The sequence below is a fragment of the Oncorhynchus tshawytscha genome, linkage group LG02 (assembly GCF_018296145.1).
Source record: "Oncorhynchus tshawytscha isolate Ot180627B linkage group LG02, Otsh_v2.0, whole genome shotgun sequence".
Lineage (NCBI taxonomy): Eukaryota > Metazoa > Chordata > Actinopteri > Salmoniformes > Salmonidae > Oncorhynchus > Oncorhynchus tshawytscha.
In genome coordinates this window covers 48150627-48222715 of record NC_056430.1, presented here as the reverse complement: position 1 = coordinate 48222715, position 72089 = coordinate 48150627, and the positions used below count along the sequence as shown (strand labels likewise).

Sequence of the window (72089 nt, the reverse complement as noted above, 5' to 3'; positions counted from 1 at the left end):
TTTATTCAGGACAACAGCTTTCAGTTGTGCTAACATAATTGCATAAGGGTTTTCTAATGATCAATTATCCTTTTAAAATAATAAACTTGGATTAGCTAACACAACATGCCATTGGAACACAGGAGTGATGGTTGCTGATAATACGTAGGTATTCCATTTTAAAAAATCAGCCGTTTCCAGCTACAATAGTCATTTACAACATTTTTTTAATATTTATTTTATTTCACCTTTATTTAACCAGGTAGGCAAGTTGAGAACAAGTTCTCATTTACAATTGCGACCTGGCCAAGATAAAGCAAAGCAGTTCGACACCTACAACAACACAGAGTTACACATGGAGTAAAACAAACATACAGTCAATAATACAGTAGAGAAATAAGTCTATATATAATGTGAGCAAATGAGGTGAGATAAGGGAGGTAACGGCAAAAAAGGCCATGGTGGCGAAGTAAATACAATATAGCAAGTAAAACACTGGAAAGGTAGATTTGCAGTGGAAGAATGTGCAAAGTAGAGATGGAAATAATGGGGTGCAAAGGAGCAAAATAAATACAGTAGGGGAAGAGGTAGTTGTTTGGGCTAAATTATAGATGGGCTATGTACAGGTGCAGTAATCTGTGAGCTGCTCTGACAGCTGGTGCTTAAAGCGCTAGTGAGGGAGATAAGTGTTTCCAGTTTCAGAGATTTTTGTACTTCGTTCCAGTCATTGGCAGCAGAGAACTGGAAGGAGAGGCGGCCAAAAAGAAGAATTGGTTTTGGGGGTGACCAGAGAGATATACCTGCTAGAGCGCATGCTACAGGTGGGTGTTGCTATGGTGACCAGCGAGCTGAGATAAGGGGGGACTTTACCTAGCAGGGTCTTGTAGATGACCTGGAGCCAGTGGGTTTGGCGACGATTATGAAGCGAGTGCCAGCCAAGAAGAGCGTACAGGTCGCAGTGGTGGGTAGTATATGGGGCTTTGGTGACAAAATGGATGGCACTGTGATAGACTGCATCCAATTTATTGAGTAGGGTATTGGAGGCTATTTTGATGGTCAGTTTTACGAGGGTATATTTGGCAGCATGAGTGAAGGATGATTTGTTGCAAAATAGGAAGCAAATTCTAGATTTAACTTTGGATTGGAGATGTTTGATGTGAGTCTGTAAGGAGAGTTTACAGTCTAACCAGACACCTAGGTATTTGTAGTTGTCCACATATTCTAAGTCAGAATCGTCCAGAGTAGTGATGCTGGGCGGGCAAGTGCAGGCAGCGATCGGTTGAAGAGCATGCATTTAGTTTTACTTGTATTTAAGAGCAGTTGGAGGCCACGGAAGGAGAGTTGTATGGCATGGAATATCATCTGGAGGGTTGTTAACACAGTGTCCAAAGAAGGGCCAGAAGTATACAGAATGGTCTTGTCATGACGTTGTATTAGTTAATGTGACGACTGTTGCTCATTGAATGATTAAAGGTTTCTAATTGCGTGATTAACTGAGTCAAGCAATTATTAACTCATTAACCTGGGGCACCATGGGAAAATTAGTTTTATTGAGTTTCTATTTCCCAAATTAACTCAAAGAATATCGGAATATCGATTTTACAACAGCCGCTAATTAATCAGTTTCCTCTACAGTCTCGTTCTGAACGTCGCATAATCCAGGAATCTGCACGGACCCGGGTCTCACCAATGAGTTTGTACCACACCAATCTTACTTCAGTATTTATTTACTAGAAAGCTCAAATGATGATAAAAAGATACACATACACAAAAACACCTTCTAGGCTATTGATTAGAACCTAGTATAACGGGTCAACACACTATGGCACGTGTTACCCAAAATGGGGATTTAAAAGACAGAAAAAGAAAAGTACAAAAAAAGTAAAAGTACACGAGAGAAATATACATTTGGGTGAATTTGTCAGCTATGCTTATTCTAACCCTAGCCTTGCCCCAAACTGCCGCTCTTATGGGTCAGAATATAATGAAGTAATTATGTGGGGAAGGTCTCCGTGGATTCTCCGCGTGGACCGTTCAGGCTGCTCAATGACGCATTTCTCCGGCGCAACTCTCTGGTTGTCCTCACGATGTCAGTGTCCTTTTGGCTTAGGGGTCTGTTCCCTCGCCCTTGCTCTGGAAGGGCTCTTCTGAGGACAGACAGCTCTGTAGCTCAGAGCTCACAGCGTAGGAATGAAACAGTGTAGATACTACGATTCGATGGGGAGTGGAGGCTAGGTGGTCCGACTTGAATTCACCCGCTTAGACACAGCTACTCATCCATAGCTTGGGTAGAAAAAGATCTCTTTGTCTTCAAACTTGTGTTGCGTTTTGGGTTCGTTTACCTTTTTAGACTTTGGCTGCAGCTTGGGTCACTTAGTCTGATCTGTTAATTCTTCACTCACAGGATTTATACCCTCGAGTCTGAAGTGGGCGTAACCGCCTTTAGGGCAATTCTCTGGGCGTACCAAGTTAAGGGCAAGGTCTAGATTTTACTAAAATCCAATTTTCGACAACTAACTTCACATTTCATCTTTACCAAAACATTCTCTTTGATTTGGACATTTTCCACACAACGTACAATGTATAAACATCAAACATATACTCGGAAAACTGTTAACGTTACAATGTTTTCGTAATTACGTCATCTATTAACCTTTAATAACAAAACAAAAATGACATACATTTTCATATTCCATCTATCGTCATGACCACCTTTGTGGCTGACGGAAACCATTGTTCCAAAGTCCCTTTATTGCATGTTTAATGTTCTGAGGGTGGTTCTCCATATTGAGGGGACACGGGAATGTTGTGTGGCTTAAGATTTACCAGGGGCGTGAGGGGTCATAAAACCCCCACATCTTCAGCCCCTAGATCTCTCCTCCTCTGTTGGGGTTGAGAGATAATCTGTAGGGTTGTGGTCTCCTGTAACCTGACCTGATCAGGACAGTCATGACAGTGTCGTCTGCGTAAAGGTGGATCAGAGACTCACCAGCAGCAAGAGCGACATCATTGATGTATACAGAGAAGAGAGTCGGCCCAAGAATTGAAACCTGTGGCACCCCCATAGAGACTGCCAAAGGCCCGGACAACAGGCCCTCCGATTTGACACACTCTATCAGAGAAGTAGTTGGTGAACCAGGTGAGGCAATCATTTGAGAAACCAAGGCTATCGAGTCTGCCGATGAGGATGTGGTGATTGACAGAGTCGAAAGCCTTGGCCAGGTCAATGAATATGGCTGCACAGTATTGTTTCTTATCGATGGCGGTTAAGATATCGTTTAGGACCTTGAGCGTGATTGAGGTGCACCCATGACCAGCTCTGAAACCAGATTGCATACCGGAGAAGGTGCGGTGGGATTCGAAATGGTGGTAATCTGTTTGTTGACTTGGCTTTCGAAGACCTTAGAAAGGCAGGGTAGGATAGATTTAGGTCTGTAGCAGTTTGGGTCAAGAGTGTGCCCACTTTGAAGAGGGGGATGACCGCAGCTGCTTTCCAATCTTTGGGAATCTTAGACGACACGAAAGAGAGGTTGAACAGGCTAGTAATAGGGGTTGCAACAATTTTGGCAGATCATTTTAGAAAGAAAGGGTCCGGATTGTCTAGCCCATCTGATTTGTAGGGGTCCAGATTTTGCAGCTGACTGGATTTGGGAGAAGGAGAAATGGGGAAGGCTTGTGCGAGTTGCTGTGGGGGGTGCAGTGCTGTTGACCGGGGTAGGGGTAGCCAGGTGGAAGGCATGGCCGGCCGTATAAAAATGCTTATTGAAACTGATTGAAATTTATTGAAACATTAACAATGTCTACACTGTATTTCTGATCAATTTGATGTTATTTTATTGGACAAAAAATGTGATAATGTGGTACAAACATTATTGGGCACAGACAACAGCACAAAGGGCAAGAAGGTAGAGACAACAGTACATCACGTGAAGCAGGCACAACTGTCAGTAGAAGTGTCCATGATTAAGTCTTTGAATGAAGAGATGGAGATAAAACGGTCCAGTTTGAGTGTTTTTTGCAGCTCATTCCAGTCACTAGCTGCAGCGAACTGAAAAGAGGAGCGACCCAGGGATGTGTGTGCTTTGGGGACCTCTAACAGAATGTGACTGGCAGAACGGGTGTTGTACGTGGAGGATGAGGGCTGCGTTATATGCGAGCTGGGAGGATGAATGATGAATGTCATTCAATGAATGTTCAATGTGAAGAAACTGTATTGTTGCATGGGCTATCCATGTTTCTGGGATTGTCTGCGGCTCCTCTGGGTTTTAGGGTGTCAGTTACTGCAGTACTTGACAGAGCTGTCGGACTCTCCCATTGGCCAGATTTGGATGTGCCTTGTGTACTCTATGCCAGTGATATTCTGGATGTACTGTTCGGATTAGATTTCGGGGTTTTGAGATGAGAATCTTCTTCTGCAGTCAAATGTGTGCATTTACTGTAACATGATTCAGAGATTCTGGAGGGACATTTATCCTTTTGTGTGTTTTGAAATTATTCTAGATAAAAGAAGCCTGTGAATGTAGCATTTCAGTGTTTATCTCACTGATATTTGAATGTATAAGTCTCTAATATTTCAGTGTATGCCAGTGATATTTCAGTATAGAAGTCAGTGAAATTGCAGCATCTAAGTCAAGAGGCTCGCAATATCACTTGCTGTTGACACAGGAACAACAGTAGTGTTTATTGTCGACTGCGAGTGGGAGTGAATCAATAAAGGATAGTGTCGGTTCGTTGAAGCCGAGGAGGGAAGAGCCCGATGTAATTCATTTTCAGCAAGGCTTGGCCATGGTGTGGTGTCATAGCTCCTTTCACCCCTTATCACCGTTATGAATCTCCCTCCAGACCCCAAGCTTCAGCTCTAGGGTCTCTAACCTTATCTACACCTACATCTTATCAGAGAAATGTCCCCATACACACAACCTGTCTCGGAGGAGATCAGCTTCTCTTAGGCCTGTATCCTGTTTTCTTATGTTGCCTGATGTAGCTGTTAAAAGGAAACTAGCATAATCCTCAATGTCTATTTGATCTGGTTTCATGTTTCTTTTTACCTTTTTAGTTGATTCTAGGGGCTGGTTTCTTGGACACAGATTAAGCTTAGTTCTGGACAAAAACGCATTCTCAAAGGAGAATCTGTATCGAAATCATGTTTAACATTTTTACATTTACATTGGTGGCGTAGCAGGAAGATCGGATCCCAGGTGAAGACCTGTTGAATAATAATTACTGTATAAATGAACATGCACAATGCAGTCATGTATGTCAATGTGTCAAATACAGTATATACACACAAAGGTACTGCTGACAGGTGTATAAAATCGAGCACACAGCAATCTCCATAGAGCTGCCCGGGCCAACTGTAAGTGCTGTTATTGTGAAGTGCAAATGTCTAGGAGGAGCAACTGCTCAGCCGTAAAGTGGTAGGCCACACAAGCTCACAGAACGGGACCGCCGAGTGCTAAAGTGCGTAGTGTGTAAAAACCGCCTGTCCTCGGTTTCAACATTCACTACCGAGTTCCAAACTGCCTCTGAAAGCAACGTCAGCACAAGAACTGTTTGTCGGGAGCTTCATGAAATGAGTTTCCATGGCTGAGCAGCAGCCCACAAGCCTAAGATCACCATGTGCAATGCCAAGCGTAGGATGGCGTGATGTCAAGCTCGCCACCATTGGACTCTGGAGCAGTGGAAACGCGTTCTTTGGAGTGATGAATCACACTTCACCATCTGGCAGTCCGACGGACTAATCTGGGTTCGGTGGATGCCAGGAATACGCTATCTGCCCGGATGCATAGTGCCAACTGTAAAGTTTGGTGGAGGAGGAATAACGGTCCGGGGCTGTTTTTCATGGTTTGGTATAGGCACCTTAGTTCCAGTGAATGGAAATCTTAACGCTACAGCATACAATGATATTCTAGATGATTCTGTGATTCCAACTTTGTGGCAACAGTTTGGGGAAGGGCCTTTCCTGTTCCAGCATGACAATGTCCACGTGCACAAAGCTAGGCCCATATAGAAATGGTTTGTCGAGGTCAGTGTGGAAGAATTTGACTGGCTTGCACAGAGCCCTGACCCTAACCCAATCGAACACCTTTGGGATGAATTGGAACTCCGACTGCGAGCCAGGCCTAGTCGCCCAACATCAGACAAACAGACAAAGAGCTGTAAATGGATCAGTGGTTTACCAATCAGGGGATGTTTCAGGGAATGTTTATTTGGGACAATCAGGTGATGCCCTGACAACTGATTCACCAGTGGAGGCTCTTCAGAGAATGAAGGTGAAGACCATCCTCCTCAGTAAATTTTACAAAAATAGTGAAACATTAAAAAGGTTATCCCTTTTAGATAAAACTATACAAAATATTTTCACGTCAGCAAATAATTGATTAAAACACACTGTTTTGTAATGAAGGTCTACAGTAGCCTCAACAGCTCTCTAAAGGGTAGCACCATGGTGTAGCCAGAGAACAGCTAGGTTCCGTCCTCCTCTGTAAACATTGACTTCAATACAAAACCGAGGAGGCTCATGGTTCTCACCCACTTCCATAGACTTACACAGTAATTATGACAACTCCAACCTATCAGAGCTCTTGTAGCATGAACTGACATATTGCCACATGTGGCTGCTATGAAAGTGAACTGTGTTTGCGTGCGATCGGGGGAGTATTCATTCAGCTGATTCTGTTGGAAAACCTTTCTGAAATGGATGCAAACGGAAAAAAACAGGGATAAACATATTTGAATAATGTCCAATAGAACCTCTTGTTTGCAACTGTTGGACTAATGATTACACCCTAGATTAGCTGGATGCAGACACGAGTGTTGAAGGCAGTATTAAATGTGTCAATATCTGTCACCTTGATTACTCAAATGTCTCTCGACCTGTGCACCTACGTTGTAAACTTTCATTCATAGACTAGGTTGTAGCAACCTCATGTTCTGTGTATGTTTGGTGTGACGCTGTAATATTCTCCTAACCCTCAGTAAACTGGACACATGAATATTCTTGCAATGTTCCCATAAAACATGTCTAGAACATTAATATGTTATGTTTAACCATGTTTTGTGTATGTTTGGTGTGATGTCGATGGAATATTCTCCTAACCCTCAGGCAACTGGACACATGTATGTTCTTGCAACGTCCCATGAAACTTGTCTAGAACATTAATATAGGATATTCTGAGACCATGGTAACCACATTCTGCTAGAGTTCCCCTAACTCCAATGCCAGAGCATGCTAAATAGGTTCTCAGGAGGTTGCTAACATACATAGAATTATCTCCTAACTAATGGAAAATTGGACACTCAAACATCAAGGGAACATTACATGTAACATTAAAAAAACGTTCTCTATCGCTCTACCTAGAATTGAGATCTGGGAGGTCTCCAGAGATGGTCTGGAGAAGGGAGGGGATATGGTCAAGCGGGCAGATTGTTAGGTGGCTGGACATCACTAGCCATAGGATTTTCCATCTGAAGAGAGTATTTGGTATTCAGACTTACCTTATTCAGTTGCGTAAGAGCCAATTCATGCTTGATCCGTCATTCAGGGCAGGTGGGGCACTTTTTTCCGTTGTAGAATAATAATGAAGATATCGAAACTATGAAATAGCACATACAGAATCATGCAGTAACCAAAAAAAGTGTTAAACAAATCTAAATATATCTTAGATGTTAGATTCTTCAAAGTAGCCACCCTTTGCCTTGATGACAGCTTTGCACCCTCTTGGCATACTCTCAACCAGCTTCATGAGGTAGTCACCTGGAATGCATTTCAATTAACAAGTGTGCCTTGTTAAAAGTTCCTGTGTTTGAGCCAATCAGTTGTGTTGTGACATGGTAGGGTTGGTATACAGAAAATAGCCCTATTTTGTAAAATACCAAGTCCATATTATGGCAAGAACAGCTCAAATAAGCAAAGAGAAACAACAGTCCATCATGCTAAATTCACCACTGCGGAATGACTCAATTTCGCGGCCTTGCATTGACATGATTGGAGGTCCTGTATAAACACAAATTCACTTCCTTGACAACTTCCTTCACAACAGTTCTGCACTGCTCCGAAAGCCCAAGTAGTATGAAAGCCCTGACTTCTGTAGAGGCCGTATCACCGTAAATGCTGCACAGCCTATGCAGAAGGCAGATTGACCATGCAGCACCTTTAATGCGCTCTGCAGGTGTGGCTAACTTGTGCCCTCTGAATAAATGTAATTCAATCGCTGAAAACCCTCCAACTTGCTGGCCAACATATTTTCTCGTGGAATTTTCATTCAATTGGGTTTTCAGTATATTTATCTTACGTCATCCCTTTAAATACGGTGTACCTTTTAGTTAAAGTATTTACGAATCATAAAACATTTTTTGAAGAGCCTTTATGCACAAATGAAAGAAAACGGAGGTTTGTTTTATTCAGAAAATTGCCACATTCAGTTCTTCAACCCATGGTAATGTTGTTAGATTAGTGTACATACATTTATAATAGGGATAATTGTGTACAATAGTAGGCTATACCCTCGTCTATTGCCCGCACTAACCATGGAACTGTGGGGATACGGCGGGAATATGGCACCATGCGTCGTTGTAACGTTTGCTTCCATCTCACACCCTAAAACACGTAGATCCCCTGAACGCAGCTCACTCTCCAGATCCCAATCACCTGAATTGTAATCACCTGTTCACTCACCTGTATGTCATTATCACACACTATTTAGTTCAGTTCTTTGCACCCCATCACTGTGAGGTGTTGTTTGTTTTGTGACTCAGGTCTTTCAGAACGCTTTCCGGGGTTCAAACCGTTATGGTTGAGCTCAGCTCCATAGACGATTTAGCCTACATGTCTTTTTTAATATGTTCAACTGTTATTACTAATGACCTTCAGCAACAACCACACGGCTATGACAGCGTTTTAGAACGCGAAATGAGGGTAAACAAAACAATGGAATTGAATGGAATTATAATGTGGGCTATAGCCTACCAAATGAAAGGAATTAAAAGTACATTGGCAGTTGAATATGTGTGGATATTAGTCCTACTGAGGGTCGATACTGATAGTGGCTCATCTTTAACGTTATAGAAATAGGAAACAGAAAGTCTATAATTGAGCCAGTCGAGTTTGCTCATCCCTGCAAGTTAAAAGGCTGTACAATCTCAATTCTGCGTAATGGAACAGCATTACATAGACATTACTATGGGAAAGATATGTTGATTTGCTTCAGTTTGCCGCCCTATGACTGGTTTCACATTTGCCTCCTCCAGCGAGTATAACCTCAAATAGATCTGAAACAACTGTCATTTTTACAATTCCCTTATCCAAACGGATTGCCCATTTACTTAGCTCTTATCAAGTTGTAAACTACCGTGCATGTAGAATGGTGTCATTTCGATCAGAAAAAAAATAAGTAGATGCTTTTTCCGCTTGGAACTGGTAGGTTCGCGAGACCTTATTCATGGTTTGCTAGTAAGTAAAAGTGTTGGAATTATCAGGGAATAATTCCAGATCCGAATACAGTGTATCTGTAGACAACATGCCTACTCATAATTGGTTAAAATCACGTGATGCACATCGATGTCGTCATTGGAAACACTTATCTTCCTCTCGTTTTTTTAACTACGAAACATAGAAACGCAACATTTTCACATATGTTGATGTTGATTTCCCAGAACATGCATAGAGAGAATAGTACAGAAAAGGTGAATTATGTTCCATTTACGTGCTCTTAATTAACTCGGGTCGGAATTCCCCCTAAACTAGCAGCGAGGCACTCAGCCATGGAGCAGGAGGGGAGGGCCCAGACGGTCAGGAGAAAAGGGGACAGTGAGAGTCATTGGATATGGAAATGGAGGAGAGTAGGGTCGAAGAGGCAGAATTGGTATGAAGGAAGTTAGTTTCGCGAGCCAATGCTAGCTAGTATTAGCGCAATGACTGGAAGTACAGTATATGTGTATCTGCTACCATCCCACGTTGATTATTGCTTGAATCATTTCATTATTTCAGTGAGACAGTCCCCAGCACAGCCAGCACTCACTGTTTGCATTAGGGCAGTCCCCAAGTGTTTAAAAAGTGTTTAACAAGTTTTATTTTTTAAATGTTTATTTCAAAGTATCCCCATTTTCAATGTTTACTAAAAGAAAACCTGAGACTCATTGGCCTTGGCTCATTTTCTGTGAAGAGCATGTAAAAGAGCACATTTTCATTGACTGCACACTGTGCACCCCCCTACACATTTATATTACATATATGGTGTTCGGGTCCACTGAACCCCAGGGTGATAAATGTGTAGAAAAGTGTGTAGGTGAAAACAAGTAAAAATGAAACCAAAAGGTTTGATGTGTGCCTTCACTCTGTCTTCCTCCTCCCTGGGCCTGCTGTTTCGACACACTGTAGCACCAAGAACTTGTCTGACTCGCTGCCTGTCTGCCTGTCTCCCTCTTTACTCGCACTCTTTACGCTTTGTAGTGTGAAACTACACAATGTCTTGCGTGAACCTGCACAATTACATTACATTATTTCAATACATTGTAAACAATGCAGTATTTTCCCACACTCTACCCCAGCCAAGTGCAAATTGTGGGAGGGACACAACTGTCACGGATCCTCGCCGGTACTGCTGCTCTTTCAGTTCACCAGCCCTGGAGTTCCGGACCATTGTGGCCTCCGCAGAATGGAACAAGTCGGCTCTGGTCACTGTGTTCGGACTGCGGGAGGTAGCCAGCCGTGAGGACAACCTGTCACTCCACCAGCTCATCAGCATGGCGATCCAGTTGGACAACCTCCTGTGGTCCCAACGAAGACCTGCGCGAAATCCGGAGCCCATGGCTACACCTGCTCCGTAGCCAGAGCCGATGGAGGTGGGCTCTGCACGTTTGCACGTGGAGAAAGGGATCATTTCTCCCCGTCCTGCCCTCTATCCACTAATAGGCGAGGAGGTGACAAGCCAGGGAATTCCCCTGCTCCAACCCAGGCATGATGCATGATCTCCCCTTCTTTTCTGTCAACTCAACCAGTGTGTTTTCCCATCAAATTCCCTGAATACCCTAGCCTCTCACTCCTGTTAGCTTTGATTGATTCCGGAGCCGCTGGGAATCTTTTAGATAGCGCACTGGCCACTGCTTTACGCATTTCTTTGGTTCCCCTACAGTCATCCATTCCGGTTCAATTCCTGGATAATCGTCCAATAGGGACAGGGCTCGTACATCTCATCACTGTTCCCGTTTCTCTGCTGACCCATGACACTCATTTAGAGCAGATCACCTTTTTGATTATCGACACCCCCACGCACCCCATTGTTTTAGGTCTCTTCTGGTGAAGTTGGCATAACCCTGTTATTTCCTGGTCCGAGATGAGACTGCTGGGTTGGTCAAGGGAGGTGTCTCGCGATGTCTGTCAACAACAAGGTGGAAAGTCCGGACCACGCCCCTCAAGTGGATTTACCGGAGGAGTACCAGGATCTGCACCGGGTTTTCTCTAAGACCCAGGGTACACGCCTGCCTCCTCATCGCCCCTGCGACTAGGTCATTGACCTGCTGTCTGACGCAGACTTCCTGAGAGAACACGTCGTTCTCCTCTCCTATGCGGAGATCGAGGCCATGGAGACCACATACAAGAGAGCCTCCAGCAGGGTTTTATCTGCCCCTCTATGTCACCAGCCTCCTCAAGCATCTTTTTTGTTAAGAAGAAAGATAGGGGACTGTGCCCCTGCACTGATTATCGAACACTGAATATAGCCACCATTAAGTTCAGCTATCCTTTACCCCTCATCCCAACCATCATCAAACAAATGCACGGGGCACAGTACTTCACAAAACTGGATTTGAGGAGCGCCTACAAACTGGTGCGCATTCTCGCAGGCGACGAATGGAAAACGGCCTTTCCACAACTACCGGCCATTATGAGTATCTCGTAATGCCCTTTGGCCTGTCTAATACTTCTTCAGTCTTCCAGGCCTTTATTAACAAAGTGTTTCGGGACATGCTGGGACGGTGCGTCTATTTGGTCTATTCTGTTGACTGCGCCCAGCATGTCTCGTTAGTCAGGTCTGCGCTGGGAAGACTGTTGGAGAAGGATCTATATATTAAACAAGAGAAATGTTTGTTTTTCAAGCGGTCCATGTCCTTTTTGGGCTACCTCATATCCACGGATGGAGTGGAGATGGAGCAAGACGTCAGTGTAGTCAGGTCGTGGCCCATCACCAACTCTGTGAAAGCAGTCCAGCGATTCCTGGGGTTTGACAACTACTTCCGGAGGTTCAGCCGGGGCTTCAGCACAGTGGTCTCGCCTCTTACCTTCCTACTGAGAGGAGGTCCCCAGCGGCTTCGTTGGACGGAGGAGACGGAGAGGGCGTTTGAGACACTGAAGGCACACTTCACCACTGCTCCTGTCCTGGCACACCCTGACCCCTCACTCCCCTTCATCGTCGAGGTGGAGGCCCCCGAAGTAGGAGTCGGGGCAGTGCTGTCCCAGCGCACCGGAACCCCTCCAAAGCTGCGACCCTGCGCCTTCTACTCCAAGCAGCTGAACCCCGCCCAGAGGACCTACGACGTAGGGGACCGGGAACTCTTGGAGGTCAAGAAGGCTCTGAAGGCATGGAGGAACTGGCTGGAGGGGTCCAAACACTCTTCCCTGGTGTGGACGCTTGGAAAATTCCAGAAAATGATGTCATGGCTTTAGAAGTTCTGATAGGCTAATTGACATAATTTGAGTCAATTGGAGATAAACCTGTGGATGTATTTCAAGGCCTACCTTCAAACCCAGTGTCTCTTTGCTTGAGATCATGGGAAAATCAAAAAGAAATCAGCCACACCTCAGAAAATAAATTGTAGACCTGCACAAGTCTGGTTCATCCTTGGGAGCAATTTCCAAACGCCTGAAGGTACAACATTCATCTGTACAAACAATAGTAAGCAAATATAAACAACATGGGACCACATAGCAGTCCTACCTTTCAGGAAGGAGACGCGTTCTGTCTCCTAGAGATTAATGTACTTTGTTGCGAAAAGTGCAAATCAATCCCAGAACCACAGCAAAGGACCTTGTGAAGATGCTGGAGGAAACAGGTACAAAAGTATCTATATCCACAATAAAACGAGTCCTATATCGACATAACCTTGAAAGGCTGCTCAGCAAGGAAGAAGCCACTGCTCCAAAACCGCCATAAAAAAGTCAGACTACGGTTTGCAACTGCACATGGGGACAAAGATCGTAATTTTTGGAGAAATGTCCTCTAGTCTGATGAACAAAAATATAACTGTTTGGCTATAATGACCATTGTTATGTTTGAAGGAAAAAGGGGGAGGCTTGCAAGCCGAAGAACACCATCCCAACCGTGAAGCACGGAGGTGGCAGCATCATGTTGTGGGGATGCTTTGCTGCAGGAGGGAGTGGTGCACTTCACAAAATAGATGGCAACATGAGGTAGGAAAGTTATGTGGATATATTGAAGCAACATCTCAAGACACCAGTCAGGAAGTTAAAGCTTGTTCGCAAATGGGTCTTCCGAATGGACAATGATACTTCCAAAGTTGTGGCAAAATGGCTTAAGGACAACAAAGTCAAGGTATTGGAGTGGCCATCACAAAGCCCTGAACTCAATCCTATAGAACATTTCTGTGCAGAACTGAAAAAGCTTGTGGAAACAAGGAAGCCTACAAACCTGACTCAGTTACACCAGCTCTGTCAGGAGGAATGGGCCAAAATTCACCCAACTTATTGTGGGAAGCTTGTGGAAGGCTACCCAAAACGTTTGACCCAAGTTAAACATTTGAAGACAATGCTACAAATTACAAATTGAGTGTACGTAAAGTTCTGACACACTGGGAATGTGATGAAAGAAATGAAAGCTGAAATTATTTTTTATTTTTTAAATTTTATTTCACCTTTATTTAACCAGGTAGGCTAGTTGAGAACAAGTTCTCATTTGCAACTGTGACCTGGCCAAGATAAAGCATAGCAGTGTGAACAGACAACACAGAGTTACACATGGAGTAAACAATTAACAAGTCAATAACACAGTAGAAAAAAAAGGGGAGTCTATATACATTGTGTGCAAAAGGCACGAGGAGGTAGGCGAATAATTCTCTCTACTATTATTCTGACATTTCACATTCTTAAAATAAAGTGGTGATCCTACCTGACCTAAAACAGGGAATTTTTGCTAGGATTAAATGTCAAGAATTGTGAAAAACTGAGTTTAAATGTATTTGGCTAAGGTGTATGTAAACTTCCGATTTCAACTGTATACACGGCTGTGACAATAACCGAGGATAGTTTTCTTGGGAGATAATTCCGTTGGCATTTGATTGTGAGGATTTCTAGGTCAGGTGAACAAAAGGACTTGAGTTCTTGTATGTTGTTACAATTACACCATGAGTTGTTAATCATGAAACTTACACCCCCGCCCTTCTTCTTACCAGAGAGATGTTTGAAAATCCTATTGGCTGTACGGACTCCGACAGCATGTCCCCAGCTAACCATGTCTCCATGAGTGCAGGAACATTGGGTGAATAACAAAAACATGAACACCACACAAGGGTTAAAGGTCTAGCAAAACAACAAATGGGCCGAAGTCTCAAACAGTCTTGCAACTGTCTGTAACCACGTTGTTCATGTTCTCCATGTTGTATTTCCATTGTCTTTTTTCCGTAGTGCCAAAGATCCGCGTTAACGCTTGGTTAAACTTTACAGGGAATTTCCGATTGAGCCAACATATGCAGCTTGAATGCAGTCTCCGTGAGCGCAGGAACATTGCCTTTAGATTTTTATTGCGCTACAGCTCGGATCTTCAGCGCTAAGGATTAAATATAGGCCTTACTGTTAATGAGGTAGATGTATGGGTAACTTCATATACATATGGAGGCTCAGTGGGTTCCGTGTTAACTGACAGACATTATAGATTCTGAATATTTTGAGAGAAATAATGATCTTCAATTGTGCAGCGGCCTACATGTGTTTGCGACAAAATTCTCACCTCATTGACATTTGAATGGTTCTAGACTTTAATTCACTTTTTTAATCTAGTGATTCTGTGCTACTTTTTTATATGATGTATCACTTCAAAAAAGCTATAACTGTAAGTGGGACAAAATGATTAATTAGGTAAACAACATGGTTCTATTTTGAGCGTGAGAGGGCAGAGGAAGACCAAAGGCAGTAACACAATCTCGCAGGAACACAGATGTCTGTAACAACAAAGCTAGGAATTGTAATTGGCTATGATTATTTTAATGTCTCTAGTCTCTATGGATTTTTTATCCACAGCATGTGAAATTGTTGATTAGTTGGGGGCTTTTTATCCGTTTGATACGATTCCATAGCACAGCTCACATAGCACAGCTCATTATGTCAATGTCACATAGGTGTACTTTTAAAACATTATTTACAACCATGTGACCATTTTATTTGTATTCTTAGTCTGTTTCTGCTTCATTGTCAACTCCTGTTAACATGTTTCATTGCCGGGTAATTTTCTCACACTCAAATGGGCATGTGTTACAAAAATATAGGATACGTAGGTGCAGAACAGGGTTGTGAGATGCAAAATGTTCCAGGATTTTTTTTTTGAGAGAGAGAGCGAGAGAGCGAGAGAGAGAGAGCGAGAGAAAGAGAGAGAGAGAGAGATGCTATCATAAACCATGCACATTTTTATCCATTGTCATTCAAGTGTTGAGTATCCAACAAAACAAAGAACATGCTGAATAACTCCAAACAGAATCCTCTCCTTTCTTCAACATGAAAGCTCCTGCCCGCCGTTTGCCGAGTGCCATTTCCCATGCGATGCAGGTTGTCTTTGATACCGGGAGAGAATAGAAAAATCTCATTTTATAATTCAAATGAATCAATTAAGGTTAGCATAATAACAACCTCTCTGGCTATTATGTATGCAGGTTTTCTTTTTGGGAGCCCCATGGTTGTTGAATTAAAACCATTCGGGTCAGACCCGCATTCAATCTATCTCACCTCATTGAGTGGGATCAGAGGAGGCAGGTCGGTTAATGAGAAAGAGTTTTTCCCCCCTCTCCTTTGATAACAGAGTGGCCTGTGAGAGGAAGTATCTGTGTGGAAGCAGTGTTTTGAAGGCCAAAAGTGGACATATTATTTTCTGCTGAAGGTGAACGGCAACAAGGCAGGGTTGGGTTACTTCAATTTGTTTTGGCCCTAGAAAGCTGATCTTAGTTTTGTGCTGGATGATGATAAGCTGACCCTAGATCTGTGCCTATAAGCAATTTCTACCCGGCTCTAGATATACACTACCAGTCAAACATTTTAGAACACCTACTCATTCAAGGGTTTTATTTATTTTTACTATTTTCTACATTGTAGAATAATAGTGAAGACATCAAAACTATGAAATAACACACAGCAACCAAAATAAGTGTTAAACTAATCAAAATAGATTTGAGATTTGAGATTCTTCAAATAGCCACACTTTGACTTGATGACAGATTTGCACACTCTTGGCATTCTCTCAACCAGCTTCACCTGGATTACTTTTTCAACAGTCTTCAAGGAGTTCCCACATATGCTGAGCACTTGTTGGCTGCTTCTCCTTTACAATGCGGTCTGACTCATCCCAAACCATCTCAATTTGTTGAGGTCAGGGCATTGTAGAGGCCAGGTCATCTGATGCAGCATTCCATCACTCTCCTTGGTCAAATAGCCCTTACACAGCCTGGAGGTGTGTTGGATCATTGTCCTGTTGAAAAACAAATGAAGGTCTCACGAAGCCCAAACCAGATGGGATGGTGTATCGCTGCAGAATGCTGTGGTTGCCATGCTGGTTAAGTGTGCCTTGAATTCTAAATCAATCACAGACAGTGTCACCAGCAAAGCCCCATCACACCTCCTCCTCCATGCTTTATGGTGGGAAATACACATGCGGAGATCATCCGTTAACCCACACCGAGTCTCACAAACACATGGCGGTTGGAACCATAAATCTCCAATTTGGACTCCAGACAAATTTCCTCCAGTCTAATGTTCATTGCTCATGTTTCTTGGCCCAATCAAGTCTCTTCGTATTATTGGTGTCCTTTAGTACTGGTTTCTTTGCAGTAATTTTACCATGAAGGCCTGATTCATACAGTCAACTCTGAACAGTTGATGTTGAGATGTGTCTGTTACTTGAATTCTGTGAAGCTTTTATTTGGGCTGCAATTCCTGAGGCTGGAAACTCTAAACAACTTATCCTCTGCAGCAGAGATAACTCTGGGTCTTCCATTCCTGTGGTATTCCTTGTGAGTGCCAGTTTCATCATAGAGGTTGATGTTTTTCTCCACAGCACTTGAGAACCTTTCAAAGTTCTTGAAATGTTCCTTATTGACTGACCTTCATGTCTTAAATTAATGATGGACTGTTGTTTCTCTTTGCTTATTTGAGCTGTTCTTGCCATAATATGGACTTGGTCTTTTACCAAATAGGTCTATCTTCTGTATAACCCCCCTACCTTGTCACAACACAACTGATTGGCTCAAACACACTAAGAAGGAAAGAAATTACACAAATTCACTTTTAACAAGGCACACCTGTTAACTGAAATGCATTCCACGTGACTACCTCATGAAGCTGGTTGAGGGAATGCCAAGAGTGTGCAAAGCTGTCATCAAGTTAAAGGGTGGCTACTGACGAATCTCAAATATAAAATATTTGATTTGTTTAACACTTTTTTGGTTACTACATGATTCCATATGTGTTATTTAATAGTTCTGATGTCTTCACTATTATTCTACAATGTAGAAAATAGTAAAAAATAAAGAAAAACACTTGAATGAGAGGTTGTTCTAAAACTTTTGACCGGTAGTGTATACACTTACAGTATCACCACACCCTACCATAGTTCTATGGGACTTAAATTAATTTGTTTATTTGTTGGTCATTTTACAGACACAAGCGAAGGACATTTCTCCGTAGATCAGTAATTGACTACAAATGTATAATTTACATTTTTTTTTACTGCTATAGCGTGAATAAGCTTGAAAGTGAGAAAGTTAGATGGGTGAAGATGGGATTTTTGTAAAAAGAAGCAAAACATTGTCAATCGTCTCGAAAACATCAGTGTGCTCATTCCCAATTATATTCTGAAATGACAAGTCAGTAAAAAATCTTTCTTGCTTTCCTACGTCTTGATTGAAATAGTTTAATTAGTTGAAATACTGTCTGAAAAGCACATTTCCTCACAAGCCATTTTATTCAACGAGATAAAAGCCTTTTTCGTTAGATGTAAATTCTCCATTGCTTCAAGTCAGCCCTGCTATTTGCTTATCTCCGTAATGCCTTTTCTTTGTCACTCATTTTTCAACTAGAATTCCAAGTTCAGCTTAATCATCCTAAAATGGTACATTATTTCGCATTCAGTAAAAAGTATAAAATAAAATTGTATTGGTCGCATACACATATTTAGCAGGTGGGTGTAGCGAAATGCTTGTGTTCCTAGCTCCAACAATGCAGTAATATCTAACAATACACAGCAATACACACAAATGTCAAAAGTAACAGGATGGAATTAAGAAATATAGAAATACTACGACGAGCAATGTTGGTGTCCGGAGTATATATACAGTACGAGTCAAAAGTTTGGACACACCTACTTATTCAAGGGTTTTTCTTTATTTTGACTATTTTCTACATTGCAGAATAATAGTGAAGACATCCAAACTAGAAAATAATACAAATTGAATCATGTAGTAACCAAAAAAGTGTTAAACTATTCAAAATAGTTATATATATATATATGTATATATATATATATATATATATATATATACAGTGCATTTGAAAGTATTCAGACTTTATACAATGCATTAGGAAATTATTAATTAATAATAAAACATTGTGTATATCATCACCAGTCTACACACAATACCCAATAAGGACAAAGTGAAAACAAGTGTTTAAAAATGTTTGTAAATTAATGAAAGATAAAAAACAGAAATATCTTATTTATATAAGTATTCAGACCCTTTGCTATGGAACTCGAAATTGAGTTTAGGTGCATCCTGTTTCCATTGATCATCCTTGAGATGATTCTAAAACTTGATTTGAGTCCTCCTGTGGTCAATTCAATTGATTGGACATGATTTGGAAAGGCTCACACTTGTCTATATAAGGTCCTACAGTTGACAATGCATGTCAGAGCAAAAACCAAGCCATGAGGTCAAAGAAATTGTCCGTAGAGCTCTGAGACAGGATTGTGTCGAGGCACAGATCTGGGGAAGGGTACCAAAAAATGTCTGCAACATTGAAGGTCCCAAAGAACAAATTGGCCTCCATCATTCTTAAATGGAAGAAGTTCGGAACCGCCAAGACTCTTCCTAGAGCTGGCCACCCAGCCAAACTGAGCAATCGGGGGAGAATGGACTTTGTTAGGGAGGTGACCAAGAACCCGATGGTCACTCTGACAGAGCTCCAGAGTTCCTCTGTGGAGATGGGAGAACCTTCCAGAAGGACAACCATCTCTGCAGCACTCCACCAATCAAGCCTTTATGGTAGTAAAAGGCACATGCCAGCCCGCTTAGAGTTTGCCAAATGGAACCTAAAGGAAACAAGATTATCTGGTCTGATGAAAACAAGATTGGTTTCACAACGGTGAAGCAGGGTGGTGGATGCATCATGGTGTGGGGATGTTTTTCAGCGGCAGGGACTGGGAGAGTTAGTATAGCGTAGTCAGTATCGAAGGACAGAACTTGAGAGTCTTCACTATTATTCTACAATGGTAGAAAATAGTAAAAATAAATAAAAACCCTTTAATGAGTAGGTGTGTCCAGACTTGACTGGTACTGTACGTGTGATGGGATGTATTGACTTTATGGACAGTATATGGATAGAATTTGTAGCATATCTGAAGAATACATAGGATAGAATATTATATGTACAGCAATAGTTGAATAGGAATGCAGTGTATACATACAGTGGGGCAAAAAAGTATTTAGTCAGCCACCAATTGTGCCAGTTCTCCCACTTAAAAAGATGAGAGGCCTGTAATTTTCATCATAGGTACACTTCAACTATGACAGACAAAATGAGAAGAAAAAAATCCAGAAAATCACATTGTAGGATTTTAAATTAATTTATTTGCAAATTATGGTGGAAAATAAGTATTTGGTCACCTACACACAAGCAAGATTTCTGGCTCTCACAGAACTGTAACTTCTTCTTTAAGAGGCTCCTCTGTCCTCCACTCATTACCTGTATTAATGGCACCTGTTTGAACTTGTTATCAGTATAAAAGACACCTGTCCACAACCTCAAACAGTCACACTCCAAACTCCACTATGGCCAAGACCAAAGAGCTGTCAAAGGACACCAGAAACAAAATTGTAGACCTGCACCAGGCTGGGAAGACTGCATCTGCAATAGGTAAGCAGCTTGGTTTGAAGACATCAACTGTGGGAGCAATTATTAGGAAATGGAAGACATACAAGACCACTGATAATCTCCCTCGATCTGGGGCTCCACGCAAGATCTCACCCTGTGGGGTCAAAATGATCACAAGAACGGTGAGCAAAAATCCCAGAACCACACGGGGGGACCTAGTGAATGACCTGCAGAGAGCTGGGACCAAAGTAACAAAGCCTACCATCAGTAACACACTACACCGCCAGGGACTCAAATCCTGCAGTGCCAGACGTATCATGTCCAGGCCCGTCTGAAGTTTGCTAGAGAGCATTTGGATGATCCAGAAGAAGACTGGGAGAATGTCATATGGTCAGATGAAACCAAAATATAACGTTTTGGTAAAAACTCAACTCGTCGTGTTTGGAGGACAAAGAATGCTGAGTTGCATCCAAAGACCACCATACCTACTGTGAAGCATGGGGCTGGAAACATCATGCTTTGGGGCTGTTTTTCTGCAAAGGGACCAGGACGACTGATCCGTGTAAAGGAAATGAATGAATGAATGGGGCCATGTATCGTGAGATTTTGAGTGAAAACCTCCTTCCATCAGCAAGGGCATTGAAGATGAAACGTGGCTGGGTCTTTCAGCATGACAATGATCCCAAACACACCGCCCGGGCAACGAAGGGGTGGCTTCGTAAGAAGCATTTCAAGGTCCTGGAGTGGCCTAGCCAGTCTCCAGATCTCAACCCCATAGAAAATCTTTGGAGGGAGTTGAAAGTCCATGTTGCCCAGCAACAGCCCCAAAACATCACTGCTCTATAGGAGATCTGCATGGAGGAATGGGCCAAAATACCAGCAACAGTGTGTGAAAACCTTGTGAAGACTTACAGAAAACGTTTGACCTCTGTCATTGCCAACAAAGGGTATATAACAAAGTATTGAGATAAACTTTTGTTATTGACCAAATACTTATTTTCCACCATAATTTGCAAATGAATTCATAAAAAATCCTACAATGTGATTTTCTGGATTTCTTTTCTCAATTCGTCTGTAATAGTTGAAGTGTACCTATGATGAAAATTACAGGCCTCTCTCATCTTTTTAAGTGGGAGAACTTGCACAATTGGTGGCTGACTAAATACTTTTTTGCCCCACTGTATGAAGTGGGTAAAACCGTGTGTAAACATTATTAAATTAATCAGTGTTCCATTATTAAAGTGACCAGTGTCTATATACATAGGGCATCAGCCTCTAAGGTGCAAGGTTGACTAACTTGGTGGTAGCCGGCTAGTGACAGTGACTAAAGTTCAGGGCTGGGTACTAGGCAAAGGCCAGCTAGTGGTGACTATTTAACAGTCTGAAGGCCTTCAGTCTTTCGGTCCCAGCTTTGATGCACATGGACTGACCTCACCTTCTTGATGGTAGAGGGTTGAACAGACCGTGGCTCAGGTGGCTGGTGTCCTTGATGAGCTTCTTAAACTTCCTGTGATACCTGGAGGGCAGGCAGTGTGCCCCCGTTGATACGTGGGACAGACTACACCACCTTCTGGAGAGCCCTGCGGTTTCGGACGTTGCAGTTACCGTACCAGGCGGTGATACCGCCCGATAGGATGCTCTCAATGGTGCATCTATAAAAGTTTTTGAGGGTCTTAGGGGCCAAGCCAAATTTCTTCAGCCTCCTGAGGTTGAAGAGGCGCTGTCTGCTTGGGTGGACCATTTCAGATTGTCAGTGATGTGTACGGCGAGGAACTTTTCACCATTTCAACTTTGGCCTTTCTGGCCCTCAATGTGGATGAGGACGTTCTATGTCTGCTGTCTCCTGAAGTCCCCGATCAGCTCTTTCATTTTGTTGACTTTGAGGTAGAGCTTATTTTCCTGGCACCATTCTGCCAGGGCCCTCACCTCCTCCCTGTAAGTCTGTCTCGTCGCTGTTGTTAATCAAGCCTACCACTGTAGTGTCATCTGCAAACTTGATGTTTGAGTTGGAGGTGTGCATGGCCACGCAGTCATGGGTGAACTGGGAGTACAGGAGAGGGCTGAGAACACATCCTTGTGGGGCCCCAGTTTTGAGGATCAGCGGAGTGGAGATGTTGTTTCCTACCTTCACCACCTGGGGGCTGCCGTCAGGAAGTCCAGGACCCAGTTGCACAGCACAGGGTTCAGACCCAGGGCCCCAAGCTTAATGATGAGCTTGGAGGGTACTATGTTGTTGAAGGCTGAGCTGTAGTCAATGAACAGAATTGTTACATATGTATCAATCTTGAACAGATGGGATTAGGGCAGTTTTCAGTGCGATGCTGAGTGTGTCATCCTGGGATCTATATGGGCGATATGCAAATTGCAATGGGTCTAGGGTGTCAGGTAAGGTGGAAGTGATTTGATCCTTAACTAGCCTCTCAAAGAACTTCCTGATTACAGAAGTGAGTGCTACGGGGCTATAGTAATTTAGTTCAGTTACCTTCGCTTTCTTGGGTACAGGAACAATGGTGGACATCTTGAAGCAAGTGGGGACAGCAGACTGGAATAGTGAGACATTGAATATGCCTGTAAACACTCCAGCCAGCTGGTCTGAGCATGCTCTGAGGACGTGGCTATGGATGCCATCGGGGCCTTGCGAGGGTTAAAACGCTTAAATGTCTTCCTCATGTCAGTTACGGAGAATGAGAGCTCACAGTACTCGGGAGCGGCAGCCCGCAGCAGTGGCCCGCAGAAGTGGCCCGCGTCAGCGGCATTGTGTTTTCCTCTAAGCTGGCAAAGAACGTGTTTAGCTTGTCTGGGAGCAAGACATCGGTGTCCGTGACATGGCTGGGTTTTCCTTTATAATCCGTGATTGTCTGGAGTCCCTGCCACATACAGTACGTCTTGTGTCTCAGCCGTTGAATTGCGACTCCACTTTGTCTCTGTACTGACGTCTGTCTGTTTGATTGCCTTACGGAGGGCATAACTGGGCTGTTTACATTTTTTCAGTATTGTGTGAATGCTGACATCTATCCATGTTTTTTTTGTTTGGATAGGTTTTAATAGTCACGGTGGGAACAACATCCGCTATACACTTCCTGATGAACTCAGTCACCATGTCAGTGTTTACGTCAATGTTATTCTCAGAGGCCAACCCGGAACATATCCCAGCCTGCTTCCACTATGCTCAAGCAATTACCTGGAAATTAATTAAAAATGGATGCCAACCAAGTAGATCTGAATATAGTGAAAGGGAGGAAGCATTTCTATTGTCTTTGCTTCTATGTACAAAGCTATTTTCTCCATGCTGTGGGGGATTGTCAGCGTGAGCTGTGTATGTAAGAAGTCAGAAGCTAGGAGATACACTGGAGGCTAATGCCCATTTGTATCAATTGGTATCTAATTCATAACAGCAGACATTTATGTGCGAATGAGGAATCTCTGGGGTTCATTAGCATATGCCAAAGTCATTGAGAAATCGGTGCACAGCTTGCCCTTACGAATTGCCCTATGCTGAAGAGGAGACCAGTTTATTACACAGCCTTGAACTAAATTGTCACAATCTTGTGGTAATTGATCTGTAATCATGGCCAGTGGATTTTGTCCAGGGCAATAGTCAATGGTCTGTGACCATTTTTACAAACAAAATTCAGAATTCGTTAATCTTTTTCTTACCTTGGCAGGTTTTTTTGTTGAGAACCTGCAAGTGCCACCTGGGTTGTGTCTGTTAAGACATGCAATAGAAAACATTTGAAAACATTGGTAGCCCCTTCCTTCTTCAGTCTGTTTTGTTTCCGTTTGGTGCATAGCAAATGAACCTGACACTGGCTTTCAAGATTTGGACACTCTGCTGACAAACCTCCAAACGAGCTTCAATGCCATACAACACTCTTTCCGTGGCCTCCAACTGCTTTTAAATGCTAGTAAAACTAAGTGCATGCTCTTCAACCGATTGCTGTCCGCACCCGCCTGCCTGACTAGCATCACCACTGGACGGTTCTGACTTAAAATATGTGGACAACTACAAATACCTAGGTGTCTGCTTAGACTGTAAACTCGCCTTCCAGACTCACATTAAGCATCTCCAATCAAAAATTAAATCTAGAACCAGCTTCCTATTTCGCAAAATAGCCTCCTTCACTCATGCTGTCAAACATACCCTCGTGAAACTGACTATCCTACCGATTCTTGACTTTGGCAATGTCATTTACAAAATAGCCTCCGACACTCTACTCAGCAAACTGGATGTAGTCTATCACAGTGCCATCCGTTTTGTCACCAAAGCCCCATATGCTACCCACCACTGCCACCTGTATGCTCTTGCTGGCTGGACCCCACTACATATTCGTCACCAAACCCACTGGCTCCAGGTCATCTATAAGTCTTCGCTAGGTAAATCCCCGCCTTGTCTCAGCTCACTGGTCACCATAGCAACACCCACCCGTAGCATGCGCTCCAGCAGGTATATTTCACTGGTCATCCCCAAAGCCAACACTTCCTTTGGCCGCCTTTCCTTCCAGTTCTCTGCTGCCAATGACTGGAACTAATTGCATAAATCACTGAAGCTGAAGTCTTATATCTCCCTCTCTAACTCGAAGCCTCAGCTGTCAGAGCAGCTTACCAATCACTGTACCTGTACACAGCCAATCTGTAAATAGCACACCCAACTACCTCATCCCCATATTGTTATTTATCCTCTTGCTCTTTTGCATCCCAATATCTCTACTTGCACATCATCATCTATCACTCCAGTGTTAATGCTAAATTGTAATTATTTTGCCTCTATGGCCTATTTATTGCCTTACCTCCCTAATCTTCTACATTTGCACTCACTGTACATAGATTTTTCTATTGAGTTATTGACTGTACATTTGTTTATGTGTAACTCTGTGTTGTTGTTTTTGTCGCACTGCTTTGCTTTATCTTGGCCAGGTCGCAGCTGTACATGAGAACTTGTTCTCAACTGGCCTACCTGGTTAAATATAGATGAAATAAACATAAATAGATTTTTTAATAAAAGACTTAAGCTATAGCAACCAGATGCTAATGTTTGCATCGATTAACCCAAAACGATGAGCATGAGTTTTGCCTGAAATGTTTTATGTTGGGTACAGATACTATAAAGCAATTCTGCTACAGATCTCAAGGAAGCATATCCAAATATGTGTGTGGTCCATCTTTTCAACAACGGTCTCTGCAGTCTGCAGCCATCTGCCTTCTCCAATCACAAGAGAGCGATCCTGAGGTTCATCCACCTGTTGGATCGCATTTGGGCCAAGAACATTAGAAAGCATTGGTGCAACAATAACTTCATAGACATTTACATAGACATAGACAGTAAATGGCCTCATATATGAACCTTTCACCCAAAACAGGTTTGTCTTCAGCAAGAAATATTTATTAAATTGTTGCCCACCTGTGCGGTGCACATTTGAGGACATTCCTAATCCCTATGACAAAAGCCCGTCTCCCCACTCTATTTCTATGTTCCTAAACAGAGGTTGTTGCAAAATCTGCCACAGAGGGATAGCATTATTACTGCGTTAGTCAGTGCTGTGGCATCTCACATCATGTTGATCAGAGACTATTTGTCTGAAGTTCACTGTGGTTTAATTTGACATCATTCACCCTCCGTGACCTTTGATCAAGGGTGATAATGAGGCCATGCCTCCTACCTTTGTTCTTCTGAGTAGATCAATCCCGAACATACACATGAAGAACATGTTTAATGAGGTACATAGTTACCTCGATGCCGATTGAATATGTATTTATGTATCCACCTTGCACAATATTGACCCTGGGGGTTTCAACCAAGACAAGAGGTTCTTAACAATGGAAATATAATATATTTAATGTATTCTATCCCTACGATACTAATATATGTAATCTGACTCTGAGTAAGTGCATTAGGGTTTGCCAACTTAGCAACCCTCCTCTTGGAGAGTGTACAGGCTTTTGTTCCATCCCTGCTTGAACTCGCCATATTCACCAAATCAAGGTCCAGTTAAGCTGCTGATTGGTAGAACCAGGGTTGTTAAAGAAGGGTTCGAACAAAGGTCCGGTAGCACTCCATGAGGAGGGTAGGGAAGTTGGCAACCTATGCAGTAGGCAACATGTACCCTTGGATTTGGCTAAATGATAAGGCAAGAACTTAGGTATTTACTCTAAACCATTGACAACTATAGGGAAAAGGGACCTCAAATGAGCAGGTGCACTAGGAAAAGACTATGTGCTAGTGCCAGGCTCAGTGAGACGAGAGAGGAATAAACCCACTGAGAACAGTTTCTATTCCACGTTAGTTCAACGTAATTTTGTTGAAATGACATGGAAACAACATTGATTCAACCAGCATGTGCCCAGTGGGAACTGTCAGCTGTTTGTATGATGGATTACATAATAGTGCAACAGTACCCCCTAGTGAACAATATGTGGAATGACCTATGTGGTGACTAAATCGATTTTCTTTAACCTTATCGCTTAGTTACACAACTATCCAATAGCGATAGTGATGGATGGGTGTCTGTGGACTATGGTCTCTCTCTTCCCATGTGAGCCTCTTTTCTCCCAACCCCACCCCCCGGTGAGTCCAAAGATAAGAGCGAGAGAGGAGAGAGACAGAGACAAATGGGCTGATCTCCACAGCAGGGTTACTGATGATTAGTCCATGGCCAGGATGTATTGCAATGCTTATGTATATTTTTGTATTTTACAAAAACACAAACGTCAACATAAATGACACTGACAAATTCAAAAATTAATTTTAGGAAGAGTCCGATTAATTTAAAGGTAACCACACTTGAATAACACAGGCTAGGCAGCTCACTTGGCACAAACGTTGTTTCCATGTCATTTCAACCCCAAAAATCTATGAGATGACGTTGAATCAACGTGGGAAACTAATTGGACTAGCAAAAAGTAATCAACTGTTAACCTAAATCCAATGACTTGGTGAATGTTTTTGTTGATTTCACGTTGAATTTGCGTTAGCTGACAACTCAACCAAATGTAAATCATAACCAGTGGGCACCGACTGAGAAGTAACTATTACAACAATAAGGCAGATACATGAAGACAAAAAAAATAATAAACTATACAACCTGGTAGAATTCTGTTATTACATTCTAGAATATGTGGTGTGTGTGTGTGTGCTGTCATATTCACAGGGAAACATATCCCAGCATGTCACAGTTTTATTAACAGGAACACAGGAGACTATTTTATCCGGCACAGGGAAACCGAGGGGTCAACATCCCAAAGCATAAACCCTGGGAAGAGGGGCTCAGTGAATATGGTCTGGAATGTGTGCGTTAGTAGGAGTTCAGAGTGTCAGCCGCCAGATACACTCCTACTCTGTAGGAGCTGAAGGGGAAGAAGGGGACAAGTACGTCAGTCTTCTTATCATTGTGTCTGGCAGTGTAACAGTTACTATATGTGCTCAGGCACCACGACTTGTCATTGCATCCAAGAAAACTGTCAAAACCCATTCTTCTCCTATTTCCTCTATATATCACTCCTATACCAGTCTTTACACGCTGCACTCTGCTTCCCGGTAACAGCGCCCAGTCAGACCCTGTCTACACAGGAGCTGTAGTCAAATCTTTTTAGTTGATCCTATCACATCAATAGAGTCAACCAACCCTGTTCATTTCTCTACTGTCATGTAATCACGTCAGGAGGGATTAGAAGATGTCTTATATGAATTGTCAAATCAAATGCATTCGTTAATTCACTTACAAGTCTTGATTTTACAACGACTCTTTTGGGGGAAAAAATCCAAAAAATGACCATGATTCCATATTTCAGTATCGCGCGCACACACACGCATGGTCAATGTCACATGAATACAGTTTGACACAAACCCTCAACATATTTCAGTTTCTCAAGTCTTTGGTGAGGATCCAGCAGACCAGCGGAAAGCAGCATCACTTCTTGAGTCTCCTGGGTGATTGTAACTCAGTTCCATCTCTCCAAGGTGGGAAGGGTTTGACCTTCTGCTGAGACCAGGAAGCCTGACAGCCTGCAGAGAGCTTAATATATGGCACTATACATCTGGTACGGGGGGGAAAAGTATAAAAATCTATGCACTGTAGGCAAGTCGCTCTGGATAAGAGCGTCTGCTAAATGACTCAAATGTAAAAATGTAAAATGTCATTCACACGTTTACAACAGAAGGAAAAGTGTAATTATAAAGATGCCAACTTTCTCTGTGAGGTTACACCCATTCAACCTCAATGAAATGTAGAAATATGCAATGTTTGTGTGTAGCATCTCATTTGAGAAAAATTGGTAATTGTAGTGTTCATGTTTTATTTTGATATACTGTATATGAATATTCTGTTTGTTTTTAACATGTACCTACAGAGCTGTATGGAATGTTTTGACCACTGGCAGAACCCTCTATCAGGTTTCAGGTTATACCCAAGTGCAGACTGTGTTGAAGTAACCATGTTTATTGCAACAACAGGGGCAGAGAAACGACAGGTCAAGGCAGGCAGGGGTCGATAATCCAGAGTAGCGGCAAAGGTACAGGACGGCAGGTGGGCTCAGAGTCAGAACAAGCAAGGGTCAAGACCAGAAGGTCGAGGTAAAAGAGAGACTGGGGAAAAACAGGATCTGACAAACCGCTGGTTGACTTGAGACAAACAAGACAAACTGGCACAAACAGACAGAAAACACAGGTATAAATACCAAGGGGATATGTGGGGAAGATGGGCAACACCTGGAGGGTGTTGGAGACGAGCACAAAGACGGGTGAAACAGATCAGGGCGTGACACCCTCAGAAGCCCCTTCTGTGATTTGGAGAATATTTTCAGGTCAAACACATCCAGCTCCTCTTTTGAAGTCAGCAACACAAAGACCAGAGATGACCACTGAGCAGGTGAGAGGTTGGCCTCTGAGAGACATTCTGCATGTAGCGTTTGACCAAGAGAATTGTCATTCAGCTCATTCAGACAGTGGAACAGATTGAAGCATCTCCCTGAGGGTATGTATTCTCCTTGATGTATTCCACTATCCTCATATTGGTCTGTGTGCTGCTTCTTGTCTGTGTCAGAAGGACTCTGAGTCGAGTGTGACTTGACTCCAGCGAGAGGCCCGAGAAGGAAGCTGAGAAACAGGTCCAGGTGCCCACTCTCACTCCGTAAGGCCTTCTCCACGGCACACTTATGTCGGCTAATTTCAGAATTCTCATCTTGACTAAAGGTTGATTTGTGGTTCATCCAAAAGGTTAACATTGCCGTTGTCGAATGTGAGAAACACATAAAGCAGCCAGAAAATCCTGGATGTGCAGATGAACACTTTCTCCTGGTACAGCATACACTCCTCTCTAAAGATCTGTGTGCACACTCCTGAGAACACAGACACTTCTCTGACATCAATGCCACACTCTCTCAGGTCCTCATAGAAAATCTGATTCCCTTTCTACAGCTGTTTGAAAGCCAGTTTTCCCAGGATCTTGACTCTCTTTATTCCAGTGTGGATCTAGCTCATCTTTCCCATGATACAGTGCCTTGCAAACGTGTTCACCCCCCTTGGAGTTTTTCCTATTTTGTTGCATTACAGCCCGTCATTTAAATAGATTTGTAATTGGATTTCATGTAATGGACATACACAAAATAGACCAAATTGGTGAAAAATAACTTGTTTTTAAAAAATTCAAAAGAATACAAAACAAAAATGTGGTGCGTGCATATTTACCCTTTGCTCTGAAGCCCCTAAATAAGATCTGGTGCAACCAATTACCTTCAGAAGTCACATAGTTACTTAAATAAAGTCCACCTGTGTGCAATGTCACATGATCTGTCACATGATCTCAGTATATATACACCAGTTCTGAAAGGCCTCGGAGTCTGCAACACCACAAAGCAAGGGACACCACCATACAAGCGGACCAAGGAGCTCTCCAAACAGGTCACGGACAAAGTTGTGGAGAAGTACAGATCACGGTTGGGTTATAAAAAAATATCAGAAACTTTGAACATTAAACCCATTATAAAAAAATGTAAAGACTATGGCACCACAACACACCTGCCAAGAGAGGGCCGCCCACCAAAACTCATGGACCAGGCAAGGAGGGTGTTAATCAAAGAGGCAATAAAGAGACCAAAGATAACCCTGAAGGAGCTGCAAAGCGGAGATTGGAGTATCTGTCCATAGGATCACTTTAAGCTGTACACTCCACAGAGCTGGGCTTTACGGAAGAGTGGCCAGAAAAAACGTCATTGGTTAAAGAAAAAAAAAAAAAACACGTTTGGGGTTCGTCAAAAGGCATGTGGGAGACTCCCCAAACAGAACCAGGTATCTCTTGGAAAAGAGATATTATCTCAATGAGAAAAACCTGTATAAATAAAGGTAAAATAAAAATATATAAAATACGTAAGGAGGTACTCTGGTCAGATGAGACTAAAATGTAGCTTTTTGGCCATCAAGGAAAAATCTATGTCTGGCGCAAACCCAACACCTCTCATCACCCTGAGAAACGCATACCCACAGTGGAGCATGGTGGTGGCAGCATCATGCTGTGGGGATGTTTTTCATCAGCAGGGACTGGGAAACTGGTCAGAATTGAAGGACTGATGGATGCTAAATACAGGAAAATTCTTGAGGGAAACCTGTTTCAGTCTTCCAGAGATTTGAGACTGGGACGGAGGTTCACCTTCCAGCAGAACAATGACCCTAAGCATACTGCCAAAGCAACACTTGAGTGGTTTAAGGGGAACATTTAAATGTCTTGGAATGGCCTAGTCAAAGCCCAGACCTCAATCCAATTAAGAATCTGTGGTATGGCTTAATGATTGCTGTACACCATTGGAACACATCCAACTTGAAGGAGCAGTTTTGCCTTGAAGAATGGGAAAAAATCCCAAATGGCTAGATGTACCAAGCATATAGAGACATACCCCAAGAGACTTGCAGCAGTAATTGCTGCAAAAGGTGACTCTACAAAGTATTGAATTTGGGTGGTGGGGGGTGAATAGTTATGCATGCTCAAGTTGTCTGTTTTCTTGTTTGTTTCGCAAAAAATATATATTTTGCATCTTCAAGGTGGTAGACATGTTGTGTAAATAAAATGATACAAACCTCCCCCCAAAAAATCTGTTTAAATTCCAGGTTGTAAGGCAACAAAATAGGAAAAATGCCAAGGGGGTGAATACTTTCACAAGCCACTGTACCTCATGTTCATTATTGACCTCTCTACTTCCACTCTCAATGATATAGAGCTCTGTGTAGATCTTGTTGAGAAGTGTTGTGTTTCCTAGTTTAGATATTCCCTCAATTATACTTTCAAACTTCTTCTTCAGATGAGATTTAAATTTTTGTTGGCACCTCTTGGCAAGTGTCTCTAAAAAATATATATTTTTGGTACTTTTACCCCAGTTTCGTGATATACAATTGGTACAGTCTTGTCCCATCGCTGCAACTCCCGTACTGACTCGGGAAAGGTGAAGGTTGAGAGCCATGCATCCTCCAAAACACAACCCTGCCAAGCTGCACTGCTTCTTGACACACTGCTCGCTTAACCCAGAAGCCAGCCACACCAACGTGTCGGAGGAAACACAGTACAACTGCCATCAAATTGTGCACCACGTCATGGGTTTCCCCATTCACAGCCAGCTGTAACACAACCTGGGCTCAAACCTGGGGCTGTAGTGGCACCTAATGTGATGCAGTGCCTTAGACAGCTGCGCCACTTCGAGGCCAAAAACAGAACATTTAACCTTTTTTTTGGTACTTTAAAAAAATTGTATTCAGGATTTCAAGCTGAAAGTCTATGTGCAACAGATGTTTTTAATTATCTACAGAGGTAAGCCTCCACTATACTAAGGTATTTACTTTGTTTGGTATATACTGTGTATTTCATGAATTTAGCATTAAACCTAGAGACTACATGCAAATTCATGTTTACTTGCACAATCTAATTGCACTAATGGGCTTTTTAAGCTAACACATTTTGTTTGGCTCATATTATATAAACGTATTCAAATATTATTTCAATATTTCTTAGTTCTATATAGTTCGTTAGCGAGCTCATTCTGGTTCATGTTCCTCAGGGCGTGCAGTGTGATCTTCAGACCGCCCTCTCTGGCACTGCTCAGCTGATCCTCATTCAGTGTTCACCCCTTCCTCATCCTCCCATTGACTTCCAAAGCATTCTGGGAGATCTGGAATCCTTTTTATCCTCTACAGCTCTTTCTTCACAAACTTGATGATATTGTCTTCGAGTGACTGAACACACACAATTAAAAAGATGAGATCAAAAGAATATCAATGTATTTGAACATATGAACCTGTTCATTTATATCAGGGGTTTTCAACCATGAGTCCGCGGCCGGTACTGCAGGGGGTCCGCGAAAATATATTTAAAAGAAAGTCAAATATTTGTTTTATTTCAACGTTTCTATGAATATCGCTAGCAACAACAGAATAAACACATTTTCAATTACATACCTATAGTAGACAAGAGCAGAATATATATTTCTAATGATGTCAACTTAATTTCACTCATCACAATTACACTCACTGGAGTATCTGACATAGGCTTTGAAAAAGCACACTCAAATAGGCTACTAGTCGGTAAGTGCCTCTGGCTGCTGGTAAGCTTTCTTGAGTTGGACATACATTTTTGACAACACATGGCTAAACAGCTGCTCTTGGCAACCATGTTTGGCGTTACCTTTCTACCTAATAGACTATGTTAGAGTTTACACTTTCTCTTCCAACTACAATGTGGGGAGGTCAAAATAATGAAAAACAATCTAACAAATATATTCATTTTAAAATGTTGATTACTTTTTCCTTGGCATTATCATTCACCTAATGATAAGACAAGAAATGTGAAAAAATAAATGTTTTGCTAATGTATGATGGGATATTGCCAGTTTGCCTGAAAGGGGGTCCATGGGCAAGGAAAGGTTGAAGACCCCTGATTTATGTGGAATAAAACTTATTTTTAAAAACTATTTATAGAAAATAAAACACTCAAATATCTTGATTAGATAAGTATTCAGCCCCTGTGAACTCATCTTCCAGTGTCTGGTGGAAAGCAGACAACCAGGTTTTCCTCTAGGATTTTTCCTGTGCTTAGCTGTATTCTGTTTATTTTTAATCCTAAAAAACTCCAAGGTCCTTAATGATTACAAGAATGCCCATAACATGATGCAGCCACTACTGTGTTAAAAAAAATATGGAGAGTGGTACTCAGTATTGGATCTGCCCCAAACATAACACTTTGTTTTCAGGACAAAAAGTAAATTGACTTCCCACATTTTTTGCAGTATTACTTTGGTGTTGCAAACAGGATGCATGTTTTGTAATATTTGTATTCTGTACAGGCTTCCTTCTTTTCACTCTGTCAATTAGGTTATTATTGTAGAGTAACTAAAATGTTGTTGATCCATCCTTATTTTTCTCCTATCACAACCATTGAACTCTGTAACTGTTTAAGTGACCATTGGCCTCATGGTGAAATCCCTGAGCGGTTGTCTTCCTCTCCGGCCACTGAGTTAGGAAGGACACCTATCTTTGTAGTGACTGGGTGCAGTATTACACCATCCAAAGTGTAATTAATAACTTCACCATGTTTAAAGGGATATTCAATGTCTGCTTTTCTTTTTTTTACCCATCTACCAATAGCTGCCCTTCTCTGCGAGGCATCGGAAAACTTTCCTGGTCTTTGTGGTTGAATCTGTGTTTGAAATTCACTGCTCGACTGCAGTACCTTACAGATAATGGTATGTGTGAGGTACAGATCATCTTTGGATACAATCATTTCTGATCTAACGTCATGTTGGCAGGTAAGGATTTGGTGTACAATAATATCACAATTTATTCATTAACAGAATAGTATTTTCTGAACATGTGTGTATGTGTGTCTGCCTGAGGTGCGATTCTAGCGTGTGTGTGTGTGCCGCCAGTCTCCGACAGCCATGAATAAAACATGCAAGAGGTGGTGGTGGTGGTGGAAGCTCCAAAGTCAGTGGTGTGTGTGCTTATGTGCTGCCGGCCCAGGCGACCCATGATGTCAGTCAGTTGGCAGGAACCTGTCACTGAAAACGTCCTTCTTCTTTGAAGGCCTGTCATTTCTAATGTACCAGAGCCAGAACTGTGGCAAAAGTAGTCTCGTTTGGCTTGCGTCGTGTGTGTGTGTGTGTGTGTGTGTGTGTGTGTATATATATATATATATGTTTGTGTTTTGAGGGGAAACATTTTCAAATTAACATATCCACTGAACCAAACAGGAATCTCAGTCCATTTCCCTACTACACACATCAAGGTCTCCATACTCACTTTAGCAGTAATTGCTCCTGTATTTCAATAATACCCTCAACCAAGTCAATTAATTTGAAATACTAATAAACCAGACTTATCCCAATTGCACTTGGTGTTCAAGGTCATCAAACGCACCACATCCATGCTAGATATTTGACATAATGTGACACATCTGGTATGCTCGCGATTCCTCATCTGGATAGTAGGATGCTGCCCATTAATGAGAATGGACTGCAGAGTGAAAAATTGTCCAAGCTTTCCACCTTATTGTAAGGTCACAGCAGTCATTGAGGGAAGGTATTGTCAGCTATAATAGAAATGTAACATTTAGAGAAAACATGGTTCTGTATACCAGAAGAGACTTGATCAGCACCAAGCAAAGGCTCATTCAGACTTATATTTCTATATGAAGAACTTTTTGCACCTTTATCCAGGTATGATATCTGTCCCTTGCAGCCACGACGGAAATAGAGACGGGCTTTCAATTAAGTGTCTGAGGCATTCTCTCAGGTGACAGGATAGGTGTTTATGCCAGGGTGGTGGGGGCTGATGGGTAGGCAGGCATGGTTGTATTTCTCTGCCCATTTGGCCCTGTAATGAGCCACTCTGACGAGCTTGTCTGACAGCAGCTGGTGAGAAAAAAATACAAACAGGAAACAGCCAGCCAGGGATGAGAAGAAGTGCAAATGAGAGCGAGGGAGGAGAGAAAGTGTGTAATGCATGCTGCTCTTAAGGCAGCAATAAATTCTATTTTAATGGGGCACCGCAGCAGTATCAGGCACTCAGCAGCCTGTTGTGTTTGATGCCAAATTGGGCAGAATAAACAGATTTGCTGTGCAGCTGGCCCAAACTCTATCATCCCCTCCCCCCATCACTCCTGCTCCCTCTTTCCTCCCTCCAAACATCCCAGATGTGAATTGCACCATGCACACAGATTCCAGAATACACTTCAGGTCTGACAGAAGTACATTGATTTCAATGGGATGCAGTGCACACTATTGAGACTTTGCATGTCGTGATCATTGCAAGTGGCCTAAAAACTTGCCTCAAAAATATTTGCAGTCCTCAAAAACAGTTGATATAAAGAAAATAACTGGTTTCTAATCTCATCCTTTAATATGGGATTGAGACATAGCCCTATATAGCCAGAATCTATACAACCGGCAGCATGAGACGTGAAGTAAACTTTACGTTAGCTGTGTATTACTCCTGAAAACACTTGCAGTGAATTATCCCTTTTAAATTCTGTCATGACAACTACAAAATGGTATATTCACATGATCAACTATTGTATTTCTTTAAAACTACCTTTTTTCTTATACTGTATAAAACAGTGCATTATGAGGGTGTCGAAAATGGTGCAATTGCACCCCCTTGTGGATCAAATAAAACTTCAGGTTGGAAAATAAATGAAAGGTGCACTGTGACACACAAAAGGGAAATCACTACATAAATGTGATTGTATAGGAATCTTCAACATCTCCTTCCCATCAAGTTTTACAATTGGCATGATAATTGTGGATCAATAACAACACTTTTTGGTTAGAGAGTTTGTATTAGAAGGCAGAGAATCCTATAGGTTCTTTGGAAGCCATATGAAATACAACATAGAAACTTGAATTCAACCGCAAGGTACACATACAGCTACTCTGAGCACAAGGATGCCAGGATGCATATATGACTTACTATTCCTATTCAAATTCGTACAGAGATGGCCAGTAAGAGCCCTTCTCATGTTTTCATTGCCATCTTTGGTTAGAAAGTTTACATAATCCCCTTTCTATGTGTTACCTTATGAGGTTAGCATGATTATTTTACTGTAAAAGAAAAAGTTAAAACATCAAAGTAAAACATTCCAAAATGTAGATCACATTAACAGTTGCAGGACAAGCCCCAAAAGATTGCAACAAAATGTAGACAAAAAAAAAAGTATATTTTTTCTGGTTAGTGTACCACTACTCTGTGATTACAATCACAGTATAAAACTCACTATCAATAGATAATGTATACACGATTAGGCTTTACACAACAGCATGTACTGTATAGTGAACGGTCAACTGATCAATTCACAGAAAAGTCAAAGGTCCTTGGTTTGAAGCAGCAAAGTCACATGTGTGGATAGACTTTCCTAAGTAGACAGATTTGACCATACTGATAAGTCATCATAACGGCCAGAATTCTTTGGGACCTTTATGAGGTATTTCCAGCATTGTCCACTAATGTTGCTGCGGGTAGGAAATGTGCTGTAATTGACACAAGCTGTTTCCAATCACAAATCAATCGATGTCTGGTTGTGCGTGTGTGGCGGGGGAGGCGTAGCTCTGCTAATCTTAAAAATCGTATAAAACGGATTTGGCAGGGAATACTATTTGTAGATCAGTGATTCTACACCTCACTTTGCTCATGCTGATCCTCTCTAAAAAGGGGAGAATCAATGACACCGGCTAACCCCCCAAGTTCATTACAATGTACTTCCATGGTTGGTTTCATTGTCTGTGTTTACACAGGCAGCCCAATTCTGATATTTTTGACCAATCACGTCAGGTCTTTTTTAAGACCTGATCTGATTTGTCAAAATACCAACTAGTGAAAACAAGACAAGAATTGGTCTGCCTGTGTAAAAGCAGCCAAAGACCCTCCTTTAACTGACCCCAATTAAAAAATAAATGCAAAAATATCCGAGTCCATTGGAGAGGATTCGATCCACTTGAGAAAAATGAGGTGTAGAATCAATGATCTACAAATAGTATTCCCTGCCAAATAAAAGGCTTTGTGCAATTAAGATTCACAGCACTACGGCTCCCATGTCTAAGGCGATCCTCCCACCAAAACACACACGCACAACCCGACATTGATTGGAGACAGCTTGTGTCAACTGAATAACATTTCCTAGGATTTCCTACGTGCAGCAAACCTAGTGGATAATGCTAGAAATAAATGGTTAAAGCACAACACCACAAAAAGTGCCCCAAACTCCTGGCCCTAGTCATCACAACTACAAACATATTCCACACAAGTGGAAAAAAAAATTGTATAGCATTAAAAAAAAAAAATCATTAATTAAAAGAGAGATTTAGTTTAAAGTCACATAAAGCTATTAGCAGCAGTTAGTTTAAAGCTAAACCGAGTCTTGCATGGTTCATAAAAGAGAGTCTAAAGGGTGTGATATAAAAGTATATGAAATACAGTACACTTAAGTAGATTATCTTATCCAGAGTGACATACAGGAGCAATTAGTGTTAAGTACCTTGCTCAAGGGCACGTCGACAGATGTTTCACCTAGTTGACACGTGGATTCGAACCAGCAACCTTTCAGTTACTGGCCCTACACTCTTAACCGCTAGGCTACCTGCCACTTATATACAGTAGCGAAAGTTAAGAACAGATTTTTCTCCTTGACTGACCACATTACTGCATTATTGGTTCTTTAGAAAAAGAGTATTAAAAAAATGGAGTAGAATTGTATCGTTTCCCTAAATACTGTGGCTTGACCCCTACTTCAGCTGAGGGGAGGCAAAAAAGCCTCCTTGGCGACTTGAGCTAGCAGATGCCTTGCTCTTGCTTCCAAATCTGTAAAATTACACACAAAAAAAAAAACATGAACCCCCATCACTCCAATACTAGGAAGAAATACAACAGACAGCTAAATACCCATTTAAGGACAGATAGAAGCACACATTCAGCAAATTAAGCACTGATGTAATCCAAGCTAGTGAGAAATTATTATTTTTTGGTTGACAAATGTATCACCCAAGAAACACACAGAAGGAACATTACTCAAAACTAAAACAAAACGTCAGGGTCATGTTAATTAGGACCCACAATAGAAAATGTTTTAGAATGTTAAACAATCATTAGAATTTTTTATTGGACCAGGTACTCCCTGTTTCAGTAAGTTTTCTTATTTGGCTCCTAATGGAACACAACCCATTTGAAATGTGCTGCTTACATGGTGGTGTTTGACAGGGTCTTCTTCATTCGCTGGGACAGGGAGCTGGAGGAGGGAGTTTTGGTCATCTGGTGTTCTGGAGTGGTCACTGGCCCCAGCATGCTCACTGGTTGGGGGAGAATTAACACATTCAGGAGAATATTAGCTCAGACTGTGGAATTTTTTCCCGCACATTACGGCCATAAAAACATTCAAGTTTGAGTTAAAAGGCCATAGCAATGATAAAGGATATGTTTTGTATTTAAACATTCCTTGACACTAGTCTATGGGCCGGGACAGACTGGCTCAGTGGTGTTTACCTTTGTGGTCAGGAGTGTCGTAGCAGTTAGCATTGCCCTTGACCATGTTGTCTGCGTGGGCCTGCTGCTCTACTGTGTACTGGCTCCAGTACTCATGAGGAAGGTCCAACAAGCGCTCCATCACCTGTTTCATCAATAGGAATCAAATACCCTGTTGTGTGGAGACTAACACCAATTTCTGTATGGTGAGAATCATTCTTACTAAGTATTGAACAAGTACTAAAATATAACACAAATTGTATGTTAAAAACTAGACAGTTGATAAACTAGTGTCCACATCCTTTAGAAAAAAAAAAAAAGAAAGTACATTTAGCTGTCATATTTGTATTGTTCCATACATACCCTTGGTTGTCTGTTGGTATCCTGCAGGATGGTCATGGGGTCTGGTTCTGGGACGGCATGGCCTACCAGGGTGGGCCCGAACACTCTGGCCAAGTTGGTGACGTCCATCTTGGTATCTAGTACACACTGGGCCACCCTAAAAGCACCAGAAGTCAACCATTTCAGAGAGACTCAAGTGAACGGAGCTTCTGCAGTGCCTTGTGAAATCAGGACACTTAAACTTGCCTTTGATTATGGAGGGCGGTTTCCACAGAATTTAAAATGACGATTACATTTCCAAACATTCTCCACCACAGTTTACAAACAGAGGGAGGGGCAGCACTCTTCCCTGGAAATAGAAAGTGACAGATTTGCAAAGTGACCATGAAGGGGTGGAAGCGCTGCCGTACCTCTGCAGGTGGATGGCTAGATAGGCCAGAGTGTCTCTGTTGGGTTGGGGCAGCTCACTGATGGTCTGGTAGATCAGCGCCAGGCTTTTGTCATAGTCCTGAATTTCTGTGGACAAGACAAGAGTGATAGAGGCACTCCATAGAGTACTCACAAGGTAAGGAAACAAATGCGTAATTTTGTAATTTGGGTGAACTATCCCTTTAATGCATACCTGAATACACTTGAACATAACCAGAATAACGTCTACGTCTTAAAATCTATTTAACCCCTTAAAGAGACAACCAACTGCCAAGGACGGACCTGCAGCCACCATGAAGGCGCGGTTGAGGCGGAAGGTGAGGAGGGGCTCAGGGAGGTTCCTCAGGAAGTCCTTGAGGAGGCCCGTGACACAGTGGATGTCATCCACCTTGGCCAGGGCCGGCACCGTCCTCCCCCGCAGGAACCTCTCCTTCAGCTCCTTCACTGTGCGCCCCTCGCCTGACACACGGTACAGACCCGTCTGAGAGGGGCGGTGGAGAGAGGAAAAAAATTAATGGGCAGGAATGTTAACTGGCAATAGGGACAGTTAAAAACAGGAATTATCAAGGTAAAAAATACATTCGCTATCAGAGCTAGTATCTGAAAATATGACTCAAGTTCTTTCCTTTTATCAAAGTGAATTTTCTAAGTGCTAAAATGGCTGCTCACCTCATTTAAACCCCTGTGTTCGATCTCTTTGACACAGTGGACCACTAGGGCTGGGATCATGGGAGAGGAGGAGGGAGCGTAGTCTGCAAGGGTGCTTGGCTACAACACAAGAGATACAGTTATGACATGCAAAGTTTGGAGAAGGCATACGAAACAAAGATGGTACCAATACAAATTCATGAATGGTGTCCAGAATATACCAAACCATACGCAGGTAAACCCTGAATCCGATATGAAGAAAATAGCATAATGATCAGTTATTGCTGTATAAGCGCCAAGTGTTGCAAATATGAAGTCATGTCAATCTAAGCATGTATAACTAACTACATAAGGTTCAGTACCTCTCTGGTCCTGACGGGTGTGCTGCCTGTGGAGACAGGGTTGCACGGCAGGGGGCAGCGATCACGGCACTCTGGGTGAGCCACAATCCTGCAGTCCTGGCACCTCAGGCAGAGCTTTCCAAACTTGGTCTTCCTTCCGCAGGGCACGCATAACTCTGACTTGATAACCTGAGTTAGAAGAGGGGCAGAACAGAGACTCGGCTTGAACGTGTAGATGTTTGACAAATCATTAGATGGTAGAGAAGATTACTCAATTTTAGACTTAACTGGGCCAACAACCTCAAGTTAATTATGTGACAAAAATATTTTCCCAATGCTGTTAAATTTTTTTAAAAATATGTAAATCCTAAAAACAAGGTACAGGCAAAAACAATAATGACAATGTGTACCGTTTTGGCGAGGAACTCGTGCTTTCGGACCCCGCCTTTGGCTCTGGGTGTTTTGAGTGGGAGTGGAGCCTCACTGCATGGGGTGGTGCTGGGTGCCTCGCTAGCCGTCTCTGATTGGTCAATAGTAGTGGTACTGTCCCAACCCTGAGGATCTGGAAGAACAGATATACAGTTACAGATGTAGCAGGGAACTATTGTCATCTCCTTGAAATCTCGTGGCAGTTGCTGGGATTGACAAAAAGTGGTGTTTATGCATGAAACGTTTTCAAACAAGGGAGGTAGCCCATTACCTGAACTTGTCCAATAATTTTCACTTTCCGTTTCAACAAGCTTCACTAGGCTGTGCTCATTTGAACATGCCTCTGGCTGATGAAAATAAGGATGTATCTAGGCTTGCTAGTGTCATCTCACCAGTCCTGGTGCGTATCCAGTAGCCAGGCACTGTCTTGATGGTGGACACGGCCTCCACAGGACCTCCGTTGACGGGCACTGTGATGGTGGTTTTGGTCACTATGGAGTCATTAATCTGCAATAATACATACACATCTTGTGATTGACAGGAAATAATACTCAAAAAGGAGAATGCAAACACAGAAGCAACATCTATTTCTTTAATGTAAAGATACTGGTCTAGTGACCAAAATTCTATACATTGAATAGCAGTGTGCTGGAGTGCTATCCAAATCAAGTGAGATTAGGGTCAGAAATTAAGTCATTTTGTAGTTAGTTTCAGAAGCCTGCATTGAGTAGTACCCTCTCCGATGTTCGGCCACTGGATCGGGGTTTCTTCACCACCTGCTGGGGTGGCTCGGCAAGGTTTCTGGGAGAGCGCTGTGGAAACAAATAGGAACGACTTAGCTAACCAAACTTTCAAATGACTGAGCATTGTAGATAACCTGGCACTTATGACAACATTTCCACCCCATCCTTGACTACAGATCCTTTAGATAACATTTGAAAAAAAAAAAAAAAAGACATGTACATTTCTATTGTGGATCTGTCAGGATCTAAACTAAATAGTAACTCTCCACACACCCTTTTCTGGAGCTTCCTCAGTCGCACCGTCCTTATCACAGAGGAGTCCTAGAGGGAATAGAGAATGGTGACTCCACAGTTCATGTTTAGGAGAATATCTAGAATATTAGGTAGTATTAGTGTGGCTATATCTACACTTAAAAATATAAAAATGCAACATGCAACAATTTCAAAGACTTTACTGAGTTAGTTATTTAAAAGGAAATTAGTCAATTGAAATAAATTAATTAGGCCCTAATCTATGGATTTCACTTCTGGGAATACAAATATGCATCTGTTGGTGACAGATACCTTAAAAAATAAAAAATAAATAAAGAGAGAGAACCAGTCAGTATCTGGTGTGACCAGCATGTGCCTCATGCAGCGTGACATCTCCTTTCCATAAAGATGACCAGGCTATTGATTGTGGCCTGTGGAATGTTTTCCCACTCCGCTTCAATGGCAGGTGAAGAAGCCGGATGTGAAGGTCCTGGGCTGGCGTGGTCTGCGGTTGTGAGGCTGATTGGAAGTATTGCCAAATTCTCTAAAACAACGTTGGAGGCAGCTTTTGGTAGAGAAATTAACACAAATTCTCTGGCAACAGTTCTGGTGGACATTCCTGCAGTCAGCAGACCAATTGCACAATTCCTCAAAACTTGAGACATCTGTGGCATTGTGTTGTGTGACAAAACTGCACATTTTAGAGTGGCCTTTAATTGTCCCCAGCATAAGGTGCAGCTGTGTAATGATCATTCTATTTAATCAGCTTCTTGACAAAGGAGAAATGCTCACTAACAGGAATGTAAACAAATGTGCTTTTTTTGTATGTAAGATTTCTTGGATCTTCTATTTCAGCACATGAAACATGGGACCCACACTTTACATGTTACGTTTATATTTTATTTGATCGCTTTTTCTATTTTGGCATATTGTATTCATGTATTTTTTTGTGATGGCGCACAACTACAATGTCCAAGACAAATGGCCCCTTGGGGAAAATATAAAGCGGATATACTTACCAGAGAGTCATCCGTTTTGTCATAGCTAATGTCAGACAACAAGGAAGCAGATTCATCTATGGTGGTTAACCTGAAAGACATGACGGGAGGCTTGGTTATGATCACTGTTCTGAATCACAACAATCTGGGCCATATTCACTAAGGGCCCGATTCAGACTTGGGAAATGTACGCCCATCCTACACACTTCTCAGTAGTTGGTATTCCGACTTACCTTATGCGGGTGCATAGCAGGCTTTGTAGGCGTGGTTCCCTTGCGTGCCCTGAATAAATGTCATTCAACTGCTGAAAACCCTCCCACTTGCTTGCCAACAGATTTCCTCATGGAGTTCATTCAATAGGGGTTTCAGTACATTTATCTAAAGCCATTCCTTAAAAATTTGGTGTACCTTTAATTTGAATTCTCTCAACAGAATATAAGGGAGCAATGAAAGAAAGCCATGTAAATACATGCATATTAATCTCATTTTCAGAACCAATTGGTCAATTTAAAAATACTCTGATCTTGTATGTCATTTAGAGTTAGGAAAGTCTTTATTATTGGTTTTTTTAATGGTTTGGAGAGTCTTTATGCACTAAATATATTGGTGAAAAAGAAATACAGTGGTTTGATTCATCCTGAAAGTTGCCATATTCACTTGTTCAATCCATGAAATATTCTAAGGTGAGAAAAGTGTAGAATAGGGGTTGAACATTAGTCCTATAAATCTACCCCCATAATCCTTACCAAGGATGGAACTGTATGACAACCGTCCAGTTGTCGTGAACCGTGCGCCAGGCTCCAGGTTTATACTGCTACGTAATGGTCTATATTGATTCAAAAAGGCTACATGTCCCAACTTACTGCACAACTTGTAATATATTAGCCTATTATGATCCACTATTCCTAGAGATCATCAGGGGATTTACTCTCCATTTACGCCACCTAAGCATTGTTGAAGCAAACGGCCGAAAGGGGCTAAGAGTTTCTGAATTTGTTCAAAAACAAATGTTTCTGGTTATTTCCCATTGCAAACTTTTTTCTCTCTAGAGGAGTGTACAGTACCTGCGGCTGGTGTTAAGGCTGGTGTTGTTCTTGGCGGCCTGTGCGGCCTGGGAATGGGCGTTGAGGAAGGCCAAGGCCGAGCGCTGCTCCTCGCTCAGGTGGAGGCTGCTGCTGGAACCATCCGCCACCAGCAGATCCCGGATCAGCTGGATCTGACGCTCCTACACACACACACACAGATCAGGAATTTACCTCATGATGTCCTAGCCTTCCAAGCAGTGTTCATACTAACTCATAGGCTTATTAAAATCAGGCTGTAATGCACAATGAATTGGTATAGGCAGCCTGGTGTAAATGCTCCTTACAAGCCAGAATGTTTAATAAAGTTGCATTTGAACTTACTCTTACGGTTGGCCGTGGTGTTTGTCCATCTTATGCTCAAAATTTGCGACAAAATATCTACAGGAAAGTATTGTTTGCCTGACTTTTAAGAGCTCCGGTACTGAAGTTTACAATTCTATCACCTGCCACAAGCACAAAACCATGTTGACTTCAGTTAGTATGTATGCTGAAGCCAGTAGGTGTTTACATGGTTTTGCACATGTGCCAGGTGATAGTAATGTCAACTTCAGTACCGACCCTCTAAAAAAAATCTAAAAAAATTGGGTACTTTGTTGCAAATTTCAACCACCTGAAGGACCAACAACAACCGGTAGACTAAATTCAAATGTAATTGTATTTTATTCAATATTAAAATAAAATTAAAAAAAGGTTTATTGTGACATACACCAGATAGTAAAATGAGTTGTTTTACAGGGTCAGCCATGGTAGTAGTACAGCTCCCCTAGAGCAAATAGGGTTATGTGCCTTGCTCAAGGACACCAACATATTTTTCACCTTGTCAGCTCAGTTACTCAATCCATAAATATACCAATTAACTGTGTATTACAGCCTGATTAAATCAGTCTAACTCATAACTAATTAACCATAGTGGTCTTCAAACTTTGCCCTCTATTTAACAATGAACATCACAAAATAGCAGCATTTTCCAATAGAAGCCACCACAACTTTATGATGTACAACACGTTTAATGTACTGTAATTTTTCTATAACTGTACCAACCAGTTTCTCATAGTCAGACTCCGCCCGCTGGCGCCGTCTGATCTCCACATCCACCTGGTTGCGCGCGTGCTTCAGCTTGACCTCCAGAGCCCCCCTCTCAGTCTCCGTTTTGGTCAGCACCTCCTTGCATGCCACAAGCTTCTCATCACACTGGAGCCACTTCTGCCTGCAGTCCTCGAAGTTCAGAGCCATCTGGATGAACTCTGGGCAGAAAAGCAAGAGGATGGTTATTGTTTAACAATCTGCCTTTTCTCTACAGACCTGTTGATTCCTTTGAAGTCAATCTCCCCCATTGTTTGGTTTTTCAGGTGAGGAGTGTGTGTGTGTGTGTGTGTGTGTGTGGGGGGGGATTAGATTTTCACCAGCCAGTGAGAAAACCTGCAATCTCTGATATGCAATACCTGGCGAAACACTGATCGCCACCGTCAACCAACAGCATGCTCCACTAGTCACTTACGTGGTTCGATGCCCTCAATGAGAATCTCGGAGTGAGCAAGCAGACTCTGAAACTGGTTGTGCAGGTTCAACACGGTCGATTCCATGTCCTGATAAAGTATGGGTTAAAAAGGGGAAACAATCACGTGACAGAAACCCAGCAGGGGACTTGATAAAAGATCTTCTACTATATTCCTCTCTGACTTTATTTATTTGGTCGTTATAACGTTAGCTAGCAAACATTATAAATAATAGATGGGCTAGCCAGCGTAGGCTATTTTAACAGATTGAAACGGACTCGCTTCCATTTCTTTTGCAAGCAGGCTAGCTAGCTAAATTAGTTATATTTAGTAAACAACACTGACAAAAAAACAAAAACAAACAGACACTTACGGGCGTCGGTCCTTCCTAGGACAGAGTCTCGCGGCTGATGTTTCCAGCTGATGTCAAAAGCAACTTTTATTGCGATTCTTGATAAACAAGCTACGTTGTGTGTCTAGCCACACCTGTATTATCTGGTCCCAAGCATTTCAAAACCAGGCGCCAAGGCAGAAGGCGTTTCTTTTGTATTATTGACGCAGTACTGCCCCCATCTGTGTTGGAGTGTAAATATGCTTACAATTGATAGGCCAAAATACATTAGTCCGGCTCTAGCGTTTAAGATGCCCTAAACGTGGTATTGCAAATTTCCTGCAATACCACACATTTTGCCATGACGTATGCCATGTTAATGATATCTGAGTGAGTGTGACTAACAAAATCAATGGGGGTCCCTTGGAGGTCAAGGCCCCTGGGCATGTGCCCTGCATGCTCGGTCTGTATTAGGCCATGATACCTAAAAGTTTAGATAACTGTCTAGACTAACTTACCAATCTAAAAATTGGTAGCTGACATGACTAATTTAGTGACTGTCAGTGACTGACAAAACAAGAGAAAAACTGCTGAAGCACAACCAAATTTCAATCGTGCACCTGTATTCTGCTATTCTGGCTCTCAACAGTAAGTTGGGACCCCTACTGGGTCCCCCTAGTCACCTTGGGCCCTAAGCGACCGCTTATAACGCTTATGCCTGGAGCTGGCACTGGTACAAGTGCCTTGTAAAAACCCATGTTGAAAGAAAATTGGCAAGTTACGGTTCTTCAAGGCCTCTGGGGTGTAAGACCCCGATGAGATAGGGAGGAATGCCTGTGAGTTTTCAAACCTTTAGTCAGACACTGGAGCCTGTCCTCTTTCACTTGGTCTGTCACACATGGGACGTACCCCCGCAGCATCATTAATCAGCCCAGGCTGGCGTATCTGGGCCCTGCAGAAACTCTACTGTGTCATGTAATGAGAAGAACACACACTCGTATATAGAGAAACACACAAATAGTCCACTCACACACACACACAAACATGCAAATGCGCACTCGAATGTGGATGCACATGCAAACACAGTTAAAAACACTCATTACAGACACACTAATTTACACATCGCCTACTACATCGGCCTGCATGCAAATATGGACATCGGACACATTATCTAACAAACACATGCAAACCCTGAATACACTATACAGCATTTACATTTAGGTTATTTAGGTAGATGCTCTTATGCAGAGTGACTTGTAGTCAGTGTGTTCAACTAAGGTAGATAAGCAACCACATGTCACATTCATTGCAATAAAAAAGATGCATGCAAACACACACCTGTACACCACAGGATGCTGTTGAGGGGAGAAACGCTCACAATAATGTCCAGAACGGCGCAAATGGAACGGCATCAAATACCTGGAAACCATGTGTTGGATCTATTTGATACCATTCCACCAATTCTACCACGAGCCCATTCTCCCCAATTAAGGTGCCACCAACCTCCTGTGCTGCACACACATACCACGAGCAACACCTATCAGCACATTCTACTTTGCTATGCAGTTCATTCACTCCTAATTGTCCATTTTGTGTTTACATTTCTCTTCCACTACTGCAGGTCCATTAGACTTGATTTGAGATAATTGGACATGTCAGTCAATAATACGTTATCTATTATTCATGTAAAAGCAATAGGCCGTTCCCTGGCTCTGAAAAATGTTCCTCTTGACAAGCATCATTTAACTGCCAGAACTCACTCTCTCTCTCTTCTCTAAACAGTCGATTGTGTTGGACTGACTGGAGAAGTTTTGGAGTTTCCTCTCTAGGAAGATTGGCATCAGTCTTATGAAGACTGTGATACGCAAAGAGAAAAAGGAATCACTTTCCCAGACAACCCAGTGAAGGCATTTTGGGAAATAAAGCCACCTACCATGCCAGTGAAGAGTTTTAACAACAGAATGCATTTAACACATTTCTATTAAAACACACATCTCCTTCCACCCTATGTCGTGGCTACATGACTTAAATCCAGGGGCATACTTTGTACACACACACTACTCAATCCACTTTAGCACTTTAACAAACAACAATCTTGCAATTCTAATGCATACTAGCCACACTTACTATCATGCTGCTAAGCCAAGGCCTCCCTCCCACCTGTCCATAGTTGTTGGAACTGTACTAATTAGCTCATTTTATGAAACAAACAAACATTATATCTGTCAATTATGTCCCCTCCAAAAGGACCACAATGGAGATAAGCTTTTAAGCTTTATTGTGTTATCCTTGATGATTTTCTTCTATTGTACGCGGAGGCGTCACCGGCTGATGCGCCCTTATGTTTGTATTTGAAAACTAGTCTAATTCTAATTCTAATAAATGCAATCAATCAATCAAAGAGCGCACAGGAGAAAAGCCAACTCTACTATCAGGACCACTATCAAGGAGTCAGCAATAAAAAACAATCAGGGTAACATCATTGTACCAAAAACAAGACTAACATACAGATTGTTTATCGCAGAAAAATGTGTTGTGTACACGGGGTGGAACGCGTTTTGATAGAAATGTACATGCATTATGAGCAAATATGGTTGGTCACAGCGGACTCCTTTTGGCTCGTTCCTTAAAACTGGATACTTGCTTTCTTTATTTAGTGGGTCTCTAGAAAAGTCCTAAAGTTGTAGATGGGTCCTGAAAACTAAGTTTGGGATCCAGTGTTGTGGAGAAGTTCTGGGTCATTAGCATTACTGAATCCCCACAGGCTGGCAGCGTTGTGCTGAGTACATGGTTAGGGCTTTCCTGTGGTACCAACACAACAGCAGTAATGGATCTGCAACTAGACTCGAGGGGATCACTTAGTCGACACACATCCACTTAAGAGGAAGCAATGCATGGATCCGACCCCTCCCCCCAGCCCCACACAATGAACATCCTGTGTGTGTGTGGGTTGGTGAGGGCTCAGGGTTTGCTGCAATGCCAGCACAGCAAAACAAACTTTGGCCTTACATTTTCACATCACCCTCCAAAGCACTGCGACACTCAATCTCCATATTGTGAACCATCAGCCCTAACCCCAGGTGACCTCAGTACTAGTAGTACTAGTACATTCAACTACAACATAGACATTCTTCCCAAGTGAAATGTGACAGAACCAGTAAGACTGCATATCCCTTGACAATCACATCATAGGAATTTTGGCTGTGATTGTATGTAGTGTATGTGTCAATGTGATGTGTGTGTGTGCGCATTCATGCACGTGTGTGTTTGTGTGCGTGTGCATGCACATGTCTGTGTTGTGTGTGTGTGTGTGTGTGTGTGCGTGTGTGTGCGTGTGTGTGTCTGCGTACATACAGTACACTAACATGGTAGAGTGGTATAACATAAATTAGATTACACAGAGAATCCTCAATTCACAAAGTGGTTCCTGGCAAAGGCTTCCTTTTCCATATCCCTATGGCACCAAAACATCAACATCAACATCAACAAACAGAGGAGGTTTCTCATCAAAAGACTGCATTGACACATAGCCAGTAAAATATAGAGGAAATCACTGAGCGAAAACCATTATGACAAAGAAATATTTTATTCAACATAACTTAATGAGAAATAATGGCAGATAGTAGGCCTACCTAAATGCTGTGCTTTTTACTGTTATGCATTTTTTTTTTTAATTTGTGCTTGAAAGAAATTAGCCTAGTAAGGTATGTGGGCAACAGGATAAGGCCATAACATATTGTAATAGCATGGCGCCAGATTCACAAAGAATTTGCATTCGTTTAGCTTGGTCTTTCCTTAAATACTCTCTCCTGAGTACACTGGTGCAAGAGCATGGTAAATGTAGGGCACATTACTCCCATAAATGTAGGGCACAAAGTATCACATCAACACCACATTCAGAATCCCACCATCCCGTCGTCGCCACAATCAACAAATCAAATCAGTATTTTTGTTTGGCGGTCTCCTGTCTGGCATGCATACAGAGCCTCAGGAGCTCATGGTGGCGATAGGGATGACGATGACGAGGATGATGGTGATGGAAGTGAAGATGAGTGCCCCCAGCTTGCAGGCTTTGGCTCTGCGCTGGTTGGCCTCTTTGCGCCTCAGCAGTGTGCTGTAACCTGGCGTGTAGATGTCCTCCATCCAAAACTCCAGGTTATTAGGGTTTAGAGACTCCTGGGCCTACGAGACAAAACATAAGGTCACCACTCTATCATGCCAGTCAAGTAGATAACCGTTCCAGTTGTTCCATTAAAAGTATTATTCACTGGGGCCTCCCGAGTGGCACAATGGTCTAAGGCACCGCATCCCATGCAAGGCTAAAGGTGTTACTACAGACCCGAGTTCATTCCTGGGCTGTGCCACGACCGGCCGTGACCGAGAGTCCCATGAGACAGTGCACAATTGGCCCAGCGTCGTCCGGGTTAGGGGAGGGTTTGGCCGGTGGGGCTTTTCTTGGCTCATCGTGCTCTAGCGACTCCTTGTGGCGGGCCCGGTGCCTGCGGGCTGACCCCGGTCGCCAGTTGAAAAGTGTTTCCTCCGACACATTGGTGCGGCTGGCTTCCGGGTTAAGCTGGCGGGTGTTAAGGGGTACGGTTAGGCGTGTCATGTTTTGGAGGACGCATGACTTAACCTTCGCCTTCTGAGCCAGTTGGGGAGTTGCAGCGAGATCGAAAATTGGAGAGAAAAATGGGGACCATTTTTATATAATTGGAAGTTCCTTTTGGATCCCAGTCCAGATATACATTTTACATTTTAGACATGTATCCAGATAGACTTACAGTAGTGAGTGATACATGTTCATACTCGTCCCCTGTGGGAATCAAACCCACAACCTTGACATTGCAAGTGCCATGCTCTACCAACTGAGCCACACGTGATTCTATATTTTCTGAAGGTTCACTGACTAATCCTGGTTTGTATCATTTTGGGAGAAAGCTGAACTTTATTTAATGCATTGTAATGCAGTTATAGTGCATCAAAAGAAATGTCATATGTATAATGTATTAGTATAATCTCATAATGATCTTGATTAAATAACTAATTTGTTCAGTCTGTTGAACATTTACAGCATATAAGATTATAATAAGACATACGTGCTCATGTGCTTATGAAAAGCAATCAAACATTTCCTCTTGGAAAGCAGGAAGCTTGTACTGGCGGTCTGACGGGTCCCGTGAGGTGATTTAATGCGGCCCACAATTGTCGTTAAGTACTGCGCTACCAAAAGGTCAACAAGGTCAAAATATACAGTACCTGTAGGTCCAGAGGGGACATTCTGGCCTCTCTCTCCTCCACGGTCCAGACCGGGGCTCCTCTCCCCTCAGCCAATCGGAGGTCAGAGGTCAAACCAGAGGTCAACCCAGAGGACAACCCTGGATTGGTCAAACCGCCACCCTTCTGATGGAAGAGAGAAGAGTTGGACACCTGCTCCACCAAGTGGGAGTGTTTTTGAGGAGGGAGTTTGTGACTCTGGGCAGAGCTGTTTGATTGGTCCGTCTGCATGGAGGGTGGGACAAAGATGTGAAAGAGGAAATGTGGATGGATGGGAGGAAGAGAGAAAAATAAATCAAACATAATGGCAGGAACAAATATGGAATACATATGTGAACAAACTGGATACACACAAGCAAACCTGCTCTTGCATTTGTGTGGAGAAGTGGGGAATTACTGATTACTGAAAGGCAGTCTTACATTGACAGTAAAAGAGCTATGGGAATAATTGACTAAATAAACAACTGACCACCTAAACCACATAGTCTGACCAACAGGCCAGCTAATGTCTGACTCAATTTCTGCTTTAGGTTTTAGTCTCCGTATTAGTCTAGTTCTTTCAAATGTCTGCCTAAAACCCCCAAATCCACAGAGTTTATAATTCCTTATCCTCACACAACTAGCCACTAGCCTTGCTAGATCCAAACAGATCCAAAATATACAACTATATGGAGCAGGTAACAGGTCAGACCCAGACCCTAAGACTGCTTTACAAGACACACACAGCTAAACTCCTGATTTAGCAACAAAATGAGCACACACACACACACTAAAACACACACACACATACTCACACTCGCACACACTATCACACTCACTCCAAACCAAATCCAAATCTCCAAAACGAATGCATGCATGCGTGCACATACACACACACTGTTGCACTGACTAAGTTGGTACAGTACCTGTCCTGTTTTCCCGGGCTGGTCCTTGTCATCTTTACTTTTTGAGAAAGACACCGTCCAATCCCGTGCAGACAAGATGGAGATGATGCTTGGCCGCTTGGAGTCCACGCCACTCTTGCAAGAGGCCTGCCGAGAGAGCACCCCCTTCTTCCCCACTTTGGTTTCGCTCACACCTCTATTCTCCTCCATCTTCCCCCACCGGTTCCAGTCCAGGCTACCAAATGAATGCACAGATACAGACAGGGGCTGGGGCTCAGAGGAACCACCAGACCCAGGGCTGAGAGGATGGCTTAGCGCACCCAGGGAAGACTCACCGCCGCTGGGGGGTCCCAGCCACCTACCTCCCCGCCTATCTCCCACGGCCTGCTCCTGCATCTTCTCGTCCAGCCGCTGGAGGAAGGAGAGCACCTGGGAGATCTCAGCCTTGACCTCGGACAGGGACTCCAGGCTCTGTTCTATCTGACCCATTCTCAGGAGGAGTTTACACACGCTTGCCTTGAGCCCGCCATCGTCACTGCCGTCCAGCGAATGGAAGAGCCTCCGGAGCTGGCCCAGGCGGCCGCGCCGCGCCTCCGGGGTGTCCTGGGCTGCCGAAGGGCCCCCGTCGGGGGGGCAGATGTACCCTGTGGAGCCGCACATGCTCATGTCATCCAGGAAGCGGAAGATGGTGCTGATGTCGTCCTCGCCTAGCATGTCGGGGTTGTCCATCGAGGTCATGAAGGACAGGTGGTCGGCGTGCACCAGGCTCCGCAGGTGCCGCGTGCCCGGCATGGTGTCTGTCTGGGTGCCCGTACTGCAGGCCATCCACCCTTCTCCTTCAGGTCTGGGACTGACGGTCCCATCCCATCCCTTTGAAAGGGGCAACCACTCACCAGAGTGTGTGGTGGGGCTGGGAGCAAGTCTCCTCTGAAGGGAGCCCTGGGAGCCATCCAAGCCCACCAACCTGTCATCCAGACTGAGGCTCTTGTCCATCCATCCTGGCCTACGGGTCCTGGGGGGTTGGGGGTGGAGGGGGGACCATTCAGGAATAGTACCCCCTGGGCCAAAGTATGTGGAGTCCTGGAGGTCATCCAGGCTTTCATGCTTGGCCTGGCACTCCGGCGAAGGCCGACCGACCGTGGGCGAAGGATACGGGTTGGAGAGCATCTCGAAGCTGCGATTGGTGAAAAGTTCCTGCCTCCCTCTTCCTCCTACTCCTACTCTCGGAGCCACGGTACTAATGGTCACCTCGGGAACGAGGTGCGACTGGTTGTGGAAGTCCATCTTGAAAATACCTCTCTTCTTCGTGCAGGAATGCCGCTCCGATCCCGGCTGCGATCCGGGATCCCTGGGTGCCGAGTCTCCACTCAGGGAATCCTTTGAGGACTCGCTGTCTGTCTCCAGGGGGAGGTAGATGCTCTGCATGGCCTGGCCTGGCCTGCTTCCACTGCCAGCGAACAGCGGGGTGTTGTGGCGCCAGTCGAAAGACACAGCCCTGGCACGGCCTGGAGGGGATGACGAGACCAAAGAGAGGGGATCAGGAGGGAGACTGGCACGCTTGCGGAACGAGTAATTTGATTTGGGCCAGAGCAAGCTCTGGTCGATAGGGCCTGAGAGGGTCTGAGAGTCTGACAGTGTGCGCACCCTATCGCGGCTGGAGAATCTCACCTCGTCAGTGATGGGCAAAGAAATTTGCAAAGAGGGCCCCGGAGATTGGTCGATATTAGCGCCGAGCTGAGCTTTCATTGGCTGGGCCGCCTGGGCCTCTTCAGGAACCCCACCCGTCATTTGAATGAGGTTGAATATTGTGACGATGTCAGCTGCCACGCCAATCGGGGATGTCCCCAGTCCCTTAGGGTTGACCCTGTCTCTGAAGAGGGTGGCAGGGAAACAGGGATCGCGGCAGGCTGCGGAGAACAGCAGGCTCCTAAGCTCTGTGAGGTGCTGCAGGTCGAAGCGGGTGCTGACCATTCTACACAGGTCCTGAAAGGAAAGCCAGGGGCGCATAGCTGCCAGCTCCTCCAGAATCCCCAGCAGGACCAGGGGGTACTCCTGCTGCAGACTGGCCATGACCCAATATCACCTTCAAATTAACAACAAAATCAACAGGGGATGTGGTTGAAAATAAATCATAAGAAAATGTATGTATTACCACAAATGTATTACCACTTGAATAACACTGAGTAAAAAATTACACAATAACAAAGCTTCCACCCCTCCTCTGTTTTGGTAAACAGCTGATGGATAGGCCTGGAGAAATGTAACCACTCTCAAATTCATAGAGGGAGCTATGGATGCAAGGACTGACCATCCATGATATAAAAATAATAGTTTTAACCATGCATGTTTTATGGCTATACAGTGTTTATTAACATTTACATTGTTAACAAACACTGGAGTAAAACAAGTTTATATTTTGGGCTCTGATGGGGTGCATCAGATGAACTAAGCTCATGAGGCGTTTATACACTATATATACAAAAGTATGTGGACACCCCTTCAAATTAGTGGATTTGACTGTTTCAGCCACACCCGTTACTGACAGGTGTATAAAATATTAGGAGTAGAATGGCCTTACTGAAGAGCTCAGAGACTTTCAATGTGGCACCGTCATAGGATGCCTCCTTTCCAACAAGTCAATTCCCCAAATTTATGCCCTGCTGGAACTGCTCCGGTCATCTGTAAGTGCTGTTATTGTGAAGTGGAAATGTCTAGGAGCAACAACGGATCAGCCTCGAAGTGGTAGGCCACACAAGCTCACAGAACGGGACTGCCAAGTGCTGAAGCGCGTATAAATCAAATGTCCTCGGTTTCAACACTCACTACCGAGTTCCAAACTGCCTCTGGAAGCAGCTTCAGCACAATAACTGTTCATAGGGAGCTTTATGAAATGGGTTTCCATAGACGAACAGACGTACACAAGCCTAAGATCACCGTGCGTAATGCCAAGCGTCGGCCGGAGTGTTATAAAGCTCACCGTAATTGAACTCTGGAGCAGTGGAAACGCGTTCTCTGGATTGATGAATCACACTTCAACAACTGGCAGTTCGATGGATGAAGCTGGGTTTGGCGGATGTCAGGAGAACGCTACCTGCCCGAATGCATCGTGCCAGCTGTAAAGTTTGGTGGTGGAGGAATAATGGTCTGGGTCTGTTTTTCATGGTCGGGTTAGGCCCCTTAGTTCCAGTGGAGGAAAATCTTAATGCTACAGCATACAATGATATTCGAGACGACTCTGTACTTCTATCTTGGTCGCAACAGTTTGGGGAAGACCCTTTACTGTTTCAGCATGACAAGTTCCCTGTGCACAAAGTGAGGTTCTTACAGAAATGGTTTGTTGAGACCGGTGTGGAAGAACTTGACTGGCCTGCACAGAGCCCTGACCTCAATCCCATCGAACACCTTTGGGATGAATTGGAATGTCTACTGCGAATGCCTACAGGCTTAATCACCCAACAGTGCCTAACCTTACCAATGCTCGTGGCTAAATGGAAGCAAGTGCCCGCAGCAATGTTCCAACACCTAGTGGAAAGGCTTCCCAGAAGAATGGAGGCTGTTAGCAGAGAAGGGGAACCAGCTCCATGGTAATGCCTGTGATTTTGGAATGAGATGTTCGACGAGCAGGTGTCCTCATACTTTAGTTCATGTAGTGCAAGTTATATTCTTCAAGAACTAATGGATGTATATCATTAATTTATATGTCCAACAATGCATGTTGAAACTAAGGATTCTAGCTTTAGCATATTTTGAGGCGTGTATTGTAAGAGGCTACATTTATTGCACCCGTGAGTGAGAGTACTATACCAATTTAAAAGGTAGACTCAGCAAAATGACGTTGCTCGGAGCAGCACCACAGATATTGAGATGAACGAGATGCAAGACTTCGCTCTCACACAGTATCTCCGCATTTGTGCATGTGTGCACATTACGCTGTTCACCGAATGGTAGCCAGGGCACCAAAACAGCAGGGAAGTTGAACCTTGCGCTTCAACGCTCTTAGTTGTTGCGGAAATTGACCCACTACGCTGTTTACTTTCTGCATCTACTGTACGTCATATCTCTGAGTCTACCTTCAGGTGTGGGAGATGAGGAGGAGGATAATGGAGGTTACTATTACCAGCCACTAAACCAGGTTCCTGATGGACTAAATGCTGCACACGGGGATCAGCCCGAGGATATGCCCCCAGTAGCAGAGACTATGCAAGAAGTCCAGGAGAGAATACAGTCGAAGGGCTTGAATCTTCCCCAGCCCCCTCCACTATACAGTGATCCATCCCCATGGATGAAGACCACGTGGAGCTGTTGAATTCCAGAGCCGACAAGGTGAAAAAATCTATCAATATCCCTTGAGCAAGGCACTTAACCCTAATTTCTCCTGTAAGTCGCTCTGGATAAGAGCATCTGCTAAATGACAAAGATGTCAAATGTAATGTGGTAGTAGTACCACAACAATTCAACGGGTATAGGGGACAGATTGGATTGGTAGCAAGTCTCAAACTTTTAATGGTTGAGTAAATGTCATGTCCTTGGTCTGTTTTCCCTGTAGTCACTGCAAGTTTGGAAGCCTTTGTTAAGGTCTCTAGAAGTGGACGTGGTTCATACATACAGTATTTCGTATACACTGAGTGTACAAAACATTAAGAACACCTTCCTAATATTGAGTTGCACCCCCACCTTTTGCCCTCAGAACAGCCTCAATTCGCCGGGGCATGGACTCTACAAGGTGTCGAAAGCATTCCACAGAGATGGTGGCCCATGTTGACTCCAAGGTTTCCCACAGTTGTATCAAGTTGGCTGGATATCCTTTGGGTGGTGGACCATTCTTGATACACATGAGAAACTGTTGAACGTGGAAAACCCAGCAGCGTTGCAGTTCTTGCCACAAACCGGTGTGCCTGGCACCTACTACCATACCCCATTCAAAGGCACTTAAATCTTTTGTCTTGCCCATTCACCCTCTGAATGGCACACATACACAATCTATGTCTCAGTTGTCTCAAGCTTGAAAAATCCTTCTTTAACCTGTCTCCTCCCCTTCATCTACACTCATTGGAGTGGATTTAACAAGTGATATCAGTAAGGGATCATAGCTTTTACCTGGTTTCACCTGGTCAGTCTATGTCATGGAAAGAGCAGGTGTTCCTAATGTTATGTGTACTAGGTGTATATACTGTATATACAGTGATATTAAAGTACAGTGGGGCAAAAAACTATTTAGTCAGCCACCAATTGTGCAAGTTCTCCCACTTAAAAAGATGAGAGAGGCCTGTAATTTTCATCATAGGTACACTTCAACTATGACAGAGAAAATGAGAGAGAAAAAATCCAGAAAATCACATTGTAGGATTTTTAATGAATTTATTTGCAAATTATGGTGGAAAATAAGTATTTGGTCAATAACAAAAGTTATTCTCAATCTCAATACTTTGTTATATAGCCAATTGGTGGCTGACTAAATACTTTTTTGCCCCATTACGGAGAATGTCCGAGCTCCGTATATGAAATTAAGGACATGCGTATCTGGAGCATGTCTACTCCTTATATCTAATAAAGATATTTGGAAATATATAAAGATACAGTGCCTTCGATGAGTTTTCAGACCCCTTGACTTTGTCCACATTTTGTTACGTTACAGCCTTATTCTAAAATTGATTAAATAATTACAAATCTCAGCAATCTACTCACAATACCCCATAATGACAAAGCGAAAACTGTTTTTTAGAAATGTTTGCAAATGTATTACATTTTTTAAAACAGATACCTTATTTACATAAGTATTCAGACCCTTCGTTAAGAGACTCAACATTTTGCTTAGGTGTTTCCATTGATCGTCCTTGACATGTTTCTAAAACTTGATTGGAGTCCACCTGTGGTAAACTCAATTGATTGGACATGATTTTGAAAGGCACACACCTGTCTATATAAGGTCACACAGTTGACAGTGCAATGTCAGAGCAAAAACCAAGCCATGAGGTTGAAGGAATTGTCCATTGAGCTCCGAGACAGGATTATGTCGAGGCACAGATCTGGGGAAGGGTACCAAAAAATGTCTGCAGCATTGAAGGTCCCCATGAACACAGTGGCCTCCATTATTCTTAAATGGAAGAAGTTTGGAACCCCCAAGACTCGTCCTAGAGCTGGCCACCCGGCCAAACTGAGCAATCGGGGGAGAAGGGCCTTGGTCAGAGAGGTGACCAAAAACATGATGGTCACTCTGACAGAGCTATAGATAATCCATCTACATAGGCGTACAGAGGCCCATTACCATCACTCCTGTGTTCCAATGGCACATTATGTTAGCTAAAGAAAAAGCCATTTCTGTCCAGTGTCTGTTTTCTTTTGCCCATCTTAATCTTTTCTTTTTATTAGTCAGTCTGAGATATGGCTTTTTCTTCGCAACTCTGCCTAGAAGGCCAGCATCGCGGATTCGTCTTTGGTGTTTTGCGAGTACTATTTAATGAAGCTGCCAGTTGAGGACTTGTGAAGCGTCTGTTTCTTAAACTAGACACACTAATGTACTTGTCCTCTTGCTCAGTTGTGCACCGGGGCCTCCCACTCCTCCTTCCATTCTCGTTAGAGCCCGTTTGCGCTGTTCTGTGAAGGGAGTACTACACAGCGTTGTACGAGATCTTCAGTTTCTAAGCAATTTCTCACATGGAATAGCCTTCATTTCTCAGAAAAAGAATAGACTGACGAGTTTCAGAATATAGGGCTTTTCTTCTGGCCATTTGGAGCCTGTAATCGGACCCACAAATGCTGATGCTCCAGATACTCAACTAGCCTAAAGAAGGCCAGTTTTACTGCTTCTTTAAATCAGGACAACAATTTTCAGCTGTGCTAACAAAATGCCAAAGGGTTTTCTAATGATCAATTAGCCTTTTAAAATTATAAACTTGGATTAGCTAACACAACGTGCCTTTAGAATACAGGAATGATGGCTGCTGATAATGGGCCTCTATATTCCATAAAGAATCTGCCGTTTCCAGCTACAATAGTCATTTACAACATTAACTATGTGCACACTATATTTCTAATCAATTTGATGTTATTTTAATGGACAAAAAAAATTGCTTTTCTTTCAAAAACAAGGACATTTCTAAGTGACCCCAAACTTTTGAAACGTAGTGTATATATTTTATATGCTGTAATATGAAAGCACATTACCTAGCAGCCAACCTTATTGCACCAACCAGATGCAATTACAGTCAAGTAAACCCACCTCCCCTCAATGATTTTAATTAATTAATCCAGTCATTCATTACCATTACTGTAAAAAAATTACAGTAAGAATATTGGTACCATAAAACGGATTATGGTAACATACTGTACATTTACACCATTATATTGGCAGCAGAGTTGCCAGTGAATTACTGTAATTATATAATACAGCTGTGTTGCTGTAATGATTACAGTAGGCTCATTTACTATATTGTAATTCTGTTTTTCTTACTGTAAAACATTTTACAGCATCCCCTGCTGTAAAATGAAAATACAGTATTTGGCTGGCAACTCTGCTGCCAGTATAATGCTGTACATTTACAAGGAAACGTTACCCCTATCATACACAGATAGATTCCACTAATTCACCATGCCTGTTTCTTTTTACCTGCTTTTTGGTATGTCTTAAAGTGGTAAAAAACATAGCAAAATAAAAGCCACCTAAAGATCAACACTCTTAGAAAAAAGGGTTCCAAAAGGATTATTCTGCTGTCCCCATAGGATAACCCTTTTTGGTTCCAGGTAGAACAATTTTGGATTCCAAGTAGTACCTTCTGCAGAAATGCTTCCACAAGAAACCACAAAAAGTTATACCTGGATCCAAAAAGGGTTATTCAAACTGTTCTCTTATGGGGACAGCTGAATAACTCTTTTAGGGTCTAGATAGCACTTCTTTTTTTGCAAAGAGTATTGTCATTAGTCCTGCATTTTCACAGACCCTGTGAAAAATACAGGTATTGGGTCTGTGTGAATGGTTCTCTGCTTTTTTGCAAGTAAATTCATTAACACTTCCATTGTTAAATATCTCATTAATTTGAAATGCAAACAGCTACCATGATTTAACAAAACTGCCCACTCTCTTCCCCTATCAATTTGCAAGTTAACAACTGATGTGTATAAAAGGGGTAAACCTGCATGACAATGGTAAATAAGGGGCTGTTTGAATGGGGGTCATATAAACATTGCCTTATATTTATTACAGGTAATATATCACATCTTCTGTCTGTAATGGGTAAGACAGCGATGCGTTACTGAACAGGCACATTAATTAAACCATTTAAAACCATGAATTGAACCAGATTTAGGCCAAATGAAAAGCTGAACTCAAGTAGCGGGTGTTTTTAAATAGCCTACATCTTAAATAAATTAGATATGACATATGGTATCCTTTACTCTATTTATAGCTGATAATTTTGTCGTTTTACTAAGCCATCTCAGAAGCACGAAAACTTAAGAGAATTAGAGGACAGAATACAATGAATCACATTCGTTCCATTCAGTGTCAAATCTCTGCCATAAATCATTGTCACTCGTGCTTGTTGCAAGGTCACTGTAGCCTACCACATAGCCTATTAAAAATATGTATATTTGACCAGCAGTCAGGTTTTAAATAACAGCCACACAAAGTAGGTGACTTACTTGTTATCTCTGGACAGAGAATCGTTGGATTTCCACAGCCACACCTGCACCGGTTAGAATAACAACATTGACTTAGAGAAGCGCAAAACGACCTCAGGTATACCTAATCATCTGTAGATGAATAAAATGACCATATTCCTTAGTAAAAAAAGAACCAATCCACCCGCACAGTTGATTCTCATCGGCTCGGATGGACTCTGTTAAAATGGGTAGCTACCAACAAGGCAGAGAGGAGAAAATTTAAACCAGGTCATCCTCTCACTGGTCCCTCCAGTCCCCAAGGGGACCTCAAAAAAGCAACCATTCAACTAAGCATTCTCTCTCCATATGGAATAGCTGCATGACACCTGAAATGTCAACATAAACTAGAGGCTATGTGTTAGCAATGAATCATAAGCTAGTCTATAATAAAGACATACCAGTTGGTACAATAAATATCTTATTGTGTTATCACATACATAAAACGTGTGTGATGGAGTGTAGGAGTGGTTTTTCATTGTCAGATAACAAAAGTGTTTGTGTGTAAAGGAGAAAAAATATAAAAAATGGATGCTTTCATAATTGAGGCTCCTCAACAACATCTAGCTTGACAATAAGGCCTGAAGGACCTGCTAGCGTACTCACACACACACACTCCTGCCGATCAGTCCTCGTGGACCTGTCGCCATTACCGAACATTAGCATCCATAAATGTCCATACTTAAAACCCCATTAGACTGGGGAAAGAGGAAAGCTATCATCACTGAGTAGTTGCACTTTGACCAGAATCAAACCCAACATCTTGGATGGTTTCACCCAGGGGCGGACTGAACATCTGGCATTTCAGGTAAATGCAGGCCCATTTTTAGTCCGGTGGGCAGTCTAACTGGGTTTCTTTATGTGCACAAAATGATAATTATCTGGCTAATAATGGTGGAAGGCCCAGCCCTGGGCATAAGCAACATAGGGGGTCACCTAGGGCACCCGGCCGCGAGGGGCCCCTCGAAAAAGTAGAATACACACCATTTCTAAATTAGGTTGTGCATCAGCAGTTTTCCTCTTGCTATGTCAGTCACTGACTGTCAGTCAATTAGCCCAAGCAACCTTTTCTGGATTGGTAATCTAGTCTACCCAGATATCTGTTGTAATTACCGCAAGGGCACAAAGGGGCCCTGACCTCCAGGGGGCCCTTATTTATTTTGTTAGTCACTCTCACTCAGATATCATTGTAACATTGCATAAATCATGGCAACATGTGTAGAATTGCAGGAAATTAGCTGTAAAACTCCTTTTGTTTAATTTTGTTTAGCTCCGCCATGTGGCAATTTCATGTAATTAAATGGGGACTTTAGGAGAAAATGGGCCAGTGTGGTGTCTCAAGGGGAAAAAAAATCTGGATTTCTGGTCCCAGTCCACCCCTGGTTTCACCTGTCAGCCATCATATGAAGAGTATGGAATCTCTTCCAATCCATAAAATGAATGAATGGTATAGGAAACTGTTTTTAGGTAGGATTTTTATTTTACAGTACATAAATTACTGTTTATGTATTTACCTAGAAATAACAGCTAATTTCTGGCAATTGTTTCCACAAGCTGTGACGAGTGTAAATCGGGTTGACGTTTCTTGCACAGATGCGATTTCCGCTAAATGGGCCAGCTGCAAAGTTTTACATGTAGATAATAAACCAGGTCAGGAGCCACCAACTGCTTTATTAAAGTAGATGTCTGTCCTAGTGAGTTACACATTGTGAGCCGACACGGCAATTCATCCACCAGAGGCAGCTGAGTGCCTTAACAGTTTGCAAAGATCGCCTTGCAAAGGATGGGCGTCGGTGGTGGATGGCGGGCAACCGACAGCGTCATTGCATCAGTACTGCGGAATAAATTCTGCAGTCAAACTTTGTTCATTATGCAGTTCAACATTTTAGTGGTTATGTGTGCAACAAAAGTTCAACACTCACCTTTTGTCATTATTTCTGGAAAGTCTACGCATACAATTTGACGCAAACGTTGGATAAATCCAATGTATACACCACATAGAAACCACTACAACTGTATGGTGTCAAATCCGATTATATAAAAATCGAACGGGCGCGAGAAATCAGGAAGGAGACATCATTGCTCAATCAAACACTTTTATCGAGAGAGAAATGTGGTCGAGCGAGCAGAAGACGTGTTCCGCGAGCGCAGGCCAACGTGGTGTGCGCAAATTCAACTTGAGGGCTTGCAAGTGTGACTTTGAGCGAGCCCAACGGCATTTTCCACACGCATGTATACCGCTTCCACACACGGATATGTTTTCATCCCACTCACACCAATTTTCCAGTTTGTTCTCCAAGACACATTTTGCTCTCGCAACCGCTTACTATAATTTTATAACAGGGGAACATTCTAGCGAATGAACATTGCTGGTGCAGGCTACTGAAACGCAATTGGTCAGGTTTTTGGACCAATCACGTCTCGACTGCTCTCTCATCGGATTTTGACCATACAGATGAAAAGAGGACGGTGAAAGATGAACGATGACTGACAATAATATAGAGGTAAGTTTGATCGTTTTTCAGTAGAGAAACTAGCTAATCAACTAACTAGCTAATCTACTGTGATTTGAATATTGAAATGTAAGTAGCTAGTTGTTTGGTCTTCTATTATTAAAGCAGGCTATTGATGAGGCAAGCTAGCAGGGAACTATGTGTTTTAACCCAAAGCAAGGGGGTTTCGTTTTCTTTACGCTCTCCGATTTAACTAGGAGCGTTGTATCTAAATCGAGGAGGAGTTTAGTAGAGGAGCATGACTGGGTGGCAGAAGAGGGGAGAGGGGTAGGGTGAGAACAGACAGGGATGACCCTCAATAGGGAAAAGGTTAGTGATAGAGGAGGGGGAGCCAAGAGAGGTCAGTCTCTGAACCAAATAATAGTCAATATTGTAAACCGCTAACCACATACTTTGAGATACAATCTGATTTTAAATAAAGATGTGTTACTTTTTACTTTCAGTTTTTGTGCAGTTACAATAAATGAGCATGACCTTAAACCATTTATTTCTCTCCATCCCTCTTTCCATGCAGGTCTACTGTCACTAGTGTGTGGTGGTGAAGTTGTTCTCTGCTCAGCTGACAGACAGGAGATACATAGACAGGAGTCCATTCTGTTCCAAGTAGGTCACCTTGGCTCTCCTCTATGCACAGCACTCCAGGGACTTCCTGCAGGTAAAGATGTTATCCACCAATCCCCCCGTAACTGAATCATTAGTGGTACTGCGAGTTGCTCTCATTTCTTTGACTCTGTATGAAGACATTGTGCATAGGACATTTGTCACGTAGATTGGATGATGACCAGATGCTGGCTAATGGTTAGAAAGATGGTTCCATACTGAATGTATGTGATAGTCATTGCTAAACAATATTAGGGATGTAAGGTAAGGGAAGAAGTGGAAACCTATAGGAGGATAGCTCTCCACAAGGTGGGTTGGGCATGAAATAACAGCAGGCTGTTCAATACTGAGCCTTTCTGATTGACAAGTGGTGTAGATTAGTACCGGGCAATTCCACAGTAACAGAGTGATGCTGAGTCTCAGATTTTTCACTTTAAAATGTATGTCAAACAAACCAATGATTGCAAATTGTTTAAAGTAGTCCTTGTGCACACGGTTGTATGATTTGTTTCACTTTGAAACCATCGTTTTTTTTACATACATTTTTAAAGTGAAAAATCTTGAGTGTCGGTGTCACTCTGTACCGTGGAATTGCCCTACAGCTTGGCTCAGTCTCACATAATGTGTTATCACTTATTTGGCTAAATGATTATCCATAGTTGCCGCTACAGCCACAGCAGTCTTGAAATGGACTGTTACCTTGAATGCAACATTAAGATGTTAAAACATTTCAATTCCAACTCTGTCTGTGATATTTCCTGACGTCAGGCTTCTACTTCATCGCCCTGGACCACGACACGAACGAGCCAGAAGACGCTAAGTTTGGACCAGTGAGTCACCAACTCATCTTATGCCTTACACAACTCTGCACATATGTATCTTTCCACTTTCCTCAAACTCCAGTGCCCTACTTTTGTTTACCTTTTTACCAATGTCTGGATTGTACAAGGATTTTAAGTTGGGACTTAATACTAAATACTAAATCTAATTCCATCTCCTGTATTGTTCTGCCCTCTCTTTAGAGGAATGGAATAAATGGAACGGAGTGAAACATGTGATTTTCATACGTTTGATGTGTTTGATACTGTTCCATTGATTCCATTCCAGCCATTACAATGAGCCTGTCCTCCTATAGCTCCTCCCACCAGCCTCCACTGCTCTTTTAATTATGGTGATGCCCCAACTGTAAGAACCTGGAGATCTCTACTGATTTTGAGGGAGGTGACATTGCCACAAATAGTGCCTGGGACACCTTCCAGCGCTACTGCTGTCTGGAAAACAGCCAGAGGGTGGTCTGCTGCAACAGTGTGTCAGCTCGGCTGCACCTGGGAACTATAGGTATGGCACCTCACACCCAACAGTCATGTATGCTCAAACATACTTGTATGATCATTTATGTGTTTCTTAAAGTGACAATCAGCAGTTGAAACAATAACAGAGCATTCTCCCTGCCCCTGTTTCGGTAAAAAGCCGAGGGATGGGGCTTGGGAAATGTAACCACTCTCAAATTCATAGACCGAGCTATGGATGCAAGGATTGACCATCGCACCTCCTTCAGAAACCTCATTGGAGGAGACGACCCAAAGGTTCCTCGCCTCAGACCTCCAATGGGTTTCGAGAAGGACGCGAGTAGAGAGGAAGTGAGGAGTTGAGCAGAGATGAATTGGGACAGAGATCATGTCATTGTTTTAGGTGGAATCTTATGTTTAATGATACATTTATTCTGTTTGCACTTCTATCTTGGTTCTACTTGTGCTCTTTCCACCGATGGCTCTGGCTTACTTATAACATCTGATATGATAAGACTCCCTATGCGATTTGACTCGGGTATTACTGACTGTATTCAATACAACTTCCAATGCCAAATTTTTTGTAATTTGAGATTCTGTAACTGATAGATAATAGTAGCTCTCAATCAGACAATTACTATAAAAGAAATCTGTTTTCCTCAGTGCAATGTTTGATGAATTTTTAAAAACCTTTATTTAACCAAGCAAGTCCGTTAAGAACAAATTTTTATTTACAATGACGGGCCTACACCGGCCAAACCTGGACGACGCTGGGCCAATTGTGCGCCGCCCTATGGGACTCCCAATCACGGTCGGTTGTGATACCGCCTGGATTCGAACCAGAGTGTCTGTAGTGGCGCCTCTAGCACTGAGATCCAGTGGCTTAGACCGCTGCGTCACTCTGGAGTCGTCATGAATGCATGGTGTTGTTTTGTCCTCAGTGCTCCTTTGAATGCTGTGTGTACTGATTCAGTTCTAAACGTCCATCCTCACCACCTCCATCACTTCAACAGATTGTCTGGGTCTGCTGAGAGGGTCATTGGCTGCCACCTGCCCTCCATTGAGGTCCTGCATGACTCCAGGGCAAGGAAGCATGCATGAAAGATCATCACCGACCACTTCCAGCCTTTCTTCCACAGACTCCCATCTGGCAAACGGTTCAAGTCAATCACGACCAAAACTTCCCCCGTGCCATGGCCCTCACCAACCAGCCACCTGGTCCACAATGATCCTCTCATCCATGGACTCTGCGCTATTCATCCAGACTATAAACCGTGCACTATCATCTTACATTCATCATTTATAATGTAGCTTAATGGTTCTGCCACAATAAACAGACAAAAAATATATATATGCAGAATTTCCATAGATACACATTCAGTATATTCATATTTTGTCTGTTTATTGTGGCAGCACCATTTCACATAGTCAAATTTCTGTACATGCAAATGTTTGGCGAATAAAGCTGATTCTAATTCTAAAGCTGGTTTATCATATGTCAGTTTAGATTTTATGTGATAATGCCAGAGAAGCCGGTGTTTCGAGGATATATTGGCACTGGTGTTGTTATGCCCGAGACAAAGTCTAAATGTTCCTTTGCCATACTGGCTGGCAATGTTATTTTTCCTTGCTTGCTAACTAGCCAACTACAGCTAATTTACAATCACGTCAAACAGTGCAGCCAGAATAACAGCAGCATTTGCATTTGTTTAAGGTGTTTTCTAGTGACATTTATTTGGATACATCCATAACAATGAGCTAATGAGGCGAGATTTCGACAGGAATAGAAAATGTGCTCTCTCGTCAGGACACTTGTTCAGAGGAGCTAACCAAGAACATATCTAACACAATCACTTCAAACTGAAGCTGGAAAGACCGCAAACTAGCTACACTTAATTTCATTGTAACTTTTTTTCAATTGACATGTCTTTGTATATATCCATAAATATTATGCCAGCTGATTCACGATTTCGACTTGCTGAGAAACGCTGCCTGCCTGTTCTGTCTCGTCCCGACACGTTCATTACTTTAGGACAGCTGGAGATCGAATTTGAATATTGAAACAATGCTGCAAATGTTGGAGAGACACAAAAAAGGTTTGTACATATCTCCACTGTTGAAAACTAAATGTTAGTCTAAAAGAAACGTGAGAATGTCTAGATGCTTTTTATAGTGAAGATCAAGTGTATAAATTGCCTGGCTGAGCTGATGAGACTGTGGATAGCGCAGTCAAATGGTACAGAGTAAATAGGCATTTTAATGTCATAGATTTAGCCGGTGGTAACTTGTGGAATAGACACAAACTAATGTGGTTTTAACTAATCATCATTCAGGATTAGAACCACTCGTTGTATAATCTATTGTTATAAACTGGGTGGTTTGAACCCTGAATGCTGATTGGCTGACAGCTGTGGTATATCAGACCGTAAAGCATGGTTATGAAAAAACATTTATTTTTAATGTTCTAATTACATTGGTAACTAGTTTATTATAGCAATAAGACACCTCTGGGGGTTGTGGTATATTGCCAATATGCCCCGACTAAGGGCTGTATCCATTGGCCATATACCACACCCTCTGGAGCCTTATTGCTTAATTTGGGACTGGTTATGTACTGGATGAACTGTAGCAGATTTTCCACTTTGTCTTCATATAATTCAAAATCCTCATGTGCTGTGGGTGTGTGTGTCCCTAAATTATGGATATTTGTTATTAGTGGACTCGTTTTATGGTGTTTGCTAGAGCTGATTGTCTGCTGGCTAACAGGTAATTAGCTAGCTAACTAGCAGGTGGATTACACTCGACTCACGGCGTAGTATACATATTGAAATGTATTTCCAAATGAATTTGGTTATCAAGCAGCTCGGTTTCCCAAGTCGTTCGGCACTTACTGCTCAAGTTGGCTAGCTAGCTAAACAGAAGTCTCTTTTTCATTTTTTAAATTTCATTTTATATATTATTTTAAAATGTATTTTTATTACCAATGTAGAAAAGTCTGTATACATACAGTAAGTACATAAATAGACAATGATACATATGCTAGGGAGTACAACAAATGAAAGATTATACAAAGACCTTAAAATAAACACACATTTTGATTGTTTTAACAGCTTTCTTATTTGAAGAATGTAGAATGCTCTTAATGTACTGCTCGAATTCCTTACAGAAAACATCGGAAGAGTGTCAAGAATATTAACAATTATAAAACTGAATCTCTTTCCATAATTGTTTTACATGTAGACAATGCCAAAATAAATGTGAAACTGTTTCTGGATGCTCAACACAAAAAGTACAATTAATGTTAATGTCTTTTTTGAGTTTCTTCAGGTAATGATTCGCAGGGTAATACTTATGGATCAGACCTCTTTGACCCTGTTAACAAGCAAGTATGTGTGGTAATAACCAGACTTTTTCCCAACAGATATTAGTGACCAATGTATTCCAGTAACTTGTGACATAAGGAATGGATACAATATCCCATTGAAATAAAGCACGTATAGATCTGTTGTTTTGAGGGAGCGAGGAGAAACATATTTTCCCTATTGGAGAGTCAACTGGATTAAGCGAGGGTAGGTCAAGAAGGTGAGGTCTGGCTACACCTCTAAATAACATGAGAGTTCCATATGGAATATCATCAAAGACTATGGTGAACTCTAGGTGTTACAAGGATATTGTAACGAGATAAAAATTCCTCATAATTGAGTAACAATCCTTCTGTATTAAAAAGTTGACTCACCAGCGGGATATGATTATTGAACCAGTTCATAAAAAATAAAGACTTGTTTGTATACAAAATGTCATTATTGTTCCAAATGAAATACCTATGCGGGGGAAAATTATGTTTAAATATTAACGACCACGCTATGAATACTTGTCTATGAAGCTAAACAGAAGTCTCTGCAGTGCATTGATAACAGAAGGCTCATAATAGACCATCAAAACATTGGACTGGCCAATGGTGGGAATTTGTGACTTTGTCCATTACTCCAGTGAAAGTGACCAATCTAAGGTTTCTCAATACGCACCCGCCTTTACGCCCACCCCCATCAGTCTGAAATTCAAAGGTGCCAAGACTTAAGAGAGAGCAATTTGAGAAATTGAAAGCAAAATCTTTACAATGACAAATGACTATTGCTGGTTGAATGTTTTTTTTTTTTTTTACACATTTGAATCAAGTTTCTTTGCTAACAGTTCTATATGTAGACTCAAATAATTTGGGGTTCAGCAAGAGTTATTCTAAGATCCTCAAAGTTCTTTGAAGAACCCTAGGGTTCTTGGCACTGAAAATTGCCCCCTAAAGGTTCTTCCGAGAACCCCATAGGAGGTGGGGTTAATTGAGGAGCCTCTTTAGTTGGTGGGGGTTCTTGCAGGAACCTAACTGCCCAACTGAAACATTTTAATTTGAAAGACAAGCAGGTGCAGGCACTTAACTGAAACATTTTAAAGATCTCCTCAATTTAAGGAGAGGTTTGTCCCTTGTATGATCTAAAATGTTTTGTGATGATGCCATCTATCTTTTCATATTTGTTCAAATCTTTCTAAAACAGAAAATTGACACAATTCAATTGATATCAATCAGCAAAGAGGTAAGAATAAGAATATGTTGAAGGCTAGCTGTATGTGGTGCAGATGACTGAACTGTTTTGTCTATGTCTGCAGGTATACAGACGAGGAGGCATGCAAAGGTATGACAATTGGAATTGGTATGTTATGCAGATCACATGTACCATCCTTCTCCTTTACCTGTTCAATGAAAATCCCATAGGCATCTACATTATGGACAAGGTATGTGTATGAAAACCATTATCAAGTTTTTTTTTTAAATTCACATTTACCACAAAAACCAAGGTATGAATACTGTTGTGTGCATGTTTTGTTAATCATCTGTATAAATTACTATTTTTGGGATTCACAGACTTCACCCTCCCTACAACTCTGATGAATAAAACAGGAAACCTGTTTGATCACCATGCACTGCAAAATCCTTCTGGCTATGGATACGGAGAACATTAAAAACGTGTTGGTACTAGGGGGCAGTATTTTAATTTTTGGGAAAAAATCGTTCCCGTTTTAAACGGGATATTTTGTCAGGACAAGATGCTAGAATATGCATATATTTTGGATAGAAAACACTCTAACGTTTCCAAAACTGTAAAGATATTGTCTGTGAGTATAACAGAACTGATGTTGCAGGCCCCAGGTTTTGAAAGTGCTGCGTAACAATGAGTCCCTATTCAGCTGTGAATGTGCCATCAACGAGCTTACGCTTTCGACGTATTCCCCAAGGTGTCTACAGCATTGTGACGTAGTTTTACGCATTTCTGTTGAAGAATAGCCGTAGGCGGCCACATTGCGTAAGTGGTCACATGGTGGCTCCGAGAGAGATTCTTGAGTAAAATACAGAGGTAGCCATTACTCCAATCGGTCCTACTGAAAAACGAATTGTCCCTACGGACATATTATCGAATAGATATTAGAAACACCTTGAGGATTGATTATAAACAACGTTTGCCATGTTTCTGTCGATATTATGGAGCTAATTTGGAATATTTTGCGTTGTGGTGACCGCAATTTCCGGGGGATTTCTCAGCCAACGGTGAAGAACAAACGGAGCTATTTCACCTACAAAAATAATATTTTGGGAAGAAATGAACTTTGGCTATCTACCTGGGAGTCTCGTGAGTGAAAACATCCAAAGTTCATCGAAGGTAAACGATTTAATTTGATTGCTTTTCTGATTTCCGTGACAAGGTTGCCTGCTGCTAGCAAGGCATAATGCTATGCTAGGCTATCGATAAACTTACACAAATGCTTGTCTAGCGTTGGCTGTAAAGAATATTTTGAAAATCTGAGATGACGGTGATTAACAAAAGGCTAAGCTGTGTCTCAATATATTTCATTTGTGATTTTCATGAATAGGAATATTTTCTAGGGATATTTATGTCCGTTGCTTTATGCAAATTAGTTTGAAGCGATGATTACGCACCCGCATGCGGGTTTGGGAGTCACAAAAGGGTTTACACGCATGAGGATATACCCATTGGACTTGGGACTCTGCTGGTAGTTCACCTCATATTTCAATTTTTTTTATTCTGTTTTACTGCTAAAATCATAATTAATCCCAAAAGGTTCTTCGAGGATCCATTCAAAGGAGTTCTTCAAAGAACTTATAGGGGTGCCCCCACTGTTTCAATTTGAAGAACCCCTAAAGGATACTCCAGGAAACTTTTATTTGTAGAGTGTAGGCCTACTGTTAAAGACATTTTTAATTTTGATCTGTGACAATTTTTTACATTTTATTTTACCTTTATTTAACCAGGAAAAGCCCATTGAGACCCAGAGCCTGCTTTTCAAGGGAGACCTGGCCAAGAAGGCAGCAACAATCAATGCAATACATAATTAAAACATACAACAATACAATACAACAACATGATCCAGCCTAAAAAAAAGCATTTTACACTCCTCTGTAACAGAGTCTCCCATCAATATTTTAAATTCATTCAGTGGCACTAACATATCTAGATGAAACATGGATTGTAGATTATTCCATGCGTTTGGTGCACAAGAAGAGAAGGCAGTCTTGCCTAATACTGTGAATGTCCTGGGGACTTTAAGTAGCAACCACCTAGCAGACCGGGTATGTTGGTGAAGGAGACCAGACTACAGAGGTAAAGAGGGAGTTTACCCAAAAGGGCATTGTAGATGAACACATACAAATGTATCTTTCTGCGCATACAAAGTGAGGTCCAACCTACCATTTGGTACAATGTGCAATGGTGGGTGTGTGACCTGGCATTTGTAATAAAGGACAAGGATGATAAACAGAGTCCAGTCTCTGTAAGACAGAGGTGGTTGCATGCATATGCAACAAGTCACCATAATCAATTACAGAGAGAAAGGTGGCCTGAACAAGCTTCTTTCTAGCCATAAGCAGGAAGCAAGCCTTATTACGAAAATAAAAACCCAATTTCAATTTAAGCTTTTTCACAAGATTATCCACATGAACTTTAAAGGACAACTTGTC

General features: G+C 42.4%; 2 protein-coding genes and 1 long non-coding RNA gene across 4 annotated transcripts; 1 reads left to right on the top strand and 2 right to left on the bottom strand.

The window, feature by feature from the left end:
• Positions 1 to 35623: 35623 nt before the first annotated feature.
• On the bottom strand, positions 35624 to 46086 carry LOC112214292 (rac GTPase-activating protein 1-like). The gene is made up of 17 exons (XM_024372941.2): positions 45893 to 46086; positions 45522 to 45609; positions 45065 to 45267; positions 44003 to 44163; positions 42960 to 43029; positions 41962 to 42009; positions 41680 to 41757; positions 41338 to 41452; positions 40927 to 41078; positions 40538 to 40705; positions 40197 to 40295; positions 39810 to 40008; positions 39509 to 39614; positions 39120 to 39255; positions 38778 to 38901; positions 38479 to 38584; positions 35624 to 38099 (listed from the first exon to the last, which is right to left on the bottom strand). The coding sequence occupies exons 2-17, from the start codon at positions 45604 to 45606 to the stop codon at positions 38024 to 38026; spliced, it is 1926 nt and encodes a 641-aa protein (XP_024228709.1). The 5' UTR covers positions 45607 to 45609; positions 45893 to 46086; the 3' UTR covers positions 35624 to 38023.
• A 3376-nt stretch (positions 46087 to 49462) lies between these two features.
• Positions 49463 to 54463, bottom strand: LOC112223112 (major intrinsically disordered Notch2-binding receptor 1-like). Its single transcript, XM_024386081.2, has 3 exons — positions 52030 to 54463; positions 51107 to 51349; positions 49463 to 50032 (listed from the first exon to the last, which is right to left on the bottom strand). Exons 1-3 carry the CDS (start codon positions 54076 to 54078, stop codon positions 49838 to 49840), a joined length of 2487 nt encoding a protein of 828 aa, XP_024241849.1. The 5' UTR covers positions 54079 to 54463; the 3' UTR covers positions 49463 to 49837.
• An 8528-nt stretch (positions 54464 to 62991) lies between these two features.
• On the top strand, positions 62992 to 66547 carry LOC112223118. Of its 2 annotated transcripts, none has more exons than XR_002949246.2 (5): positions 62992 to 63167; positions 63691 to 63831; positions 64545 to 64606; positions 64912 to 65114; positions 66079 to 66547. It is a non-coding gene; the product is annotated as an uncharacterized LOC112223118 (long non-coding RNA). The 2 variants fall into 2 exon arrangements; XR_002949247.2 differs by having other exon boundaries at positions 64884 to 65114.
• Positions 66548 to 72089: the final 5542 nt, after the last annotated feature.

What these genes read in the sequence shown, in the direction of transcription:
- LOC112214292 (XM_024372941.2), bottom strand. Translation starts at nt 45,606, where the DNA reads ATGGAATCGACCGTGTTGAACCTGCACAACCAGTTTCAGAGTCTGCTT. An exon ending in AGCCTTAACACCAGCCGCAG is followed by an intron (nt 43,030 to 44,002) that starts GTACTGTACACT and finishes CATGTCTTTCAG; the next exon opens with GTTAACCACCATAGATGAAT. An exon ending in CGCCTTCATGGTGGCTGCAG is followed by an intron (nt 39,615 to 39,809) that starts GTCCGTCCTTGG and finishes TCTTGTCCACAG; the next exon opens with AAATTCAGGACTATGACAAA.
- LOC112223112 (XM_024386081.2), bottom strand. Translation starts at nt 54,078, where the DNA reads ATGGCCAGTCTGCAGCAGGAGTACCCCCTGGTCCTGCTGGGGATTCTG. An exon ending in AGCCCGGGAAAACAGGACAG is followed by an intron (nt 51,350 to 52,029) that starts GTACTGTACCAA and finishes CCCTCCATGCAG; the next exon opens with ACGGACCAATCAAACAGCTC. An exon ending in TGTCCCCTCTGGACCTACAG is followed by an intron (nt 50,033 to 51,106) that starts GTACTGTATATT and finishes TTTGTCTCGTAG; the next exon opens with GCCCAGGAGTCTCTAAACCC.